At 40.2% G+C, this 72,089-nt stretch overlaps 3 protein-coding genes across 3 annotated transcripts; all 3 read left to right on the forward strand.

Annotated features, from left to right (window-relative positions):
- Positions 1 to 16,960: 16,960 nt before the first annotated feature.
- On the forward strand, positions 16,961 to 17,980 carry LOC145813150 (uncharacterized). Its single transcript, XM_082908421.1, has 2 exons — positions 16,961 to 17,371; positions 17,480 to 17,980. Exons 1-2 carry the CDS (start codon positions 16,961 to 16,963, stop codon positions 17,978 to 17,980), a joined length of 912 nt encoding a protein of 303 aa, XP_082764547.1.
- Positions 17,981 to 18,521: 541 nt separating this feature from the next.
- Positions 18,522 to 23,186, forward strand: LOC114297927 (cytochrome P450 71A3-like). The gene is made up of 2 exons (XM_082909299.1): positions 18,522 to 19,593; positions 22,399 to 23,186. Exons 1-2 carry the CDS (start codon positions 18,658 to 18,660, stop codon positions 22,624 to 22,626), a joined length of 1,164 nt encoding a protein of 387 aa, XP_082765425.1. The 5' UTR covers positions 18,522 to 18,657; the 3' UTR covers positions 22,627 to 23,186.
- LOC145789195 (psoralen synthase-like) lies at positions 22,651 to 23,010 on the forward strand. The gene has a single exon (XM_082908422.1). The coding sequence runs from the start codon at positions 22,651 to 22,653 to the stop codon at positions 23,008 to 23,010; it is 360 nt and encodes a 119-aa protein (XP_082764548.1).
- Positions 23,187 to 72,089: the final 48,903 nt, after the last annotated feature.

The raw sequence follows: 72,089 nt of genomic DNA on the forward strand, positions 1-72,089 counted from the left end.
TTAAAAATTAGCGAATGAATTTTTATTATGGATATTGTAAATCTTGCTATAATATAAAATGGGATTTGGGGAAAAAGATTTGTTAATGATATAGATGACATGAGCCTTGGATGAAATGATGCAATGGAGATTTAAGAGTTCACACTACTACAAATATAGATAAAGATCACACTTTTTTAGTGTGATGTATGTTTTTTAATCACACCTTTTAAGTTTTATTAAAGTGTGGTCTTTAGGAGTGTGATTAAAAATGGTCATTTTTAATCACACTTTTTAAGTGTCATTAAAAAATGCTTTCATCACACCTTTTAAGTGTGATTAATAATATTTAGATCACACCTTTTAAGTGTGGTTAAAAACATTTAGATCACACCTTTTAAGTGTGATTAAAAATATTTAGATCACACCTTTTAAGTGTGGTTAAAAATATTTAGATCACACCTTTTAAATGTAATTAAAAACTTTAGTTCACACCTTTTAAGTGTGATTAAAAACTTTAGATCACACATTTTAAGTGTGATTAAAAATATTTTGATCACACCTTTTAAGTGTGATCTTTGGAAGTGTGATTAAAAATGATCATTTTTAATCACACTTTTTAAGTGTGATTAATAACATTTAGATCACACTTTTTAAGTGTGATTAAAAATATTTACATCACATCATTTAAGTGTGATTAATAACATTTAGATCACATCTTTTAAGTGTGATTAATAACTAATAAAATCTGTGATAAAAAAAAGTGCTACATATTTAAAAAATAATCAATATTATTTTTGTATGCACATTTGAATAATGTAATACACACTATATACTATATTTTGAATCATAACCACATATTGAATAGAATAACGTCATATATTTCATAAATGGAAATTAAATATTCAAAACTATATACAAAGGAATTAAATAAAAAAAATTATCTGTGCTTACATATATTAAAAAATGAAAAAACTTAAAAAACTAAGTTCTTTAATTCTTGAACCATATTTTGCATCTCTCCAAAAAATTTCTGACCTGAAAAATGAAAACACAAATTAATTCAGAAACCGCTGATGCATATGAATAAACTAAAAAGTTAATTCAGCAAACCAAAATAAGAACATTAATCATTTCTACTTGATCTTAATCATTTTGGAAGCATAAAAATGTAACTTAGAAACATAGATGGCAGCTGCAAACACACAAACCATTTAAGCATGTATATTTCATAAGCAATGTTCTAAAAATAATAATTCATTCTAACTTAGTCTGCATTGTTTCAAGGTAACAAATCCTCTGCATGATGACTTGAGTGATCTCGTGAATTAGTTTGTCATGGATTACATTGTAAAGAGAGAAACCACCTTTACATTAACACCAAGGATGCAAAATATGGATGACCTTTATAAAAATAACCAAGTATTCAACAGAACTCTACTCTGAAAATTTACATTGTACACTTATACAGGTTCTGGTCATATATAACTTTAAACAAAGTTTCAAAGGAAAAGAAACCACAAATGTGCCAATAACATTAATTAGAGCTTTTGAGTTAAATAAAATCTTGGTAACAGAAAAAAAGGATAAAGTGTATAAAATTCTCTGGAAAGAGCGAGAATGAAACATTAACCAGAAGGCAAAATCTCAACAGGTAAAATTCCTGCATATGCCCATTAAACTACATCTTACTCAGGCATGTGGATAGCAAAACATAAACCCTTTATGCAGCACATACATATCAAAAAATTATTAATGGATATAGATGCAAAAGCATAAAATTAGTGTTTGAGAGAGAGAGAGAGAGATATAAGCATGTTTAATCCACCAGTTAATTATGAAGAAGAGATTCTGCAAATCAAATCCACAACATACTTTCATGGTCTTAGCTTCTTTTCAGCTTCCTTTGACCGCATTTTAACATGGTTTTTAGTCGATTCATCCAAGACACGCTGCACATTCAGCTTGCGCCAGGCACACCCTGATTCAACACGCTGCACATTCACCACTTTGACGTTCTTCATATATATCACAGAGGTCTCCCAACCTGAAGTCCTTACCACCCACATCAATAACCCGATGCAATGACAGACTGCTTAAAGCTATGATTGATAAATTACCAAAATGTCAAAACCACAAGAGATTAATAACAAACACAACATTGATGGCCATCTTGTTGCAATTGCAAATGTCATGGAATCTAATTAGTAGTAATGTAGGAGATATGATATTATAAATCTTCACACAGATTATGAAAAAAGGAAATTGGTCAGGGAAGTATCTAAACAAAATGCTGTGTGGTGACACTGTTTTTGCAGCTCAAACTTAGAGCAGATTCCCATCTTCAAAAAAAAAAAAAAAAAAAACAGAGGCAGTTGCCAACAAAATGTGCTTGTGCATAGTTGTGTCTATGTGAGGGAGAGAGAGCTCTTGCAATAGAACAGCAACCAGAAAGTGGCCCTTGCAATAGAACTCTTCTACTTTAGAACTATATTCAAGTTGGGATGAAAGAAAAAATAAATAAATAAAAAAAAAATAACAGCCAAAGACTTGGACCAGAAAATGTAATTATGTATACTTGATATATCTGAAGTGATTCAACCAACTAGAATATTGGAAACTTATTTCCCACTTGTTGATCACATCAATGATTAAAATTAATACTGCTTTTGCCTAGGAGAAAAAACAATTATAACTAATTAATAGTGCATTTTGCCAATCATATGAGTATCAACAGCCAAGTTACATCAAGAACAAATTAATCATGTGGAAAGGATACAGAAATTATGTCCAGACAACATCCATAATAAGATAAAGAAGGTTTAATGCACTCCTAAGAGGTAAAATGCTAATCTCACTCTATAATCAATTGCCGAGGTTTTTTAAAAACAGCTATCAAATATTTTGTCCTAACCTTTATCATCAAGAAAATTACGCTTTATAGGCCAAACATTTATGAGATCAAAGATCATAAAATCAGCAAGTAAAAATATGATAATATCCCAAAGATTAGGCATAAATTAACAGCATAGAAAATATACAAATGGACAATAAATGATATGTGAAGGAACCTGTTATGTGCTCCTTTAAGTTAATGAACCTGCATAACAAATTACACAGAAATGAACTAGAAAGTAACCATAAGTTGACCAACATTTAGCACCCTAAAATAATAGCTTCACACATAAAATGAGAAATGGTTCATTGTATGCATAGAACTCAAATGGTTATTCCACCAGTTTTCTGGACATATTTCATGCATAGAACTCATCTCAATGTCCTGATCAGATTAAGCCAGAATGCAGAACTCTACATTGTTGTATGCACAAATCATGAATTTTTCACAAATGATAGAAAATGAAGTGTATTCAACAGGGAATCAAGTGAAATTTAAGGAAACATTTTAAAGGAAAAATGATGGAATGAAACTTCTGAAAAACTGGTCCGGCTGTTATGTAAATGCATTAAGTTTGTGTTTCCATTACCTAATAAGACCTTCTATGAAACAACTGTTGAAGAAAGATATGCTAAAAGGGTGTACCAATTGGAGACCTACAAGACAACACAATATTATCTTGACAGGGAAAATGCTAAAAGGGTATCAATTGGAGACCTACCTGAAAAGGATTGAGTACAGCAATTGAGTAATTGATGCTGATAGTCTCACCCCCTTCGTCTACATCTGACCTGCATCAATAGCAAAAGAAAATGAAGTTACAAGGGAATTGCCTCATTGTCATCAACAAAATCTGAGTTGCTTATAAGCTTCTGGGCAGGGACTTTACTCTTAGGTGTTAAAATTTTTTTCTTTACCTGGAATGAGAGAAAATCAAGGCAATATCCATGAATTTAATCATTAAGTGTTCATCACATTACAGAGCTGCTATCAGAACTAGTTTAATAATTCCAGTTACAACAGGAAATGCTGAATCAATACAAAATTACAATTATAATGGTGGCAAAAAAGTGAAAAGAGCATCTGACAATTCAGACATGCACAATCGAGAATATAGGCATGTAACAGTAAAGAACAAAAATGTGTTGTCTTCTACATGTGAAGCACAAGTAAACCAATTTAATTCAGCCCCCCTCAAGTAGAAGTGTGCTTCCAGATTAAATCAAAGAGAGATGTGCGACCAGATTATAAATGTAATTAATTATATACAGATTAATCCAAAAGTTGATGAATTACAGATTAATCCAAAAGTTTCAGAGAAACTTCAGTGTTATACTACAATGCTCAACTGAATCCAAATTACCAAATTACATTGCCTCTACAAGCAGTAAAATTTGAAAGAAATAGAGCGAGCGAGCAAGAGAGAGAGAGAGAGAGAGAGAGAGGAGAGAGAGAGTACCGATTAAAGTTCAGAAACAAAGTAGGCTATTCGCTGCCATTGGCCGTGTACCTGGATACCTGATGTAATATTAAAGTTTATCAGTGTTCACCTACACTGCAGAATTGGATCTTCATTAATTATCTCTCATTACCCCCAGGTCCTCCATGTAGCACTTTGAGAATCAATGCCTTCCCAGACAGATATTAGGGCTAGAGGAGCTCCTTGATTTCAGTGCAGATCATAATGTGATCATCACATTATAGGATTCTACAGGTTCAGTGGCAAAAATAAAATAAAATTATTAGTGACCAACATCATACTAACTTATAATCAAGATAAATACGGGCACGAGTCATATAAAAAAGGCTCCTTAGTTGTTGTCCTTCCCACAGCTTTGTTTAGGCTTCAAACTTATTGTACTTGTTTACCCAATCAATAGAAACATCATCAATTAGACAATTACCCAACATCTTAATGCATATAAATCTACAATTGAAGATTTCCAAGAATTTGTAAAATATGAAAAAGGAGAAAACAAAACCATAGACAAAGGTAACCAGTATTGTCCAAATTAAATAAACAGACAAAAAAAAATCATGCTCTTCAGTCTTCACAAGTTAACCAAAGAAGAAAAATACTCACATGGCAGTAACTGTAGAGGTAGGAGCAGCAGCAGGTGCAGGTGCAGACGCAGGCGCAGATACAGGTACAATATATATATATATATATATATCATATTTTTTCAGCCATACTAAAACAAAAGATGCTAAGATAAAACAAATCCATAAAAGATAAGATATAACTAAGCACAGGCATACATGAACCTAATCATGTATAAAAAAAATAATAAGTAATAGACATGCATGTCTAAACAAAACAGAGAACTTAGTGTTTCATGATTGGAGAATAACAAATGACACGCAAAAATATGCAATAGGTTTTGAATTTTTGTCAACATGACAATACTTGAATTTTTAAATCTGAAAAATAAACAATGTATCATTTTCTATGTTTTAATTTATCCATATCATAGCTTTTGTCAAGTAATCTGTAACATTCTTTTTTTGTTTTTTTGGTAAGTAAGCTTTTATTACCACCAAAAGAGAAAAGACATATAACAAAGCTTAGACTTAACCAAGAGGAAACATTCAATCACTTGCCCAAGTTTTTCAATCTCTAAACAAGAGGATACAATGCAAGGTGTTTCTAATGTAAACAAATTAGTTCTCATGACATTATATATTAAACTTGAAGCCATCAACCAGAATTAACCAGAAAGCTTTGGCTCTGTGCAATCAAGACTGACAACCATGAGTTTAAAAAACGGCCACTACATTATGTAATAGCTATTACATAAAGGGATTTTGGAGCTCCATAACAAAAAAAGTCAAAGCTGCACGCAACTGCAGATTACAAGCCATTACATCACTGTTATGGTACGATATTCAATTTTACCTCTGTTAAGACATTAAAAATGTTTAAAAGTAAAACTCTAAACTGAAAATCTCTTATTCTTCCTTAAACATTAACACTCAAATTATTCTTTTATTTTAAATTATTTTCCTTTTTTTAAATGCTCCATTTTCATATTCTTTAATTGAAAATCCTAATTTCATTAATCTATATTACTAACTTATTGATTTAAAATCAAAACTATGAATTTTAAATGGTAATCTACTAATTCAAAAAATTAAGAGCCACTAGTGTTGTCATATTACTTGTATTACCATTGTAACAACAAATATTGACTTACAATTACTATATTTTTATGAATTATCTAATCTATTCTACTAGCATTTCTAAATACTCTAGATAGTGCAATTCCCTACTAGACGAAATTCTCCACTTTTTAAGCCTTAAAACCAACCTAAAATTCAATAACATCTAGAAAACATGTTCTTAGGTGCACAACATTGATTAAAACCATTACAAACATTCAAATTTTGATAAATTGGATCATAACATACTTATCAATAAGTTTGTTGGTGTTAAAAATGCGCTTGAAAAAATCTCATGTGTTTAGTTTCTGATTCCCCTCACACATTGACTGATGCTCCCAATATCATTGCACAATGACCACAACCATTAAGCAAAGCCAATTCCATAACTTCAAACCTTGCTGACAACTGCTCCAAAGAAGGCAGCTAATGGTAGGGAAGAAGATCAAAATTAACAATAATTGAAATAGATAGAAAATTTTACTAGGTGCAGTTTGACTGAAGTTATCGTCCTGGGTAGAGCTGGATGGGGAACCAATATATTTATGATTGACCCCAAATAGTTTAAATAACGAATTATTTTAATCCAGCTTGGTGCACAATTGTATAAATATTTGTTATGTAAGCATGACTTGTAGCATAATACATAGTATTCCACTATATGCAGTGAATTTCTATTTACTGATTTGTACATCTCAAACAAATTCAAAGATCATTAGTTGGTGTGGCAACATAGTATCATCAATTGGAATACCACAAATTCCTATCAGAAATTAAACTGACAAAAATAACTACTTACCAGATAATCAGGTTCCTTGATGTGAGGGAATGCGTGTTATTCCAAGTATTATTGTCAACAATGACAGTACGGTAAGCCATAGAAGTTGTTTGATAACCATAGTCCCACCAAGATGCAACCTGAAGGTGTATAATGGGTAAGAATTGGTTCACTAAAAAATGGTAAGGTTAACACAAAAAATTGTGTTTGCACAGCAATATGTTCCATTAGAGGGAAATAACAGAGAGAATAGTATCATGGGCACTTCCCAATTTTGCTATTGATAAGGCAAAAAATATTATCACAATCCCAATTTTCACCCCCAAAGAGCAGTAAAATAAAACATAAATAAAAAAGAGAGTCAAAAATTTATTTATCATATTCTCAGATTAAGAAACCTTAGTCTATTAACTGATTTTGTTAAAAAAAAAAAAAAATCACCTAGTTCGAATTACCTTAGATCATATGAGATGTTATTCAAGGAGATCAACGCCGAAGAGGAGATCGACACTGAAGAGCTGAGACGCCAGAGAGTGATTCACGCCATTGTCTTCTTTATGCCGGAGGCTGATTCACGCCGAAAGTGAGAGATTGAGGATCAATCAATTAAGAGAACACAAGGTCTTGAAATCGATCGTGATTGCGTGACAGATTGAGATCGAAATCAAGAGACAAAAGATGAAAGAAGATTGACATAGAGAGAGAGATAGAGAGGGATCGAACTTCGTTTGCTGGTAATGGCTATCGATAGAGAAGCTAAGGACTCCGACTATGGTCGTCGATGTCTGGATTCCTTCATTCACAGTCGCGAGAGAGAGAAATATTTGGTAGAAATTAGGTTTTTGGTTCTAAGAGATTGGGGATTTGGGGGGGGGTGTTTCGCTGGAAAGGAAGAAAAGGGGGGAACGAGCGAGATTGGGATTTGGGGGTGGGGTGTTTCGCGGGAAAGGAAAAAAAGGGGGGAACGAGCGGGCGAGATTGGGAAAAATAATACTCATAATAATAATTTTTATTTAAATAATAAATAAAAAAAATTATTTTCATCATAAATGAATATTTAATGAATGAAAAATTATTATTATTATTTTTTATTTGGTAGAAATAAGGATAATATTTTAATGAAAAATATTTTCTATTAAGAGTGATGATTGAGGGAGAGAGACGTAGAGGTCTCGAATGGATTGAGAGGTTGGGTGTGAAGTTGCTTCACTGCACTGGTTGATCGATTTGAGTGATCTGGCCGATCTTCTCGGACAAGGTCATTCGAGAGAGTAAGTCTTTGATTCTGGATTCAATTGGGGAGTTAGGGTTTTTGTAAATGGGATTGTTGTTCATGTTCTTGGCTTTTCTACTACTACTGCTTATTTTGTTCAGCTTGAAGAACCAGGCGCGATGGATTGAGAGGTTGGGTGTGAAGTTGCTTCACTGCACTGGTTGAAGAGATTGGGAATTTTGGGTTTGGGGTGGGGGAAAACCCAGGCGGGAATGGGGGGGGGGGAAGGGATTAGGGATTTTTGAGATTGGGGATTTTGGGTTTGGGGTGGGGGAACCGAGCGGGAATGGAAAAGGCAAGAGGGAGAATGAAAATTTTTTAGGATTTTTTTTTATTTTCATTATAAATAAATATTTAAATAATAAAATGACTTTTTTTTTTTTGTAATAGAGGATGTCATTGCTAAAAAAATAATTTTTTATTAAAATATTTTTTTTTATAGTTAATGAATTTTTATTTTTATTTTTTCATTTAGTAAGGTTGAAAATTTATTTGTTTCATATTTATTTTAATAAATAAAAAATTATTATTTTTTTTTATTTGGTAGAAGTAGGGATAATATTTTCCATTAAAATAAAGTTAATTTTTTGTGATCAATGTGGCATTTGCAGTGGTAGTAGTGGTAATAATGGAATGGCATTTGCAGTAGTGGTGAATGTGGTAGAGAAGATGGGTGGTGAGAAAGAGATGAGTGAGAGACAGATAGAGAAGAGAGATAGAGAGAGAGAGAGAATAGTGATAAGTGAGAGAGAGACAAAGAGACAAAGAGATATAGAGAGAGACAGAGAGACAGAGAGAGAAACAGATAGAGAGAGATATATAGAAAAATAGAGAGAAACAAGAGATGAGCGAGAGATAGACAAAGAAAGAGAGAAAGAGAGCGAAAAGAGATGATCGAGAGAAAGACATAGAAAAAGATAGAGACGAAGAGAGAAGAAAGATGAGCGAGAGAGACGGAGAGAGTGATAGAGAGAAGATAAATGAGCAAGAGAGAAGAGAGATAGAGAGATAGAGAGATGAGAGAGATAGAGAGAAGAGAGATGAGCGAAAGACAAAGAGAGAAAGAGAAAGAGACAAAGACAAAGACTGACAGACAGAGAAGAGTGATGAGTGAGAGAGAGAGAAGAGATGTAATATTTTGTGGTAGAGAAGAGGAACCGACAGTAATGGTGAAAGTGGTGGATAAGAGATGATGGTGGTGGTGGTGGTGGTGGTGGTGATGGCGAAGGAGATTAGTGGTGAAGTTGCGGTAGTAGTAGAGTAGATGGAGTAGCAGGAGTGAAAGAGAGGTAATTGTAGTAGTAGTAGTAGTGGCAAAGTGGTAGGGGTGGTAGTGGAGTGGTGGCGATGGTAGTAGTAATGGTAGTCGTAGAGGTGAAATGGCGACCGTGGTAGTAGTGGTGGTAGTGAAATGGCGTTTGCAGTAGTAGTGAAGGTGGTAGAGGAGATGAATGGTGAGAGAGAGAGAGAGATGAGTGAGAGACACAGAGAGAGAGAGAAAAAAAAAGAGATGAGAGAAGAGATAGATGAATGAGAGACACAGAGAGAGAGAGAGACAAATAGACAGACAGAGAGAGAAGAGTGATGAATGAGAGAGAGAAAGAAAAGAGAGAGAAAAAGATGAAAAAATTGGTGAAAAGATATAGACAAAGAGAGAGACAGAGAAAGAGAAAAAAAAGAGCGAAAAGAGATAAACGAGAGAGAGACAGAAAGAGATGAGCGAGAAAGCGAGAGAGAAAAAAAGAAGAGACAAAGAAGAAAGACAGAGAGAGAAGATAGATGAAAGAGATAGAAAGAATAGAAATAGACGAGAGACACAGAGAAAAAGAGAGAGAGAGAGAGATAGACAGACGGATAGAGAAGAGTGATGAATGAGAAAGAGAAAGAGAAAGAGAAGAGAGACAGAGACATAGAGAGAAAGAGAGAGACGGACAGACAGAGAAGAGTGATGAGTGAGAGAGAGACAGAGACATATAGAGAAAAGGAGAGACAGACAGACAGAGAAGAGTGATGAGTAAGAGAGGGAAAGAGAAGATAGACAGAGACAGAGAGATAGGAAGCTGAAAAAATGGGTGAAAAGAGAAATGTTCAAAAGAGTAAGACGACGTCGTTTATAGTGGATCGATAAATCGAGAAGGAGCTCGATAAATAGAGAAGATGGGAGTAAAAAATCTTTTTTTTTTTAGTTACTATGATTGAAAATTTATTTATTTCATTTTTATTTTAATGAAAAAAATATTATTATTTTCTATTTGGTAGAAGTAGGGGTAATATTTTAATAAAAAATATTTTCCACTAAAATTAAAGATAATTTTATGTGGTCAATGAAAAATATTTTTCTGCGGCCTATTTTTTTTTGTTATTAAAAATCATGAACTAATTTTTTGTGGTAGAGGAGAGGGAGTAGTAGTAGTGGTGAAGGTGGTGGATAAGAGATGGTGGTGGTGGTGGTGGTGGTGGTGGCGGCAGCGAAGGAGATTAATGGTGAAGTTGTAGTAGTGGTAGAGTAGATGAAGTGGTAAGGGTGAAGGAGAGGTAATGGTAGTAGTAGTGGCAGTAATGGTGAAGGTGGTGGATAAGAGATGATAGTGGTGATGGTGGTGGTGGTGGTAGTAGCGAAAAAGATTAGTGGTGAAGTTGTGATAGTGGTAGAGTAGATGAAGTGGCAAGGGTGAATGAGAGGTAATGGTAGTAGTAGTGGCAATAATGGTAGTGGTGGCAATGGTAGTAGTAATGGTAGTCGTAGAGGTGAAGTGGTGACAGTGGTAATAATAGTGGTAGTGGAATGGCGTTTGCAATAGTGGTGAAGATGGTGAAGGAGATGGGTGGTGAGAGAAAGAGAGATGAGTGAGAGACAGATAGAGGAGAGAGAAAGAGAGAGACAAAGGCAGAGTGATGAGCGAGAGAGAGACAAAGTGGTCGCTAAAAGTGCATTTTCTTGTAGTGGATAGATAAATCAATAGGGAGCTTAGTAAATAGAGAAGACGGAAGAGAGATAGTGAGCAACACGAACACAGAGGGAGAGAGAGAGAGGGACAAACAGATAAAGAGATAGAAAGTGGGAGACAGAAAAAGAAACAGAGAGAGAAAAGAGATGAACGAAAAAGACAGAGAGAGATAGAGATAAGAGAGATGAGCGAGAGAGACATAGAGAGAAGAGAGGTGAACGAGAGAGACAGAGAGAGAGATAGATAAGAGAGATGAGCAAGAAAGACAGAGAGAGATGAAAGATGAGAGAGATAGAGAAAAGAGAGATGAGCGAAGAGATAGGAAGAGAAAAGAGATGAGAGAAGAGATAGATGAGTGAAAGACACGGAGAGATAGATAGACAGAAAGAAAACAGTGATGAATGAGAGAAAGAAAGAGAAGAGAGAGAGGAAGATGAAAAAATGGGTAAAAAGATATAGACAAAGAAAGAGAGAAAAAAAGAGCGAAAATAGATAAACGAGAGAGAGACAGAGAAAGATGAGCGAGAGAGATAAAGAGAAGAGAGACAGAGAGAGATAGACAGAAGAGAGATGAACGAGAGACACAGAGAGAAAGAGAGAAAGAGAGAGAGAGAGAGACAAACAGACAGATAGAGAAGAGTGATGAGTGAGAGAGAGAAAAATAAGAGAGACAGAGACACAGAGAGAAAGAGAGAGACAGACAGACAGAGAAGAGTGATGAGTGAGAGAGAAAGAGAAGAGAGACAGAGACAGAGAGATAAGAAGATGAAAAAATGGGTGAAAAAGTTCCGTGTCTAACGTCTCATTTTCTAGTAGTGAGTCGTCTCTATCATTCATGGGTAGAATAGAAGCGCGGATTTGGGAATTGTATATTTTATATAAAAATTAAATTGAAATATTTTATACAATCACACCTATTTAGGGAGTGTGATTAAATATATATATATATATATATATAATTACACTTATTTAAAAAGTGTGATTAAAAAGTAGTAATGTATATATAATCATACTTTAATTAAAATGTGTGATTAAAAAAAATATATATAATCACACTTATTTAAAAAGTGTGATTAAAAAGTAGTAGTGTATATATAATCACACTTTAATTAGAAGGTGTGATTAAAAAATATATAAATAATCACACTTTAATTAGAATGTGTGGTTAAAAAATATATATATAATCACACCTATTTAAAAGTGTGATTAAAAAGTAGTAGTGTATATATAATCACACTTTAATTAGAAAGTGTGATTAAAAAATATATAAATAATCACACTTTAATTAGAATGTGTGATTAAAAAAATATATATATATATAATCACACTTGTTTAAAAAGTGTGATTAAAAAGTAGTAGTGTATATATAATCACACTTTAATTAGAAGGTGTGATTAAAAAATATATAAATAATCACACTTTAATTAGAATGTGTGATTAAAAAATATATATATAATCACACTTGTTTAAAAAGTGTGATTAAAAAGTAGTAGTGTATATATAATCACACTTTAATTATAAGGTGTGATTAAAAAATATATAAATAATCACACTTTAATTAGAATGTGTGATTAAAAAATATATATATAATCACACTTGTTTAAAAAGTGTGATTAAAAAGTAGTAGTGTATATATAATCACACTTTAATTAGAAGGTGTGATTAAAAATATATATATATAATCACACTTAATTGAAAAGTGACATAAAAAATAAATATTATCACACTCAATCAAATTAAGTGTGATTAAAATATCAATCTAATTTTTTTTTATCACACTTCCAATAAAAGTGAGATCTTTTTTTTTGTCAAAGTGTGATCTTTAACTATTTTTGTAGTAGTGTCACCTTCTATTATGTTAAATTGCATTTAGTGATGTTGAATTGAATTGTGTTGAATTATATTGAAATGAATTGTGTTGAATTATATCGAATTGCATTGACTATATTGAATTGTGTTGAGTTGAGTTGTGTTGGGTGGTGTTGTGTTGGTACTCACGCGGGGAGTTTAAAAAAAAAGGTTTTTGGGGGGCCACGTCCCGCCGTATAGTAGTCAGCAAATGTAGAGGTGGTTGTGAATTAAAGGTGCCCAATTGCCCTGTCTAGGTTTATCGCTGGACAAATGTGGGAATAATAATTTTTGGGTGTCCACATAGGCCCGCTGTATAGTAGCCGGTAAAAGTGAAAAAATGATTTTTTGGTGTCTACATAGTCCTACCGTATAATAGCTGGCAAAAATGGAAAAACAGATGGTTTTCGAAAATGTTTTGGGTGTCCACGTCCCGCCGTATAGTAGCCGGGAAATATGGGGGATGGTTTCAAAAAGTTAAAAAATGATTTTTGAAGAAATATGATTTTTGGAAGAAAATGACTTTTGAGAAAATGGTTTTTGGGAGTTCACTTCCCGCCGTATAGCAGCCGGTGAAAGGTGGAAAGTGTTATGAATTGGGTGCCCACTATCCTGCCATAGTAAAGTCGGCAAAAGGTGAATTGTATTGAGATATGTGTTGAGAAGTATGTTGAGTTGATGATGTTATTTGTGACTTGTGATGAATCTGTGAAATTGCAAATTAATGTATAACTTGGTATAAAGAGGAAGTGTACATAGACATTATTTGTAAAGAATGGAACCCAAAAATGGGTAAGAGGATTATGAATTGGTGATGGTGAACATAATGAATTAGTTGTGACAATAAAGGTAAATTATGAGTGTTGTTCTGTAAATAAATGAGAGACTGAATTGAAAGGGGTTTATTAATCTTGTGTTATCTTGAAATGAAATTTGAGAGTGTAAATAACGGTATGAATTGAGTATAGGAGAATTGTTAGTGAATCAAAAGAGGGAACTTGAACTTGAAGTTATGGAGTTCAAAATAAATATAATGAGTAGAAAGGAAAAATGAAAGAAAAAGAGGAATATTAAAAATGAAATTTAAATGAGAAATATTTTGGGAATTGGTTAATAGTTTTTAAATGATGTTGTTTCTTAAATATTTTTATTTCATAAGGATCTCTGGTTTTCTAAGGTTAAGGGAGAACTTTTAATGGCCGAAAGTCTTTCTTTAAAAGCGTTTAAATGATTTTTGAGAGAAAGGTACCTACCTATGATATTTTGAAATTATAAAATATCACTCTACTATATGGTATCACCCTGCATGCATGATAATTTCTATCTGTGTGTTAGTTATTGATTCAGAACTATGAGATTCCTATTGGGCATTAGTGCTCACCCCTTTGTTGTTTTATCTTTTACAGGAAGAAAGTTTGGATTCTTTGATTGAAGAGTTATGGAGTCCTTGAGTCCCTTGTATAACTTCATAGTAGATGTAAAGGAATTGGATCTTGTATTTGTATTTATTTAAGTGTAGCTTCACAGTTGGATATTGACACGTATTGTTGTCATTATAATATTCATTGAGAGAGAGAACATGTATTGTTTTGTTTCTATTACTCAAGGGTAATAGACATATTTGTATTAAAAAAAAAATGGACCTAAATTAAAGGCTTTGGTAATGTTTTCATGTAATTAAAACTTGGGGCGTGACATCACCAACATTCCATATATAGTAGCAGCAGCCACCATAGCGTAATTACTTCTTTTATCAGTAGCCCATCTTCACCAATACCAACCTAAACTAGAGAGCTACCAAGTAAAAATAGACAAAATTTTATGAAACTCGCAGCAGGAGCCTAGTAGCAATACAAATTAGTTCAGCATAGCAAGACAGACACCACAACAGTTCAGCGCTTCACACTACAGTAGTTCAGGCCAACATAACAGCCTTCATCCACCTAAACAACATCTGATGACTCTAAGATTTGAAATGGAATCTTGGGGAAACAAAGCAGAAACAAGCTCAACTAGAGGAGTCCACCCAGATCAGACTCTAATCTTAGCAACTTGATTCTAATACACAGATCAGTCATTCCATCCTTATCTTTTGCCACCTTACACACTTCTTCATGAAATGCACCTTCTCACTTGCCTAAGATTTATCACAAAATCCTGAACTGTAAAACTATGGCCTAAGTAATATGGTCTCAACCATAGTGCAACTCTGAATTTTATCACTTCACATAACTCAGCCACATCAGGGAGTGAAGCATTGAACACCACATCATTTCTAAGCTTCCATAGGGACCGCAACACAACCAGAGGTATGCCCCTCCAACAGTTCTAGGTAAGGCCCTTTGAGCATCCCACCAATTCAGCATTTTAGACCACACAAATGATGCAAATAGGCAAGACACCATGACATGGTTCATAGTTTCAATCTCAGCTTTGCAAAATACGCATAAAGTTGATGCATTACTTTGAAGCACACCAATTCTTTGGAGAAAAACTGATGTCTTTAATCTACTCTGCTATGCAAGCCACCCCAGAAATTGGACTTTGGGAGGCAAGTATTCAACCCACACTAGTTTACAAATACTCAATTGAGGACTTGCAGTAGCAGAAACCCCATTATATATAGACGACACTGAGAATACCTCTGCTGCTTCTGCTAACCACACTGGTCTATCAACCTGATTAACCACCAAAGCAGGTGCAGCACCCAGGAGATTTTTAAGCCTTGCGATCTCACAATCTTCCCAACCATAGAGCCTTCTTCTAAAGTTAAACACCTAGTCCCCTACAGTTTCGTTTCTCTTATACATTGTTCTTAGTGAAACCTCCTTATCTAAGGTTAAAGAGAACAAGCTAGGATATTCCTTTCTGAAACAGGTGGCATGACACCATTTATCCAACCAAAACCTTACTCTGCTCCCGTCCCCAACCTTTAACTGCCAATTATTTAGGTAAAACTGTAGAAGTGGGCTATCAGACATAGCAATATTGATTATACCTTTCCATACACTAGAGACAATAGGCCTTGTACAGGAAGTGGGCACCCAAATTGACAATTTAGTCCTTGTTGTTTCAATTTACTCGATTTTTCCGCTTAATTTAATAGATTGTGTCATTTTAGTCCAATAAATAACGGTTGTTAAGTTTGGTGGACGAAAAGTCAAATAATGGGTCAATTTTACTCCTTGTTAAATTTGAGCAAATTAAAATAACAGAAACCAAATTTACACATTGTGTAAACTACAGAGACTAAATTGACACATTGTGCAGACTTTCCGTCTACCAAATTTAACAACTGTTATTTATTGGACTAAAATGACACAATCTGTTAAATTAAGGGGAAAAATCGAGCAAATTGAAATAATAAGGACCAAATTGACACATCGAATAAATTACAGGGACCATTTTCATAATTTACCCTACTTATTAATACAACCATGAAAATATGTTTGACTTTATGAACAAATTTAAGTGATGTTATGTTTCATGAAAGAACTAGCAAGAAAAATTTCATGAAGATTCTCCACCATTTGATTAGTTTATGATGTTTTATTGTATATATAATTCAAAAGTAGAGAATTTTTATGAAACCATTTATAATATTTCTTTTATAAAACCTAACATTATTCATCAAATTTTTATATTGAACCATGTTCACAAAAAATTTCTACTTAATCATAATATCATTTACATTTTGTGTTGATAGAAATTAATAATGCATTTTAAAATTTGGATTTTTTTTTTTTTTTTCGTTCAGCACTTATATGCATTTTTGCCCTCTACCAATGAAAATCTTAGACCTGTCCCAAACACATATTTTTGTCTTTTCACTTTTCAAGTAAAATGTAATGCTAAAATAGTATGTGTCATAGGTAAGTTATGATATTTATAGGTTTGATTAATCATAAATGTCATAACTCAATTTTATAGGAGTCATAACAAAAAAAAAAAAAAAAAAATTATAACCAAAAATTATAATCACAAATGTCATTAATGATTGTATGCTACTAAAATGGTGGTGGGGATTTGGCTCAGAGAAAGATGCTTTGTGGAGAAAAATTATCTGCAGCAAGTATAATATGGATGAAAACAACTGGTATCCCTCTTCTTTCCCTAGCAGCAGGTTCTCTTGTGTATGGAAAGGTATCATAGCTATACCAGAGAGGAGGAATGGTCTGATGGTGTTCTATCTTAGTAATGTTCATATCAAGGTAGGGGATGGTAATAGAACCATTTTCTGGAAGGATAAATGGTGCAACAATTCTGGCTTGAAAGATGAATTTCCAATTCTTTACAAATTGGTGTTAGAGAAGGAGGAAACCCTGAGATCAATGTATGACAGGAGGGTACATTCAGGGGCTTGGAACTTCCAATTCAGAAGAAGGTTATATGAGTGGGGAGAGAGGGAAGTTTGTAGGCTCAAGTTGCTCCTGGTTTCTGCACCTAATCCATGTACTGTTCTAGAGGACAAAATAGTTTGGTTGGCTGAAGTATCTGGCCTATTCTCTGTCTGCTTTGTTTATAAAAATGAAATTGACTCCCTTAGTCCCTCTCTTATTTCTTGTAAGTTTGTTTGGAACTAATTTGCCCCTCCAAAGGTTCAATTTTTCTATTTGGTAGCATGGAAAAACAGAGTCAAGTCAGCTGAATTTCTACAGAAAATTGGAGTGATTCAAGCTAATGCTCCTGCTCTCTGTGTTTTTTGTAAAGCTGAGCCTGAATCATCCAGTCATGTCTTGCTGCATTGCTATTTTGCATGGAAGGTTTGGGCTGCTATGATGGATTGGCGAGAGTTGCAGGGGGCTTTTCCAGGTTCAGTCGAAGATATACTTCACTGGTGGGATTGTGTGAATTTGAACAAGAAAGAAAAATGGATATGGAAGGTCATTCCCTTTGTTGTCCTATGGTCTTTGTGGAAGCTTAGAAATGAGTGCATTTTCGAATCTGCTACGCCTCAGTTAGTGGACTTGTGTGAGTTGATTAAAATCAGAGTTGCACTGTGGCTAAAACAAAGATTCAAGGATTTTCATTTCTCTGTACAAGACTTTTTGATCAATCTGAGGCACATAAGATTGAGTTTGGGGAGTAGATCTGTTTAACTATTCTGGGCTGCTGCTGGGATGGAGTTGGGGTTGTACATCTGTATCATGCTGGGCTGGTTGCATCTGTCATGAGATGGTTCTGTTCTTTGTTGGTATGGTTCTGTTCGAGGCTGCTTGTATGGTGTTAGGGGAGTTTAACTGTTCTATGCTTTCTTCTGGGTTGGTGCCTTACCAACTATTCTCTATCTTTTTATTGATTTTGTCAATGTTTTTGCTTGATCATTATCAATAAATTTCCTCTTTGACTGTTTCAAAAATATCATATAAGGTATAACTAAATAACTCTTAAATCATAATCAAAATAATGTAATGATCAACATGACAATATGTCATATTAACATTATAATAAATCATAACAAAAGAAAAAAAGATCGTAACTAAAAATTATCGTAACCAAAGAGGGTGTATATCATAAAATTTTCCAAATGTATGTTATAAAAGTTACATACACAAAGAAAAATGCAAGACAATGATTTTTTATATTTTTATATTTTTTGTATAGAAGTCATTTTGTTTATCTCTTCCAAAACTTCAACGCATGACCAATTATTCTATCCTATGTGTTGTGTGGATTAGCATGACTCATACCCCAAAAAATGCTATAAAAGAACTTTAGCTAGGCACAAAACGTGCTCCCCAAAAAACATATACTATAATTGTTAAAGCAAGAAACGATGTTGTTATTACATTTCTTATCTTTCTACTTTTTTCCACTGTTCCTCTTCGTCTTCCTCTTCCTATGCTTTTCCCTTATTACCACTACTCCGACAGACCACAAAAACCTACCACCACCTTCTCCTCCAAAGCTCCCAATTGTTGGGAACCTCCACCAACTGGGTTTGTTCCCTCACTGCTCTCTACGATCACTGGCTCAAAAATATGGACCCCTTATGCAACATCACTTTGGCAGTGTCCCAGTCCTTGTTGTCTCCTCGGCCGTTGCAGCATGTGAGATCATGAAAACCCATGATCTCACCTTTTCAAGCAGACCTAAAACAAGCATTGCTACAAGACTTACCTACAACTCTAAGGATGTCGGGTTTAGTCCCTACGGCGAGTATTGGAGGCAGGTGAGAAGCATTTGTGTCCTCCACCTTCTTAGTAATAGGAGGGTACAGTCCTTTCGAAACGTGAGAGAAGAAGAAACTGCCCTTATGATTGAGCAAATCAAACACTACTCTTCTTCTTCTTCGTCTTCGTTGGTAAACTTAACCGACATGTTTGTAACACTTACAAATAATATAGTGTGTAGGGTTGTGTTGGGAAGGAAGTATGGTGGAACCAAAGGAGGGAGGAGGTTCAAGGAACTCCTCGTGATGGTTGGAGAGTTGTTGGGTGCTTTCAATGTGGGGGATTATATCCCATGGCTTGCTTGGATGAATCGAATAAATGGTTTGGATGCTAAAGTAGAGAGTGTATTTAAGGAGGTGGATGAATTTCTTGAGGGAGTAGTGGAAGAACATGTTGATAGAAGGCAAAGAGAGGGCAGTGACAGTGTGCATATTGGAAGTGAAAGCAAGCATGACTTTGTGGATCTTCTACTTCAAATCCAACAAGAGAACACAGCTGGCCCCCCTATTCATAGAGATACCATCAAAGCTCTCATCTTGGTAAAATGACTTTTCGTTTTCTTATTTAATGCTAATTAATTCTTGTTCTCATTGTTTTAGTTATTTTTTTTGCAGCTTGATTTAGGGATTTAACAACTATAATTAAACAAGTTATTGGATACCAAGAAGGGCATGAGATCACCTATCTCACTCTCTATATCATTATCAGTCTCATACTGTTTTAGTGATTGATTTTCTTAACATGATAATATGTAAGAGATATGTATCAATACTATAAACATAGGAAAAAATACCTAAAAAATTATTCATAAAAAGGGATTAATGGTCTATATTCATTGTAAGTGTAGCCCACATCCTATTAATTTTAGAATAATTCTATATATACGAACAATCTTACTAAACTTTTTTTACTAAACACACAATAGGTCAAATATGATTGGTTGTGAAAAAATAAGCATCCAATGATATTTGGACATATAAGATTTTATAAAAATTTCGATACATGTAGCATTATATATTTTTTAAAGATAAAATTCAAAGTAAATTTTCATGATATATACCTAATATTTTTGATCCATATAAGATAAAACATATAGAGTTGTTCACTCGATTTTATTACTTTTGTTGTATTTGTGTCTTGGATTGTCTTTCCTTTATCTGATGATTTTAAAATTTTGGCAACCTTTCAAATCCATTACAAAAGTCATTGTCATACTCATGTATATAAAAAAGGACGGGAGTAGTTTGGTTTCAATTATTATTTTTCTCCCTTGAAAAGAAAATTAAAATAGAGAAAATTTTAATTATTTCAGTAAGTCAATGAACTAGTTGATTTTGAATAAATCCAAACCTAACCTATGGATTCTTGTAAACGAAACTAGAGAATGCATTTATAAGGTACAGGAAATCAAACATGGCACCTCCTTGTTAGAGCCGCGCTTTTCCAATTCAGCACCATGTTACTTCAGTTAATAAATTGTAAATATATATTATTTATTACGTTCATTAATTTTATTCCAAACATAAGTATAATTATTATTATTATTTTTTTTATACAAACAATTATTATAGGGCAAAATTTACTTTATCCCTTGTGGTTTTGCTTCAAAACACTTTACCTTTTATGGTTCAAATATATGTAGAGAGCCTCTTATGATTTTGAATTAGAGTGTTACTGTCAGTTTTTTTCTATTAAAAGTAACGAAAGGTGTGTCACACTCTCTCAAATTAAGAGTGAGCAATGCAAAAATCCATAGTTAAAGACAAAAATTGGATCAAATGTGAAAATTATTCTCATTTTCATCTTCTCCTAAAAATTAAATCATATTTATAGCTAAACCCTAACCCTAAATGTCCTCTTCCAGCAATACTTTATTTTAAAATGTTATTAAAAAGAGAATTTAGGTTAAAAATTAAAAGTTAGATTATGATAATTTTATGATAATGAATTAAGGTGTTTAAGTTAATTTATGATTTAATTTGTTATATATGTGTGTGTGCGCGCGCACGCGCTCGTTTAATTTAAAATGTTATTAAATAAGATAAGTTTATGGTAATAAATTAGGATGTTTAGTTTAATTTAGGGGCAATTACAATTTAGTCTAACTTTTTAAAAATAATTTTAGATTAGTGGGAAACTTATGAACATTAATAATTAAAGATTTAAATTTTTTCATAAATTTGTAATTATTTTTGTAAAAAGAATACTGGATTGTAATTTTTTTTAATTTATGATTTAATTATATATATATATATTTGTGTGTATATTTATGTTTATTTTAAAATTTTATTAAATAAAAAAATTATGTTAAAGATTAAAATTAAAAATTAAATTAAAGTAATTTGATGATTTACTTTATGGTGATATATTAGGGTATTTAAGTTAATTTATGGTTTGATTTGTTATATATATATATATATATATACGTTTAATTTAAAATCTTATTAAATAAGATAATTTTATGGTAATAAATTAGGGTGTTTAGTTTAATTTATGATTTAATTTGTTGTGTATTTATATATATGTATGTTTATGTTTATTTTAAAGTGCTATTAAATGAAAATTAAAAATTAGATTAAAGTAATTTGATGATTTCATTTTATGGTAATAAATTAAGATATTTACGTGAAGTTATGGTTTAATACATATGTTTAATTTAAAATGATATTAAATAAGAAATTAGGTTAAACAAATAAAATTGAAAATTACATTAAGTTAATTTTATGGTAATAAATTAGGGTGTTCAAGTTAAGTTATGATTTAATTTGTTAAATATGTGGTTAAGATAGAAAATTATATAGATTAGAGAAGAGAAAAAGTGAATATGGTATAAGAGTATTTAGGTAATTTTTTCACTATTATTAACAGTGTTAGTTTCACACTTTAATCCAAAATCATAAGGGGGTTCTCTGTCTATATTTGAACTCCAAGAGGTAAAGTAAATTTTGTCCATTATTATAAATATTTATATATAAACATATATATTTGGTCAACATATTTCTGTAAATATACATATCTTGAAATATAAAAATAATTTAAATGATTGCATCTTGGCTAGTATTTTTTTTTTAAAATTTAGGAATAATATTTAATATATTTATGGTATAAATGTGCCGTCACAATTTGATTCCGATGGACCCAACAGTTGAACTAGTAAGCCTTAACCTAATCTTTTTTTTTTTCAATTTGGCCAATGGTCCTAGTTTCAGAAAATTGCATGCAAACTCTTATTTTTGTAAATATTTTTAAATAAATAATTAGAACTGTCAAGGAGTTACAATTCCTAACAATTAGATAGTATGTAAAGATGAAATTTCTTATGATCTTTTACACTCATAATTTAGGACATGTTTGGTGCTAGAACTGATACCATATTTACAACTATGGAGTGGACAATGGCAGAGCTCTTAAAACACCCACAAATCATGAAGAAACTACAGAATGAGGTGAGAAAAATAGGCAAAGGCAAATTGAATATAACCGAGGATGATTTAGAAAACATGTACTATTTGAGAGCAGTGATCAAAGAATCTCTAAGGATGCATCCTCCGGTTCCATTGTTGGTTCCCTGAGAATCAATCCAAGATGCCAAGGTAATGGATTATGACATTGTAGCTGGCACGCAAGTAATTGTTAATGCTTGGGCAATTGCAAGAGACCCATTATCATGGGAAGATCCTGAGGAGTTTCGGCCAGAGAGGTTCTTGAATAGTTCAATAGATTTCAAAGGGCACAACTTTGAGTTTATTCCTTTTGGTGCTGGTCAGAGGGGTTGCCCTGGTATTCTATTCGCCATGAATGTTGATGAGCTTGCACTTGCAAGTGTTGTTCACAAGTTTAACTTATCGTTACCAGATGGAGTGAGTGGGAAAGATTTGGACATGACTGAAGCTGCTGGCTCAACTATCCATAAAAAAAACCCTTTAATTGTTGTTCCAACTCCTTACTCTTGCTAGTGTCAAAAAGTCTGCCATATGTTTTAGAGCTATATGTTATATCAGTGATAGTTAAATCAAAGAAAATAAGTGCTTAGCCATATAAATCTAAATGAATTTTGTGCTTGAGAGTTATATTAGATGGACTGCTATTTCTAGTTCTGAACAAATCAATTTATATGAAAAGCTTTTTTCTCTCCTTTTGTGTAATGATGTTCACTTATATGTCCTCTTTATGTCCTTATCGAAATGTAATTTGGTTCAGTTTAGTGGATAGTCGATCAGTCTTCATTGTTGGATTTTTCTATTATGAAGTTATTCAGGCAATCATCTTCGCTTTGTTTGGAAATCAAGGAAGAATTATCAACTTTCAGTATTTTTGCCAGTTTGCCTTATCATTAGAAAAATCTTAAAAATCTTATTCTTTAAGAAAGGTAAGTATAGCGACCTAAGTCAAGACCCGACCCTTTTATGCTCTTTGGTATTGAGTTTGCATCTGTTTGGGTTGTTTTGCATCTTTCAGTTATTTAATTGTCACTGGGAATCTTGGTTTTAACTCATCACCATTGGCATATTTTCCTTCTCTTTGAAAGGTCAAGCTTGCTACTATTTTTGTTGCGCCTGTGAGATTAGAAGGTTGCACCTGCGACGGGCCATGACTAGGTTGCGATGAAACATGGCCTTCAGGTCTATTGGCCTAAAAAAAAGTGCATGGCCTGTGATGGTGGCTCAGAAACTGCAGGATCATGCCCACGAATGGGGTTACCACAACTGCGATTGTGACTCTCAGGCCCATGATGTGGGTTTTGCGCCCACGATGCGTCTGTCTATAAATATCACATAAAAGTTGAAAATATTTACTTTTTGATCTCATCCTTTCCTCCTCTCTCTCAAATCACCCTTTTAGCCTTTTAAGCTTTTAAACTCTTGGTTTCATATCTTTTTACCTATTTTCTACCCCTTGTCCTTAAGACCAAAAGCTAGGATGCGTTGGGGGTTACGTTTTAATTTAAAAAGTATGAATTTCTGTCTCCGTTGATTTTTGGGTGTTGCTCTCTTCTTCCTCTTGATTTGAGGTATGTATTCTTTAATGATTTGCATGTCATTTAGCCTTGTTATGTTTTATTTGAATAATCTAACACTTTAAGAGATTAGGATTTGATTAATGCATATTTTAAATGCATAAGAAAAGGGGTTTTCTTATTGATTTTCTTAAAACCCTAGTTAGTTGTTTATGATGATGAGTTGTATCGAACTTTTGAGGAAAATTGTTTTCTTTAAGGTATGAAATTCCCAATTCTATCAAAACCCAAGAAATGTTCCATGTTGAGAAATTATTGGTGTTGTTGAGAAATTATGAACTTCATGATGGACTCATAAAGATGGGCTAACAATGGAAATTGATGAGACTTTGAGAATTTTGAACTATTGAGAAATATTTCGTTATGTTGATGTTATTGGAAATTATCGATGTTGCTTTCGTTATATTGTCATTTGGAATGTATTGAACAGAGATTACTATTATGGCTATCGGTGGAAGATAACATTAACTTGTTGTAGAGATTAGATGACAACCAGGTGAATTGAAACCATATTTACTCATGTATTCTATTTTATCATTTGTTTCGTACTTATACATTTTATAATGTTGAAAAGCATTGCTTTGAGAAAAAAAGGGTGAATACCATGGTGAATTTGGTTAGGATGTGTGGTTGTGGTTAATTAAGTTGACCTGAGTGTCCATGGTAAAAATCTACACAGTCAGGATGCTTTCCTTTTAGTTAGTTGCCGGTAAAGTGGCCTGGTAACGCTCGTGAGACTACTTGCAGACACGTACCTAGAGATGACTAGTGTGTGTATTTACCACCCTATTTTCTATTTTAAAGGAAAGAATAATGAATTGTGATTTTGAACTCTGGTATAGCATTTGAAACGATCCAGAATTTTTCCCTCCGTTCGAGGCGGGGAGTTGACGCTCGAGCGGACTTGTGAGGCATCCAGTACTTTTGCAGTCTGTCCAAAATTCTGAGAGTTGTGAATTCCCGCTCGAGCGGCCGGCTTTGTTTGTCTGCGCGCTCGAGCGCAAGATTGCGCGCTCGAGCGGTCTGCCTGGTTGAGTTTGAATTTTCGAGACTAGTGGGATAGCTCTTGACATTTTTATTGTTGTGTTTGGAGCCTCCTTATTTTATTTTGGGACATTGATCGAAGTGGTAACATGATGGTAAAGTAAGATTGGACCAAAAACTTTAATTCGGATAATCATCTTACAAATAGCCATCACTCTTTTGCCCTTTTATTTTTTCACACTTTGAATTTGGATGTGAGGCTAAAACCATTGGAAATCTTGTTTCCAAGGCTTCAATTTGGACACAAGAACGACCTAAAACGGAGTCTGGATGAGAGAGTTATACCTGTTTGAAGTTTAGTATCTATGCTGGAAACAGGTACGCTCGAGCGTAGAAAACGACGCTCGAGCAGACTGCGTGAATTCAGCAACTTAAAAAGCACTTTTCTAGATCATTCCTTACACTTTCCTTTTCCTTCTTCCTTCCTCTCACCCTAGGTCCGAAAACCCTAGATTTTTTACCCAAATATCTTCCATTCCTTCAAGATTTGGGCAAGATCTCTTACCAAAAAGTGAAGAAGGCTTGAAGATCTTACTTTTCTACCGATTGGAATTCAGATTTGCGAATGATTTTTCTCAAAACTTTGCTCTTTTGCTTGATTCTTGAGGTAGGGGTCCTAGTTCTTCTTCAATACTTGCATTAATAATAGATTAGTGGTATTTTGAGTATATAAATACAAAATCTACATTTTTAAGCATATAGTGTTACATCATGAGATTGGGGCTTAGGGTTTGAAGTGTTGGGGTTCAATTGTTGGGTTAAGATTGTGGATTATGAACCTTAGGTGTATAATCAATGGGAAAATTGGAATAAAAAAGTAGTGGTGTGAGAAGTTGGAATTTTTCTTGAAAGCCTTGATTTTTCTTGAAAACCCTAAGTTGACTTATGAGGAAAATTAATGATTTTGCCTAAATTGAAAGTAGAATCATGAAATTGAGGGGTTGAATTACATATATACAAGTTTAATTGAATTTTAGAAGTGTTTCAAAATTATGTTAAAAATTAGCGAATGAACCTTTATTATGGATATTGTGAATCATGCTATAAAATGAAATGAAATTTGGGAAAAAGATTTGTTAATGATATGGATGACATGAGCCTTGGGATGAAATGATGAAATGGAGATTTAAGAGTTCATCATGAATTATGTTGAATTACATTACGTGGTGTTGAATTGAACCATGTTGAATTGTGTTAATTATGTTGAATTGTGTGACTATGTTGAATTGTGCTGAACCATGTTGAGTTAAGTTGTGTTGGGTTGAGTTGTGTTAGGTATTGTTGTGTTGGAACTCGCACGGGGAATTGAAAAAGGTTTTTGGGGGCCACGTCCCGCCGTATAGTAGCTGACAAATGTAGGGGTGGTTTTAAATTAAAGGTGCCCAATTGCCCTGTCTAGGCTTATAGCTGGACGAATGTGGAAAAAATAATTTTTGGGTGTCTACACAGTACCGCCGTATAGTAACTGGCAAAAGTGGAAAAATGATTTTGGGGTGTCACGTCCCACTTTTTATTACTCGGATTTCCATTACCAAAGCCATTATTATAAATTTAATTTCAGAGATGGCATATAGAAGCTCATTATATTTACAAGGAATATATGAATAAGAATTCTCTCACTCGAATATAAAATGAATGCAACATGAATATATAATTAAATAAATTGCTCGAAGGCTTACATCATTAAATCCAAGAGGAAGGGTTTAACCCTTTTTACATCAATGGCATTCCGCCTACAAATAAAAGGCCCCGTGGCCAACAAATAAGGAAGATCTGTGACCTTAAGCACTTCTCTATACTCACCTGAAAAAGATTAGCAACGTGGGATGAACATAAAGTCCAGTAGGGATCTCAGCATGATCCTCAACAATAACGACTTACAGATAGCTATGATCATAAATGCTAGTCTCATACCATATAAATAATGTAACATTTTGTAACCAAAGTATACTTACATAAGTATTTTTCTAAAAATCATCCAGTTTATTCAACAACATAAAGGTTCGCGTTTACTTCTCATTTTCTATTTTAACAATTATCATACAACAATCACATTTACCATTTTTAACAAAACACACACATTATCCGTTTTATTTTATTTTAAAACAAGTTCACGAAAACCCGATTTCTTCACATTATTTATAGCCCAATACATAACTAAGGTCTGTCTCCTCGCGTTCATCACATTCTCTATCTTAAACTCAAAATTTAAGGAGATACCTTTAATAAAATAATTTATGATGGGAAACTCACTCAACCACTCTCTTGCTTGTCCAAATGTACATGAACACTGTAGACACCCCATTTTTGATCGCCCTTAAGACTTGGGCGCTACTGATGGCTTCTTTGGTGATGAAAGTCGTGCAATGCAAATGTTTGATTTCTTCGGCAAGAGGAGAGTCAAATCCCAACTTCATACCCCTTTTGGACTAAAATGATCTTGATCAAAATATTTTAGACCTTGAAACTCTCTCTTTCAAAATAGTTTTTGAAAAATGATTCTACGATGTTCTGATGCTCGCATTTTGTTGAATGTTGCGATTTTCGGTAAACTGAGTAGGAATAAAGTGGAAATGAATGAAAGAGAGATGAAATCTTTGAAAATCTTTCAAAACACCTTGTTTATGGATTTGGAGTTGAAGAAAATGAAATCGGAGAGAAGAAAACTAGTTGAGGAGAAGTTCAGCATAAATCCAGGTAGGATTGAAACTAAGCGGTTCACCAAAATAGGCCTAACTTTTTTCATAGTTGGCATTTTGATGCAACGCTACCACCATTGGAAAGCTTACTTCCGGGCTTCAATTTGGACACAAGAATGACCTGAAAAGTAGTCTAGATGAAGGAGATATGCCTATTTGAAGTTGGACTTGGAAAGCAGAATTTTTCGTGTCGACCAGAAAAATGGGTTGTCGACCAGAAAAGTGGTTAGTCGACCCAAAAAGGTGGTCGGTCGACCAGAAAAATATGGCTGACGGACCACTAAGGTCCCAAACTTAGTTTTTTTGAAGATATTTTTCCTCCAACTATCTTCCACAACCTCTAGCTGTCCTATAATCAAATATTTCGACCCAAGGCTTGTATCTTGCTATACTGAGGCATTTCTCTCATTTTGGCAAAAAAAGAACATTTTTGAGCAATTGTGGGAGCTTCTCACACTAAAATCTCTCTCTCTCTCTCTCTACAAATTTCAGAGCTAAATTTAAGCTTTTCTCTCTTGTTTGCTCTCTCTCTCTCTCTTGCCCTTCTGTGCATGCAAGAGATATACTTGGAGATATACCTCTCCTTTGCCTAGGCATCCTTGATCAAACTTGTTCACCATTGGGTTGAGATTCCTTGGAGCCTCCTTTGAGTCCTAGAAGTTGGTTTAAGCTCAGAATTTTGGCTATTTTGCAGCTGTGCTTCAATGGTAAGCATCTCCCTCTTTTAAACTCATATTTTGCACACTATCTTGGCCAACTTTGCATGCCTGTTTTGCCACCCTTTCAAACTATTCTTGGCTTGGTTTTGAACTGAAAAAAACTCTATTTTTCAGTCCTCAAAGTGGTGGTTTAAGCCTTGTTTGGCTAGGGGGTGTTTCCTCCCTTTCGCTCATTGGCTTGTAAAGCTTTTTGAGCTATCTTTCAAGCTTTTGAAACAATCTTTGTTTGGCTTTTTAACCACTAAAATTCAGTGAATTTTTAGTGGTAGAAATGTGGTTTTGAGTCCAAAAGAGGAGGGGGTGGTCCCCTCTCCTCTTGTCTTGTTAGCATGTGCTGTTGGCCTATCAAATGGGCATGTATTTATCTCTTCTGGAAGCTTAGTTTGAGCATGTTTTTGTGACTTTTTAAACATGTTTTAGCTCTATTTGTGGCTGGCTTGGCCACTCCTTGCATGCTACTTACACTTGTAGTGTAAACCTTGCTCACTAGCTTTGTATGCTTGCTATTTTAGCCCATAATTCTAGCATGTTTTGGCTCCACTCCAGCACATTTTTGGCTATTATTTAACATGCTTTAACTCTATTTTTAGTTGGTTCAATCACTTGTTGCATGCTTCTTACACTTGTAGTGTAAATCCTCTTCGCTACCCTTGCATGCCTAATGAGTTAGCTTGCTATTCTAGCATGTGTTGGCTTAGTCTCAGCCCATTTTTGGTGTTATTTTGACATGCCATAACTCTGTTTTTGGTTGATGGAATCACCTATTGCTCGGTTCTTGCACTTGTAGTGCAATCTTGCCCATTAGCCTAGTGTACTTGGTGTTTTGGCCCTTCATGCTAGCTTGTTTTGGCTATAATCCATACATGTTTTAGCATTATTTTGACATGCTTTAGGACTTTTTTGGGTGTTCTTGGCCTTTTGGGGTTTTCTTTCTATAGCAATAGTGTAAATGGCTTCACTAGTCTTGAGTTTTGAGGCCACTACCATGCTATACTTGTGATGTTTACATGCCTTGGCATCATTTGGCATGGTATTTCAGAGCTTATATCTTTGCCACACTCTCATGTTTATCACTCTTTAATTGTCTTTAAGAGTTGAGCATTATGCCTTGTGTGTGAGCCAATACACGAGCTTATTTTTCTTGCCATCTATGCTACAAGTCTAGCATGTTTTTACCACTTTTTTGACCTGCCTTAGGACTGTTTTGGATGGTTAGGGTCATTTGAGCATTGCTTAGTATGGTTGTAGTATAAAGGGCCTTGACTAGCTTTGAGTTGTGGGGCCTTTAACATGTTGCGCATGTGATGTTTGCATATTTTGGCATCATTTGGCATGTTATTTCAGAGCATATATATCTGCCACACTTCCATATTTTTCACTCTTTAAGTGCCCTTGAGAGTTAAACTTTGTGCCTTGCTTGCGAGCCATCATTTGCGCATGCGTTTTCTTGCTTTTCATGCTATCATTTCAGTCCATTTTAGCCATTGTTTTGGCATGCATGAGGTCTGTTTGGGATTGGTTTAGTCCTTTGTGCATTGTATTGCATACCTCTAGTGTTGTGTCCTTCACTAGCCTCGGTATTCTTGGCTTCTAGCATGCATTGCATGAGTCGTTAGCATGTTTTAGCATCATTTAGCATGTCATTTCAGTGTTGAAATTATGCCATTGCACTCCATTGTTTACTCCTTCATTTGTTTCGAAAGAGGTCTTGAGCCCCTTGTTGGCTTGAGCATGGAATTGAGGCTCTCATGCCTAATGGTTTTAGCTTTCTCTTGAGGGCTTCTACTAACCAAAAGCATGAGGCTTCTTTCATGCTTAAGGTACTTGTGGTTTAGACCATCTTTCCTATTAGAGGACAATCACATTTGGACAAATCGATTAAAGGATTAATTGGTAAGCTTAAAATGTGTAAACAAAATGAGACTAAGTAAAACATGTCAAGAAAACATGCTTGAGTTGCATTGCATGTGTTTGGATTGAACGTTAATCCAAACACGAGGAATGTGGCACGTTTCATACTCAAACTGATGAAACTTGTAGCATTTCTCGGTCGCCGACCCTCTAGATCATGCATGATAGAGGTGGGGGCTCTTATGTGTTATTTGTGCATTCATTGACATTGAATTGTGCAAACTTGGCTTCTCGGCCATCGTGCATTGCGATGCTCGGTTGGTGGTTCGAGAGTCGAGTACCGCACTCCTTTGAGCTTGAGAAATGATAGGGAGGGTGGTTGTGCACACATATCTTGCAAATACACTGCTATGACCCATTTTGTTTTTTGTTGCAGCAAAACTGGAGTTTGGCAGAATTTTTGGTCGGCAGACCAGTAAAAGTAGCTGGCCGACCACTTTTTCTGGTCTACAGCAAGTTTTTCTGGTCTACAAGTGGTCTACAGCCTCCTTTTCTGGTCGGCAACCCACCAGGAGGTCCCCTTGTTGGAGCAGAAACAATTTGGAAGTTTGTGCAACTCTCAGAGAACAAATCAAATGTAAACAGAGGCAGTGGGTGGCATGGCAATGGATTTCTGAGCGAAGTCGAGCATGCATGCATCCCTCGTCCCGAGGCCATTTCAGCGCTTTTGTTAACTTAGAATAAGTTATTATCTTAGTTAGCTAATTCGTCGTTTTTGTAATTAATTAGCTAATGTGTTTAATTAATTCATTTTGTGCTTAGATTAGCGCTTTAATTAGCTTAGATTAGCTAATTGTTCAAGTTCATTTGTTTTGTAATAATTAGTTAACTAGGAATAGTTAATTAGTTTTGGCTTGTAATAAGTAGCTTAGCTTAGCGTAGCTAGTTAAGTAGCTTAGCTTAGCGTAGCTAGTTACCTTTTTATTTGGACCCTCCGTCGAGAGGGCGCAAATTTTGTAATAAGTGTGCACGTGTGTGATGCATGTCTTCCAACCCCATTTCTTTCTCCCTTTTACTTATCAACTTTCAATGGTTAGTTTAGGGCATGTTTCAATTAGCATACTTATGCTTTGCATGCGTGCATCCATTCATCTGTCTTGCATGCACCGGGCTCGGCGCATCATACAAACTGCATTGTATTTCAATACCAATTTGAATACATGTTATCAAGTTGCATTCACATGACATCTTAGAATAGCCGAGCCTATCTCAGTTGCATTTTGCATGTGTTGCATTACGAATTCTTGACATAAGTTAGGATCATGCATTGATTACTAACTAGCTTATGTTTTGACTTGGAGTACTAGGTAAGCTTTTACGCTTTAGCATACTGCATGAGATGTGTATGTTGCCATGTATAGCATGCTTGCCATGAGGCTATTTGCTTAACTGCTATAACTGCATGAATGCTTGTGGATGAAGGCTTCATTGCTTGAATTGGAACAATTCATCAAAATGTGAGTTTTAAGCCCACTTGAGAGTAGCAAAATCATGTTTTAAGCCCACTTGAGGGTGGCAAATCCACGTCTTAGCCTACTTGAGGGTACAACTTCAAACCATTTTCGAAAAACAAACATTGAATTGTTTTGCTCCAAATTGAGCGATCTAGTCTATACTTGTGTGCTGTGTACATCACATAGTAAGTAAGGTTAATAAATCGGAATAAGAACACATGTGTTTTCAAAAACAACATATCATGTTAGTAGAGGCCGATCTTTGATCGGGCAAGTGGGGGTGCTCATTTCAGGACCTTCCCTTCTCGTACCCAAGTTCCCGAGCCGAGGCAACTTTGGTGATGACAGACAACTGGCCTTAGGCACGAGTCAGGGTTTCCTAAATTTTCTAAAATAAAATATTTAGGTGGCGACTCTGAAATCTGGCAAAGGTTTGGCGCTTTTTGATTAAAATCAATTTTCTAAAACGATTTGCGGAATTGGACTCTTTGGTGATTTATCAGTCTTACATTGCACTTTGTGAGATTAGATTTAGAATTGTGACAGGAGTCCGAACTGTAGTAGCTATGAATACAATTCGCGCCCCCGCACACAGAGCAGAGTTCGGGCGGTCTACAGTTTTTGGGGACTCTGCTGGGGATTTAGAGAACTTGACTCGAACATCATGATATGTTGTTTTGTTTATACTTATGTGTTTCTTTGCATTGCATTTGCATAGGTGCGCCTAAGTCACAGTGTTTGCCATCTACTATTCCTGAACGGTTTGCCAGAGGCTTGCTTGGAAAAGCGTGTCATAAGGCTGACCGGTTATGGGCTCTGCCACGATGGGAACACAACCCTCGGTTTTTACCGAGGCACCCTTTTTGACCATTCGACCTAGTTTCATATCGGAAACCATAGTGACCATTCCAAACTAGGACAGGTTGCTTACCCGATTGTAGGTTGTTTGAAACTGTTGCCAGCGTAGTGAAACCCTAGCTCCTGACAAATTAGGACAGGGAAACCCTACCCTACCATAGGGGTGTTTTGGCTCTTACTTACGTGGTATGTGTTGTCAGAGTGCGTCTCTACAGGGATGTCTGTATCAGTTGCAAGTTTGAGTATCGGCCTGAGGGTATCAGTTTACAAACAGATTTTGGGCAGAATTCAGTAGATAGCACAGTCATTCAGCTATGCTCATATCTGCTCTTGTGAAACCAGGATGAGATACTGTCTGTTTTCTTCTTTTGCAAGGTAGTCCTAGAACTATAGCTTCAGAAGGCTCCAATATCCCCCAGGTGCATTGGACCTGTGTTGATAGACTTTGTCAGGTCAGAGATTCCATTCAAGGGCAACCAGTGTTTCCCTCGCCGAGGCAAGGCAAAGAAAGGCTAGTCAGAGCTCACCGGTTCATTTGATCCAACACTCACCAGTCACATCACCTTTGTTCAAACTTAGTAGACCGTGATGGCACAGAGTTCGAAAGAGGTTGTGGCCATGGTAGCAGCATTAAACTAGGGAATCGCCATGCAGGGTGAGACCGATGCTGAAATGCAACGCCCATCTGGGGCACCTACCCCACATCCAGTCTTGGAACCCTAATCATCTCAAACCTGTGAACCCACTACTTCTGAGCTGATGAGAATGATTGAAGATCTTCAGAGAATAGTGGCGGATTTAGCTTTTGGAGTTTTGGCTCCATCATCAGCCACATCGCCTACCGGGAATTTCATGTCAAAAGGCTCCCCAATCTTGGGACAGGCTGCATTTGAAGAAGGTCAATCCCTTGGCAAAGTGGAGGCAAATGGCAAGAGAAAGGCCGGAGCAGGCATTGGTCCCTATGAACATCTTCAATGGGCTATTGAGGCTTTGAAAGCTGAAGGACTAAACAAACAGCAAGTGCTCACAGTTGTTGTAAAAACTGTGGATGACACTTTTGCTACTGTAGACACCCCATTTTTGACCGACCTTAAGACTCAGACGTCACCAGTTGAGCGCTCGGTGATGTTGCATATTGTGCTCGTTCTGAGGTTTTAGAGTCTCGGCTGCAAGCCTTGCCTCTGGACTTCGGGACTCTTTTGTGCTTTGCCTCGGTTTACGAACCAGGTCCTATTTTCTCTGTTTTCTCTTTCCAAAGGGAGAGAGAGGTCTCGTAGATCATCTCTTAGTGGCCGTAGGCTACGTTTTGTGGTCGCAGGCCATTTTTCCCGTTTGGAGCCCAATTTCCGATTTTCGGAGCCGTCGGTCGTGTGCCTCGGTTCGGGAGTACTTAACTACCTCCGTTTGCTCCGATTTTTGGCACACACCTTATTTCCTCCCTTTAGAGGGACACTGTGGCCCGGGAGACCACCTTCGTGGTCATACGCCACTTTCGGTGCCTAACAGCCTATTTTCGGGGCCCCGAACCGCGCGTTTTGGCCCCCGAACCTTCGTTTTGCACCCGTTTTGGTCCGTTTTTGGTAGAGACCCTATTTTCACTATTAGGGAGGGGGTAGTGTGGTGGCCGGCCACCTTTTCCCCTGAAAAACCAGTTTTCTCATTTTCTCTCTCCAAAAGTCGGTTTTTCTGACCGAAAGCTAGTTTTTCCGACCGAAAGCTGGTTTTTCCCACTTTTGAGCCACATTTTCTGGCTTTTCATACCACCATTGTGTTGTGCTCATCTGGGAGGCCACCAATATGGGTAGGCCGGCCAAAAATTCATCTTGACCCTTTTGAACCTTGCTTAAAAGCTAGAATTTCTCTCTCCTAGGTCACTTTTTCTGGTTTTTCACTACACAGTTGTGTTGCACTCATCTGGGAGGCCACCTTTTTGGGGTGCCCGGCCAGAAATTGTTGTTGACCTTTTTGACCCCTGGTCAGCCGACCAGGGGGGGTGGCCGGCCGGCCACTTGAACTGGCCGGCCTGCTTCTTGCTTTTGCTCTCTCTGAGTGTAATCCAGCTGTGCCAGCTGGAAGCTATTTGGTGCATCCTTCATACACGTGTATGGAGGATACTTGGGGACCTTTTTGGATATTTTGGAACCTCTCCTCTATAAAGGAGAGGCTTGGCTTCATATCAGAGGGTTGAACAAAATTTCTTAAGGCATATAACCTCCCTCCTCTATTGTCACTATTCCAAGCTCCAAAACCATAATTTTCTTGGTCCATTCGCACTACAACCCTTAGCACCACACCTCCACCATCCATTATAGCACCTTGGAAGTCATTTACAGAGGTTGAAAGCTCACCAACTTGGTCCAAAAGCTGCTGGAGGTCGGCTCTGCAAGGGTAAGTGTCTATTTCCCTTAAACTTGCATTTTTTTGCTTCATTACTTAGCTTCACTTGAAAGTATTTATGGGCTTTGTCATAAACTAAAAAGTGTCATATTTTGAGCTCGTCTTCAACTTTGTTTAAGGGAACTTTTCTTTTTGAGGTCATCTACTTCCGCTTACCCTCTATCTCTCTTTTAGGGCTATTTTTGCCTCATACTTTATCCTTACTTGTGAACATTTTCGAGATTTGTTATAAACTGGAAAAAGCCTTTTTTTGACCTCCTCTTTAAGTTTTCTTGAGGTCATTTTTCTGTTTGGAGTCATCTTCTTCCTTGCATGCTTCATTCCTTCATATTTAGGGCTATGCATTAGAGCATTTGCATTGGACTTATTTTGGCCTCTTAGCCACTCAAATCCAGGGGATTTTCAGTGGCTTTGACAAGGTTTTGAGCATTGAAATCATAGAGGGGTGACCCTCTCACCCCTCATTTTCTTTACTAGCATTATTGGCTTTCCAAAGGGGCTCTATTTTGCATGCATTGAAGTCACTTTTTGGGCCCAATTTTGTGGGTTTTAAGGTCTGCCTTAGGCCTGTCCGGGGCCCTTTTGATCATATTTTATGTCTATAGTGCATGTGTAGAACAATTCCATTCAAGGCCTTTTGAGGGGGCCTTTCATCGTATGCTTCCTTGACTGATTTCAGAGCCAATTTGGTGAGTTTTAGGGCTGTCATATTCGATTTCCAGAGTTGGTTTTGCCATGCTAAGTGTCTATCTTGTATGTGCTTAACAACCCCTTGCAAGGCCCTCCAAAGAAGCCCCTCATTTTTGCATGCATTGGCTGCATTTCAGTGATTATTTGGGCATATTTTGGCATGTGTTATTCACTGTCTTTGGTTTGTTCGATGAGTACTCATTTGCTGCATATACATGCCATGTAAACCATGCTTGCTAGCCAATGTTGCATGCTATTTTAGTCCATCATGTTAGCATCTTTTGGCCATGCTCTAAACTAGAAATGTGCATATTTTGGGACTGCCTTGGCTCTGTCTTTTGGCTTCATGATCAAATAATGCTTTCTTTGTATACTTGTGGTTCAATACATGTGCCTAGTTTTGAGTTTCGAGGCTTATTCCATGCATCGAGTGCCATATTTCCATGTTTCGGGACCATTTAGCATCATGCTTCAGTGCTGAAAATTACGTGTTTTTATGCCATCTTTCATCCCTTTCCATGCTTTGGTAGAGTGGTATTTTATGCTTTAGGTTCGGTCCTCGATATACGTGCACGTGTGCACGCATTTCAGTTGTCTCTTTTCCATCATGGCCACTGATGTGAGGGTGGCTGAGGTCCATTCATGTTGGTGTAAGTCCATCGTGCATTGTGTATGTCATTTCGGTCCATAGCATTGCGTATGCTAGATTGCATGTTAGAGCATTGTGTATGCCATTTCATAGCATTGCGTATGCTAGGTTATATGTTAGTCGCATCGTGTATGCCATCTCATTCGCATTGTGTTTGGGATAGAAGTTAGCCCGAGCACGGGAAACGAGGGACGTTTCGTACTCCGAGTGACTGAAATTGTCTCAATTCCCCGTCGCCGACACTCCGGATTACCCATGATGGAGTTTAGGTCTTGTTGTGTTTTCATGTGCATTCATTTCATATTGAGTCATGCAATTTGACTCCTCAGCCATCATGCATCGATATGCGTAATTGGTGGCACGAGGATCGAGGACTACACTCCCTGAAGAGTAGTCATGCATACATATGTGAAATACTTTGCCATGCCCCTTTGTTGCTCTCTATTGCAGTAAATCAGAAATCAGCGGCCTTCTGGAGTGTTGCGCAATCTTCCGAAAACAATTGCAAACAGAGGCAAACCAAGGCATCGTAATGGATTTCTGCGCAAGGCAACTCGAGCATGCACCATTTATCATTTTGGAACAGAGCTGAGGCGGTCCATGGATTTGCGTGCTAATTTACCTGCTTTCCTAGATTAATTTGTTAATTAATTAGGATTTTGTATTTATTCGGACTATACTATATATTCGGACTGTATTATTCTTTCGGACCCTCCGAGCGAGGGCACAACTGTAATAAGTGTGCGTGCATATGATGTATGTCTTCCAACCCCACGTCTTTCTCCCTTTTATTTACCAGCCTATGATGGTTAGATTAGGGCATGTTTTAATTAGCATACAGTATGATAGCATGTTTGCATTCATTCATCTGCCTTGCATGCACCGGGCTCGGCGTATCATGCTAACTGCATTTGTATTTCGATTCCAAATTGAATACGTGTTAGTTGTAGCATCATCATATGCCATGTTTAGAATAGCTGAGCCTATTGTAGTTGCATTTTTGCATGTGTTGCATTAGGCATTTCTGTATAGTTAGGATCATGCATGGATTTCTAACATAGCTTTTGTTTTGGCTTGGAGCACTCGGTAAGTGTTTATGCTTTAGCATCCTTGCATGCGTGCGAGTGACTGCCATGATAGCATGCTTACCATGAGGCTATTTGCTTATGTGATATACCTGCCTGAATGTCTGTGGGTGAAGGTTGGATTATCTGAATTGGAACAATTCACTGATTGCGAGTTTTAAGCCCACTAGATAGTGGCAAACCATCTTTTCTAAGCCCACCCGAGGGTGGCAAATCCACGTCTTAGCCTACTTGCGGGTAGCACCATCAAACCGCTTTCAAAAACAAACATGAAACGTTTTGTTCCAATTCAGGCGATCCAGTCTATACTTGTATGCTGTGCGCATCACATAGTAAATCTAGGCTAATAACCGGAATAAGAACGCATAGTGTTTTCAAAACTAGATATCATGGTTAGTAGAGGCCGATCTTTGATTGGGCGAGCGGGGGTGCTCACGAAGTGACCTTCCCCAATCGTACCCAAGTTCCCGAACCGAGGCAACTTTGGTGATGACGGACACGTGGCCTTAGGCAACGAGTCTGGGTTTCCTAAATTTTCCAAAATAAAATATTTAGGGAGCGACTCTGTATCTGGCAAAGTAGTCCATGTTTGGCACTTCTTTCAAAAAATCTATTTTCAAAAAAATGATTTGCCGAATTTGGATTTTTTGATGATTCATCGGTCTTGCATTGTACTCTGCGAGATTAGATACAGGACCGTGACAATTTGAGTCCGAACTGTAGTAAGCCCAAATGAACAAAACGGGGGATTTCCCCCCCGGGACGTTCGGGGACGTCTATAGTTTCTGGTGACTCTGTTGGGGACTTAGAGAACTTGACTCGAACTCATGATATCTAGTTTTGACTACACTTGTGTGTTTCTTTGCATTGCATTTGCATTGGTGCGCCTAGGACACTGTGTTTGCTATCTGCTATTCTTGAACGGTTTGCCGGAGGCTGCGTGCCATAAGGCTGACCGGTTATGGGCTCTGCCAGTATGGGAACACAAACTCCGATTTTACCGGGGCACCCTTTTGACCATTCGACCTAGTGCATATTCGGAATCCATAGTGACCATTCCAAACTAGGACAGGTTGCTTACCCGATGATAGGTTGTTTGAAACCGCTGCGTGCGTAGTGAAACCCTAGCTCCTGACAAAACAGGACAGGAAACCCTCCCCCAACATAGGGGTGTTTGGCTCTTACTTGCTTGCTATGTGCTGTCAGAGTGTGTCTCTACAAGTTGTGTGTATCAGTTTGCAAGTCTGAGTATCAGGCCTGCAGGTATCAGTATTTTGGGGCAATCAGTTTTACCTGAGGGTATCGGTTTACAGGAAGAATTTTGGGCAGAATTCAGTAGAGAGCACGGTCATTCAGCTTTGCTCATATCTGTTTCGGTGAAATCGGGCTGAGATGCTGTCTGTTTTCTCTTTTGCTAGGTAGTCTGGAAACCATAGCTTCAGAAGGCTCCGATATCCTCCGGGTACATTGGACTAGTGCTGATAGACTTTATTAGGTCAGAAATTCAATTTAAGGGCAACCCGTGTTCTTTCGCTGAGGCAAGGCAAAGAAAGGCCAGTCGGGGCTCATCGGTTCATCTGATCCATCAGTCGCCAGTCACATCACCTTTGTTCGAACTTAGCAGACCGTGATGGCACGGGGTTCGGAAGAATTTGTGGCCGTGATAGCATCGTTAAATCAGGGAACTGCCATGCAGGCCAAGACCAGTATTGAAACGTAGCGCCCATCTGGGGCATCTGCCTCACATCCAGCTTTGGGACCCCAGCCAAACTTTGACCCACTTCCGCCAGCTGAAGATTTGTAGGGTCCAGATCCTCGAGAAGGGTTGGCTCAAGCCCGAGTTTTTAGACCCCTGGTGCAACCTAATGAGAGGCTTTATCCCCTTGATGTTAATGAGCTCGATCTGACCGTAGTGAAAATTGCAAACCTTGAGAAGCAATTCAAAAAGGTACATGGCCTTAACTCCATTCTCGACATTGAGGATGGGTACACCGAGGTTGCCGTATGGCTCCCAGACAGATTTAAAATGCCACATATTGACCGTTTCGACGGGTCTGGAGATCCTATTGTACATATCCGGCTTTTCTTGGATATCCTGAAGCCGATGGGTCTGACTAAGCTACAGAAACTCTCTCTGTATGGAAGAACCCTGTCGGGTGTAGCAGCCACTTGGTATGCCAAATTGGAGGATACAGTGAAGCAAAACTGGGAAGAACTGGCTGAGGCCTTTGTCGATCAGTATTCCTACAATACCCAAGTTGAAATGACCATCCAAGAGCTTGAAGCAACTAACCAGAACCCAACCGAGCCTTTTGTGGAATTCGTTGCGAGATGGAGGGCAAAGGCAGCACAAATGACAGATCGTCACCCTTCTGAGAGGGATCAAACGCAGATGATGGTGCAAAACCTCGAGCATGATATGTTGCAAAAGTTGATAGTCGCTCCGTTATTCACTTTCAAAAGTTTGCATGAACTGGGGGTTCAGATCAAGAATGCGTTCAACAGTGGGATCATTCCCAGAACAAGTGAAGCGACAAGGAGGGTGATTTCAGGGAGTGCCAATGCTAGTAGTAGCGTTATTTCCAAACCCGCAGAAATCAATACAGTCGCCACAGCCAACCCTTTTGCCAATCCAAGCCTACAAACCACCGGCCCAGCCCGAGCTTAGGGCAGAATTTTCACCCCTCTCTATATGAGCCTGACTAGCGCACTAAAAGTCTTGATGGAAAGAGAGTATCTCAAACCCCTCAATCCTCAACCTTTGCCTGACCCACTCCCAGCCAGACATAACCCCTCCAAGTACTGTGTGTACCATCAGTAGCGCGGTCATGGCACCGACCGTTGCTACCGCCTTCGTCACGAGGTCCAAAATCTCATTGACAACTGGACAATAGCTCCACTTTTAGACCCCAATGACCAAGTACCTCATCCACATCTCAATCTAATCCATACACTGGCTGTCCCTTACGACCCCAGCATATACATCACCCCAGTCCATCTACCCAAGCCTGAGGTGTTTATCCCAGAAAACATGGACTTATGCATGATGGGTGCATCTAAACCCCAATCATCTCAAACCTATGAGCCCACCACTTCTGAGTTGATGAGAATGATCAAAGATCTTCAGAGAACTGTGGCAAACATAGCCTTTGGAATTTTGGCTCCATCATCGACCACATCACAGGCTAGAAGTTTCAATCCAAAAGGCTCCTTAATCTTGGAGCAAGCTGCAACTAAAAAGGGCCAACCTGAAGCCATCTCAGATCTGGGTGTTGGCGTGTCGACAACAACTGGGCTCCGCTCGGATATAGCGACCCGATCCTTTGATAAAGTGGAGGCCAGTGGTAAGAACAAAGTAGGGGTAGACATTGATCCCTATGAACACCTCATGTGGGCTGTTGAGGCTTTGAAAGCCGAAGGATTGAACAAACAGCAAGTGATTGCAGTTGTTGCAAAGGCTGTGGATGACACTTTCGCTACTCAAGTTGGGGGCAGTCTGAATCAAAGGGAAAATCGGGAGAAGGGCCGTCATACCAGAGACGATCCTGTTAGCTCTAATCCTCCACTCGGAAGAGATCAGCAATCCAGGCCAGCACATGCCAATCTCTTTTCTGGTGCGCCCAGCAAAAATCCACAAACCTTGAAGTACCAACCCTGAGGTCGGAGGGTCTTCCATGCCCTCTATATGCCTTTGTCCAAAGCTCTCCAAATCCTTGTTGGACAAGGCCATCTCAAACCCCTTGAGCCTCGGCCTCTCCCGAACCCTCTTCCGGCTACACATGATGCTATCCAGTACTGCGCGTACCATCAGCAAACTGGCCATACTACCAACAACTGCTTTCGTCTTCGCCACGAAGTACAGGATCTGTTTGACAACGGGGTCATCCTCCCGCCGAGCTCAGCAAAGTCTATCGGCACTGGATCGGTGAACTTGGGGGATAATGTGATGTGATCGGAGGATGAACCAGCTGCGGGTGGCACTCAATTAACTCCAGACGTGGGAATGGCACACACTGTTCTGAGCAATATGCAAACACCAGTTTTTTTGTGCTTTCTGACTTGGGTATTGAGTTAGTCTTGTTGTTTTGTATAGAGTCAGTCTTTTTGTTTTGGGTCTGTCTTGTTGTATCGAGTCAGTCCTGTTTTGTTGGAGTCGGGTGATTTCGGGGGTGTTACCTCGGACATCACTTGCTTGTTTTGTGTTTGTCTTTTCGTTTTCTTTTGAGTCTGTTTCTGCCTTGGAGCCAGTTGTGCCAACAGATTCTGATTGAAATAGCAGTGATTTTCGCACTCTTGTGTTTGCTTTTGCCGTGTGCTAGTTGTGCCGAGATTCGAATGAAACGACAGTGCATTCCACCTGCTCTCTTGTGCCTTGAAATTATTGCATTGACCTAAGTTTTTCAAAACTTTTTTTGAACACTGCGGTGAAAACAAATAGGATGGAATTCCTCGGGTTTTGTAAAAATTTGATCAATTGAGAGAAAGAGAGGCATGCTAAGCCCTTAATGAATGAAATCATGATTGTTAGTATGAGTACTAGGAAGGATCCTGGCTTGATCTAGATTGGTTCTACACTGTCTTCAGCGTGAGCGACTGGTCGCTTTCTTAAAAGATTTGAAAACAATGTTTTGCGCGGTCCTGCGAACACCTGTGTGGAATCTCTCTTGACATTGTGCAGCCTAGGATCACTCTTAGCCTCGAGACTCCACCCCTCTTGATTTCAAAACTTGAACTTGGATTCAGAATTTTCAACGGTCAACTACAATGTAAGCCCTGTGTGGTCGGATCAAAAGCAACCCGTGAAGTAGCAGCGACAAAGTCAGATCAAGAAGCTTGCGAAGCTAGATCAGGAGCACCCCTCGAACTAGGGGCAAAAGAATTTCAAATGTGCTCGAAGAGTCAAAGATGAAGATTAGCGAGAATGTCAAATCCCAGAAGGGAGAAAAGAAGAAAGTATTGGTGAAGGACAATCAAGTTCCTATCCACAACACTAGGGGCAAATTTAGCCCCCCATTGGATGGACTCCTACATCATCAGCGAACAACAGCCATTCTCCTAGATTCAAATGGCTTCGAGATCTCAAACCATTCCATATGGACAAAAGCTACACTTTTACCCTTGAGAGGCTCGCTGGGCCGAAAACCTGGAAGGGCGACCCAGGCAAAAATTAGAGCAAGAAAAGAAGGAAAAGAACAAAAACAAATGAAGAAAATGCAAAAAATGATGAAAAAATTGAATTGAAAAAAGAAAAGAAAAGAAAAGAAATAAAAAATTGGAAAGAAAAGAAAAACAGAGCTCGCAAGGTTGAAAACCCGGAAGGGCGGCCTTGGCAAAAGTTAGAGCACAAAAGGAGAGGTTAATACTCGAGTGTACCTTAAGCCCGAACTACGTAAGGCTTGATTCCCATCTTTGGGATACGTAGGCAACTTCATTTTGAAGTCCAGCCGCAAAACACTTCAAATTCGACTATGTCCATGTGATGGTTCTGATCATCTTCTGTATCCGAGAGTCTGGTTGTGTTCGTCGCTCTGAGGACTGACTACAATGCGCTGCGGTGCCGTTCAAACAAGGGACAAATTTCTATTGCCATACAATGTGCTGCGGTGCTATTCAAACAAGGGGCAACTTTCCGTTGCCATGCAGTGTCCTTCAAATGAGGAGCAGTTTGCCATTGTTATGGATTTGAGGTTGTGTATCTCAAGAGTAGGTTCCGTGCTTGTTGAGCAATGACCATTTGCAAAAACAGTTTTTGAAAATTTTTACTGAGGTTGACTAATTTTCTCGAAAATTATGCCATCTTTTTCTAAAACTGGACCTTTTTCTTGGATCCAAAAAAGGAAAATTTTCAGTGTTCATAACCTGACTTGCGTGATTTCAAATCAAAAATCGAACAAGCATGTTAATCTAACCCTCATTTTGGTTAAAATTGTTTTAGCAGAAGCCAAAAACAAAAAATGGTCAAAATGATGAACTAGGGGCACAGTTGAGTCAGGTGTTATGTCTTTTCCCCCATTGTCAACATACTTTCCAGAAAAGGCACTCTACTTGCCAGGAAGGGCACTCTACTTGCTAGAAAAGGGCACAATTGAAGCTAACACAAAGGGTAGAAAGCTCTTACATCCTTCAAGCAACGAGGTATCAAGCCAAGTGCGAAGCATGAACTGGAATGGGGCAAGATATTCCACTCCCTCATCTGGACAGATCTGATCACGCCCAAATTCCCCAGCAAAGCATCGTCAACTGATGTCAGCTGTAGATTTGCTACACACCCAGTTGTAGCGCAATTCATCTGTGGAAGGAATTCACTAGCTGTGCGCAGAAGAAAGAGAATCTAGCAGAATGCTAAAGGCAAGAGCCCGCAACTTCTTGTTTATCCATCAACCACCCAGGGGAGGGATGAAAAAAAAAAAGAGAGATTAAAGAATAGAGAGATGTGCGCTGAAAGAAAAAGTGAGGAAAAGGATTTTGTGAGAAAAGCCGAGCCTGAGGGCCGAGTGATGTGAGAATCACAAATAAGAAAGGGTGGGAAACAATACCTGGAGAAACTGTCTCCTCGTGCATCGAGAGGTCTCTTGCCTTTGTAACACAGCTGAGTGTTGTGTTTGTGCATTTGTGTTTGTCTCGATTCTTGTTTTGAGTCGTTTGAGTGTCAACAGATGTGTTTAGGTCATTTTACCTTGTTTTTCCATTGTTGAGTTGTGTTTAGGTCGTGTACCTTTTGTTGAGTCATAGTATGCTGTGTTCAGTTGTAGGCTCAATACCCGGTTGAGAACCCTTTTCTCATTTTCAAAAAATCGTTTTGTGCTTAGAGTGCTGTGCCATTCTGCACATTTATGCAAAACAAGATTCTTTCTTTCATAAACCGCAAGGTTCAACCCAGGTCATGTGAGAACAGTAGAACAAGGACCTATCTGAAGCTATATAGGTTCTGAACTGCAAAGCAAAAGAAAAGAGGGAAAATTTGGAGCATCTTAGTCTGTTTCAACTTCGGCAAATTCTGAGACTGCACTCCAGGTGCACCTTTTCAGGCCTCGCCATTTCTCTGGAGTATGTGTATCTCGACCCCAAATGTAAGCCTGCTTCAAGTCAGAATGGCACTCCAAGCAGCACATGCAGATGTTATCTCTTGCCAATATAAACAAGGTGTACCCTTTGCGAGTTGAGTGTGTTACAAAGTCCTCCGAAAGGTAAATCAGAGGCAGCATAGTACATATTTGATGCTCCTCTATTGCATAGAATGTAAACTTTCATATACACTATTGTTGCATGCATGCCACGCATCGTTATAATTCATGCATAGAATATGCTTGCTTTCGATTTCGCATAGAATATGCTTTGCTTGTCTCATACATAGAATATGCTTTCAATATTGCATAGAATGTGCTTCCATACTTGCATAGAAAATGCGTATCTATTGCGTAGAAAATGCTCCCATACTTGCATAGAAGATGCATTTTATCGCACTTTCTTGTGCATTTTATCTCACTCGCACTGTCTTGTGCACTTACACTTTGTATCTCACTAGCACAGTCTTGTGCATCTTGTGGTTGTATCTCACTCGCACTGTTTTGTGCATTGCATATCAATTGCGCTGTTTAGCGTATCGCACTGTTTTGTGCATTTAAAATCAATCGCGCTGTTTAGCGTATCGCACTGTTTTGTGCATTTCAAATCAATCGCGCTGTTTAGCGTATCACACTGTTTAGTGCATTTCAAATCAATCGCGCTGTTTAGCGTATCGCACTGTTTAGTGCATTTCAAATCATTTGCGCTGTTTTGTGCAGGTTCGGGTTCACGCTATTTTGCGCATCGCACTGTCTTGTGCACTTTCGCATTTGTAATCACTCGCGCTTTCTTGCGCATCGCACTGTTTTGTGCAGTTTACACTCGCGCTATTTAGCGTATCGCACTGTTTTGTGCAATTTACTTTCGCGCTTCCTTGCGCATCGCACTGTTTTGTGCATTACATTGTATCATTCGCGCTATTTTGCGCACCTCAATCGCACTGTTTTGTGCATTTCAAATCACTCGCGCTGTTTAGCATATCGCATTGTTTAGTGCATTTCAAATCATTCGCGCTATTTTGCACATTGCACTGTTTTGTGCAGTTTACACTCACGCTATTTGGCGTATCGCATTGTTTTGTGCAATTTACTTTCGTGCTTCCTTGCGCATCGCACTGTTTTGTGCATTACATTGTATCATTCGCGCTATTTTGCGCACCTCAATCGCACTGTTTTGTGCATTTCAAATCACTCGCGCTGTTTAGCGTGTCGCATTGTTTAGTGCATTTCAAATCATTCGCGCTATTTTGCGCATTGCACTGTTTTGTGCAGTTTACATTCGCGCTATTTTGCGCATCGCACTGTTTTGTGCAGTTTATCATTCGCGCTATTTTGCGCACCTCAATCGCGCTTTTTTGTGCAGTTTATCATTCGCGCTATTTTGCGCATCGCACTGTTTTGTGCAGTTTATCATTCGCGCTGTTTTGTGCATCGCACTGTTTTGTGTAGTTTACATGCGCGCTATTTTACGCACCTCAATCGCACTGTCTTATGCTTTGCATATCTGTAGACACCCCATTTTTGACCGATCTTAAGACTTAGACGTCACCAGTTGAGCGCTCGGTGATGTTGCATGTTGTGCTCGTTCTGAGGTTTCAGAGTCTCGGCTGCGAGCCTTGCCTTCGGACTTCGGGGCTCTTTTTGTGCCTTGTCTCGGTTTGCGAACCAGGTCCTGTTTTCTCCGTTTTCTCTTCCCGAAGGGAGGAAGGGGTCTCGTAGACCATCTCTCAGTGGCCGTAGGCTACGTTTCGCAGTCGTAGGCCAGTTTTTCCCATTTGGAGCCCGGTTTCCGATTTTCTGAGCCGTCGGCTGTGTGCCTCGGTTCGGGACCGCTTAACTACCTTCGTTTGCTCCGGTTTTTGGTATACAATTTATTTCCTCCTTTTTGAGGGACACTGTGGCTTGAGAGACCACCTTCATGGTCATACGCTACTTCCGGTGCCTAACAGCCTGTTTTCGGGGCCCCGAACCGCGCATTTTGGCCCCCGAACCTTCGTTTTGCATCCGTTTTGGTCCATTTTTGGTAGAGACCCTATTTTCACTATTAGGAGGGTGGTAGGATGGTGGCCGACCACCTCTTCCCCTGAAAAACCAGTTTTCTCATTTTCTCTCTCCAAAAGCCGATTTTTCTGACCGAAAGCTGGTTTTTCCCACTTTTGAGCCACATTTTCTGGCTTTTCATACCACCATTGTGATCTACTCATCTGGGAGGCCACCAATATGGGTAGGCCGGCCAGAAATTCACCTTGACCCTTTTGAACCTTGCTTAAAAGCTAGCTTTTCTCTCTCCTGGGTCACTTTTTCTAGTTTTTCACTACATAGCTGTGTTGCACTCATCTGGGAGGCCACCTTTCTGGGTAGGTCGACCAGCAATTTTGCTTGAACCTTTTGACCCCTGGTCGGCCGACCAGGAGGAGTGGCCGGCTGGCCACTTGAACTGGCCGGCCTACTTATTGCTTTTGCTCTCTCTGAGTGTAATCTAGCTGTGCCAGCTGGGGGGCATTTCGTGCATCCTCCATACACGTGTATGGAGGATCTTTGAAGCTTCCAAGAGAAGCTTTGGCCTCTCTTCTCTATAAGAGAGGCCCTCCTCTTCATATTTAAGGGTTAGACATTTTTGCTTAAGGCATAGAACCTCTCTCCTCCATTGTCACTATTTCAAGCTCCAAAACCCTAATTTTCTTGGTCTATTTACACTACAACCCTTAGCACCACACCTCCATCATCCATTCCATCACCTTGGAAGTCATTTGCAGAGGTTGAAAGCTCACCAAATTAGTCCAAAAGCTGCTGGAGGTCGGCTCTTCAAGGGTAAATGTCCATTTCCCTTAAACTTGTATTTTTTTGCTTCATTACTTAGCTTCACTTGAAAGTATTTTTGGGCTTTCTCATAAACTAGAAAGTGTCATATTTTGATCTCTTCTTCAACTTTGTTGAAGGTCACTTTGCTGTTTGAGGTCATCTACTTCCCCTTACCCTCTATCTCTCTTTTAGGGCTACTTTTGCATCATACTTTAGCCTTACTTGTAAACATTTTCGAGATTTGTTATAAACTAGAAAAAGCCTTTTTTTGACCTCCTCTTTAAGTTTTGTTGAGGTCACTTTTTTGTTTGGAGTCATCTCCTTCATTGCATGCTTCATTCCTTCATATTTAGGGCTATGCATTAGAGCATTTGCATTGGACTTGTTTTGGCCTCCTAGCCACTGAAATCCAGGGGATTTTCAGTGGCTTTGATGAGGTTTTGAGCTTTGAAATCATAGAGGGGTGACCCTCTCACCCCTCATTTTCTTTACTAGCATCACTGGCTTTCCAAAGGGGCTCTATTTTGCATACATTGAAGTCACTTTTTGGGCCCAATTTTGTGGGTTTTAAGGTCTGCCTTAGGTCTTTCTGGGGCCCTTTTGATCATATTTTATGTCTATAATGCATGTGTAGAACAATTCCATTCAAGGCCTTTTGAGGGTGCCTTTCATCGTATGCTTCCTTGACTGATTTCAAGGCCAATTTTGTGAGTTTTAGGGCTTTCATAATCTATTTCTAGAGTTGGTTTTGCCATGCTAAGTGTCTATCTTATATGTGTTTAACAACCCCTTGAATGGTCTTCCAAAGAAGCCACTCATTTTTGCATGCATTGGCTGCATTTCAGTGATTATTTGGGCATATTTTGGCATGTTTTATTCATTGTTTTTGGCTGGTTTGGTGAGTTCTCATTTGCTTCATGTACATGCCATGTAAACCATGCTTGCTAGCCAATATTGCATACTATTTTAGTCCATCACGTTAGCATCTTTTGGCCATGCTCTAAACTAGAAATGTGCATGTTTTGGGACTGCCTTGGCTCTGTCTTTGTACTTCATGGCCAAATAATGCTTGCTTTGCATAGTTATAATTCAATACATGTGCTTAGCTTTGAGTTTCGGGGCTTATTTCATGCATCGGGTGCCATATTTCCATGTTTCGGGACCATTTAGCATCATGTTTCAATGCTGAAAATTACATGTTTGTATGCCATCTTTCATCCCTTGCCATGCTTTGATAGAGTGGCATTTTATGCCTTAGGTTCGGTCCTCGGTATGCGTGCATGTGTACACGCATTTCGGTTGTCTCATTTTCATCTAATGGCCACTGATGTGAGTGTGGCCGAGGTCCACTCATGATTGGTGTAAGTCCATTATGCATTGTGTATGCCTTTCAATTCATAGCATTGCGTATGCTAGGTTGCGTGTTACAGCTTTGTGTATGCCATGTTACATCGAGCCTTGTGTATGCCATTTCATAGCATTGCGTATGCTAGGTTGTATGTTAGTCGCATTGTGTATGCCATCTCATTTGCATTGTGTTTAGGATAGGAGTTAGCTCAAGCACGGGAAACGAGGGACGTTACGTACCCCGAGTGACGGAATGTGTCTCAAGTCCCCGTCACTGACACTCCGGATTACCCATGATGGAGTTTAGGTTTTGTTGTGTTTTCATGTGCATTCATCTCATATTGAGTCTTGCAATTCGGCTCCTCGGCTATCATGCATCGATATGCGTGATTGGTGGTACGAGGATCGAGGACTACACTCCTTGAAGAGTAGTCATGCATACATATATGAAATACTTTGCCATGCCCCTTTGTTGCTCTCGGTTGCAGTAAAGCAGAAATCAGCAGCCTTCTGGAGCTTCGCACAGCATTCCGGGATTAAATGTAAACAGAGGCAAATCGGGGCATCGCAATGGATTTCCGCGCCAAGCAACTCAAGCATGCATCTTTCATCATTCAGAACAGAGCTGAGGTAGTCCATAGGCTTGCATGCTAATTTACTCGCTTTTCTAGATTAATTTGTTAATTAATTAGGGTTTTGTAATATTTAATTATTCATTTCAGACTGCATTCTTAATTCAGACTGTATTATTCTTTCAGACCCTCCGAGTGAGGGCACAACTATAATAAGTGTGCGTGTGTGTGATGTATGTCTTCCACGTCTTTCTCCCTTTTATTTACTAGCTTATGATGGCTAGATTAAGGCATGTTTCAATTAGTATATAGTATGATAGCATGTCTGCATTCATTCATCTGTCTTGCATGCACCGGGCTCGGCCCATCATACTAACTGCATTTGTATTTCAATTCCAAGTTGAATACTTATTAGTTGTAGCATTTCATATGCCATGTTTAGAATAGCCGAGCCTATCTTAGTTGCATTTTGCATGTGTTGCATTAGGCATTTCAGCATATTTAGGATCATGCATTGATTTCTAACATAGTTTCTGTTTTGGCTTGGAGTACTAGGTAAGCTTTTATGCTTTAGCATCCTTGCATGTGTGTGAGTGACTGCCATGATAGCATGCTTACCATAAGGCTATGTGCTTATATGATATACCTGCCTGAATGCCTGTGGGTGAAGGTTGGGTTATCCGAATTGGAACAATTCATTAAATGCGAGTTTTAAGCCCACTTGAGAGTAGCAAATCATCATGTTTTCTAAGCCTACCTAAGGGTGGCAAATCCACATTTTAGCCTGCTTGCGAGTAGCACCATCAAACTATTTTCAAATAAACAAACATGAAATGTTTTGTTCCAAATCAGGCGATCTAGTCTATACTTGTATGCTGTGCGCATCACATAGTAAATCTAGGCTAATAACTGGAATAAGAACGCATAGTGTTTTCAAAATTAGATATCATGGTTAGTAGAGGTCGATCTTTGATCGGGTGAGCGGGGGTGCTCACGAAGTGACCTTCCCCAATCGTACCCAAGTTCCCGAGCCGAGGCAACTTTGGTGATGACGGACACGTGGCCTTAGGCAACGAGTCAGGGTTTTCTAAATTTCCAAAAATAAAATATTTAGGTGGCGACTCTGTATCTGGAAAAACAGTCCATGTTTGGCACTTCTTTAAAAAAAAATCTGTTTTCAAAAATGATTTGCCGGATTTGGACTCTTTGATGATTCATCAGTCTTGCATTGCACTCTGTGAGATTAGATACAGGACCGTGACTTTGAGTCCTGAACTGTAGTGAGCCCATTGAACAAAACGGGGGGGGGGGGGGATTTCCTCCCGGGACGTTCGGGGACGTCTACAGTTTCTGGCGACTCTACTGGGGACTTTAGAGAACTTGACTCGAACTCATGATATCTGGTTTTGACTACACTTGTGTGTTTCTTTGCATTGCATGTGTATTGGTGCGCCTAGGACACCGTGTTTGCCATCTGCTATTCCTGAACGGTTTGTCGGAGGCTTGCTTTGTCAAAGCATGCCGTAAGGCTGACCGGTTGCGGGCTCTGCCAGTATGGGAACACAAACCCCAGTTTTTACCGGGGCACCCTTTTCGACCATTCGACCTAGTGCATATTCGGAATCCATAGTGACCATTCCAAACTAGAACAGGTTGTTTACCCATTTATAGGTTGTTTGAAACTGCTGCGTGCGTAGTGAAACCCTAGTTCCTGACAAAATAGGATAGGGAAACCTTACCCCAACATAGGGGTGTTTTGGCTCTTACTTGTTTGTTATGTGCTTTTAGAGTGCGTCTCTATACGAATGCATGTATCAGTTTACAAGTTTGGGCATCAGGCCTGTGGGCACCAATTCAGCATTTCCGGGTATCAGGCCTGCGGGCACCATTTCAGTATTTTCAGAATCAGTTATCTGCGGGTATCAGATTCAGCTTTGGGGACAGTGATTTGGGAACAGGGATTTGGGAATAATGATCGGTCTTTGAGAACAGTCTATCAATTACGTGTTAATTATACCCGACTGTGTGTTGTGTTTATTTACGCCGTTATGCTGTCTGTTCGTCTGCTCATTTATTTCCTTATTATTGCTTTATTTATCTTTTTGCTAGGTAGTTTAGCACAATTGCTCCAGACCAAGCAGATATTCCCCAAGCACCCTGGACAAGAGGTCGCCGACTCAATCGATCTGAGGATCTGGTCGACGGACAACCAGTGTTCCACTCTTTATCCCCAATTATCAGACGGAGATCGAAAAGGCGCTGTGTATCTGAGCAGAGATTACCAGAGCAACGGATTACCCCATCAGTGGACAGTCGAATTGAGATCCCAATTGTTGCTATAGAGATAGACCTGCCAGTAGTTCAGAAAGATCAGGGTAGTATGGCGGGACCAACAGGAGTTGAGGAAATGATGCGTCAGATGCAGGACACCATGAGAGCCATGCAGTAGGATGCTGTTCGCCGGGACGAATTTGCCAAACAACCGGCCGAGATCATGGCCCAACAGGCAGAGTTAATTGCCAGATTGCAACAACAAACTGGGGCATCTGCTTCACACCTAGTTCCTCCCCCACCAAGAATCCTGGCACCTGAAGAGGCACCAAATGTCCAGGCAGATACAGACATACCAACGGGGCCAGCTTCGTCCTCAATTCTGCCCCAGCTATCTAAGGCACCTACGCCTGTCAATCAACCGGACTCTCCCTTCGAGTTCGAGGTAGACCACACAGCACTGAAATTGAGCAAGCTTGAGAAGTTGTTCAAGAAATCCCAAGGGGTAAAGGCTATCCCGGATATCGAAGACGGCTATACCGACGTGGCTGTGACGCTGCCGAATAGGTTCAAAATGCCGCAAATTGATCGGTTCGACGGATCTGGGGACCCCATGGTGCATCTCCGGCTATTTTCAGATATACTACGGCCAATGGGCCTCACCAGACCACAAAAGCTTTCACTATTCGGCCGGACCTTGTCGGGTGTGGCCGCTATCTGGTATGCGAAGTTAGAGGATGATGTCAAGCGGAGTTGGGATGAAATGGCCGAGGCCTTTGTCGCACAATACTCTTACAATACCCAAATCGAGATTACGACCCGAGATCTCGACACAACAAGGCAGGAGCCTAAGGAGAGCTTCTCAGATTTCGTAACTCGGTGGAGGGCGAAGGCTTCGATGATGACCCTGAGGCCTACCGACAAAGACCAAATCAGGATGATTGTGCGCAATCTGCAGCCAAAACTGATGCAAAAACTGATTGTGCTCCCCTTGCCCACTTTTTCAGATCTACATGAAATGGGGGTACAAATCGAAGATGCAATGAAACAAGGTCTGATTGACCAAGATAGAGAGCAACCCAGAACAACCTTAAACCGCAACAACAATACAGGCCCAAGTGGCGCTGCAACTGCAAGAGCTTCGGAGGTAAGCGTGGTCACCACCATTGCTCCTCCCCTTCCAAGACCCATGGCAGCTACACCTTTCTCCGGCGTGTCCGGAAGTAACACACAAGCCAATCGATTCCAACCCAGAGGCCAAAGAACCTTCACCCCACTGTATATGCCCCTGTCCAAGGCTCTAGGGGTATTAATCAAGAAAGGGCACTTAAAGCCCCTGGAGCCGAGGCCATTGCCAAATCCACTCCCTCCTTCTCATAACCCAGCAAAATATTGCGCATATCACCAACAACATGGTCATGACACTGACCAATGTTATAGATTACGTCATGAGATTCAAGACCTCATTGACAAACAGGTGATTGTACCTCCAGAAAAACCCAATGTCACAACAAACCCTCTTCCACCGCACAACCAAGCTCCACCTCCCAAAAGAATCAACTTCATCTAGACTGGGGCCGTGTCTTACGATCCTAGCATATATATCACTCCTTCCCACCTGCCTAAGCTGGAGGTGCTCCTTCCTGATTGCACTGACTCTTTGTGCATGTTGGACATCTCCAGAACCCAACCCAAGCCAATGGTGGTGACTGGCAAGGATGGAACAGAGGAGATTTTAGAGGAGGTTTCAGAGGAGATTGGAATTGTTCAATCAGGGTTTGAGCAGTCTGGGAGTGTCGCTGGGGAAGTCTACGATCCGAGTGATTACATTCTGCCAGCAGGCCAGTTTGAGCCTAATATTGAATTACCAGAAAGGGCAGAGCTATGTGTGATCCGAGGAGATGGATTCAAGCAGGGGACAGATGGTTTGACGGTTGTGGAAGAGGACTTGGCCAACCTCCAGTTTTTCAATGACCAAGATCCAGGAGACGCGGCAGTCAACTGGTTTGATTATGAGGAATCGGCAGAGGCTACCGGGTGGCTTGACGACTTGCCAGACGTTGTTGATGAAGTTCAGTTAGAATAGGGCCCGACAGGGGCAAGTATATCAGTGGTGGCCGGAAGGGCCAGAAATCAGAATGAATCGCCGGAGAGTGCCAGTGCTAAGAATTCCGCTCGAGACTTGGGCATTATGAATGTGGGAATTGTTGAACAACCAGCTGTACTGACGCAGCTGGAAGAAGAAAGGTTTGAGGATGCCGAGAGAACTAGGAAAGCTAAAGGCCCTGAGGGGACTGAGAGTGCTGTGTGCACGAAGATAGGGAATGCTGCGAGCATGTGGACAGACAGTATTGCAGGTACAATTGAACCGGAGCCAGACAGGTGTCTGTTGGCTGCCGACGGAATGTGGTGGGAGGACGATGATTTATGTCTTGCCCACACGGATGAGGATTGAGGGAGTAATCAGCCAGATGATACCTGGTATATCGGTGAGGTCGATCATATGACGAGAAGCGGACGGTATTTCAAACCCTCGCACCTAGACCAGCTGGAGGCATCTGGGAAGGATAAGGAAATTGAGAGACAGAAAGAGAAGCAAGTCGAAGAAGAGGCTGTACTGAAGCAGTTAAAGAAGATACAAGCAGATATCTCCATCTGGGGACTGCTTATGGCATCGCGAGTGCATCGACAAGTTGTCTTATCAGCCATGGACAAGGCGAAGCTCTCCATAGACACCACACTCGAACAGCTGGTGGGTTTAGTTTTTTTGGGAGGAGCTACCCTGATGTTGACCTTTTTTGACAAAGAATTGCCACCTGAGGGTGCGAACCACAACAAGCCACTCTACATCTCCGTGGAGTGCAGAAATAAATAGATACCTGTGGTGCTTGTCGACACATGGTCCGCCATCAATGTACGTCCAGCGAGGACTGCCTATGCAATTGGCTTGAAGACCACGGACTTTGTGCCAATAGCCCAGGTGATTCAGGCATACAACAACATAAGCAGAGAAGTCATGAGGACAACGAAAATTCAAACTAAGGTTGGGCCGGGGCAGCATGAAATTGACTTTCACATCCTAGAGGTGCCCGCCACTTTTAATCTACTCTTGGGGTGGCCGTGGCTGCATCAAGTGAAGGAAGTTTTTTCTACCTTGCATCAAATGGTGAAATACCCCCATGGAAAGGGAGTAGCCATTGTTTTTGGGAATTCATCGATCCATCCACCGCCGGAAATATCTACACCAATTTTGGAAATTGAGCACGGTATGGAGGATGTGTTGTTATCCGATTTTACCCTAGCTGAGGCCCGGGTCGTGCAGAACATCTTAGCTGTTAATGAGGGGGTGTATGTTAGTGCTCAATCGGTATACCTCATGAACAAGCTTCAACATATCCCCGGGATGGGATTGGGAAAGAGCGGCCTGAAGGGCGTCGCAGCATCGGCCGAGGTGCCACATAACCCACATACCTTTGGTTTGGGTTATCTGCCCACCGAAGAGGATTGGATAAGGAAGGGTAAAGAGATGGCTGGGAGAGCCAGGGCGAAGAAGGTGGGGAAGCCTTTTGACTTAATGCACCGACCCATTCAGGGTACCCTAAACGGACGCTTCGTCCGGGAAGGGGAGGACTTTTCGTTATGTGGCTTCCGAGAGCCATGGCTAAACGCGGAGAGGAAGCGCGTGCCAGGATTTGAGATTTTCTTTGACCTACAGTTACCCGGGGATGACGTTGCCGGAGAGCAGACAGACCCACTAGCTGAGGTTGAGCAGAGCAAGAAAGTGGAGTCTAAGGACGCCGAAAGTGAAATGGGGGTAGCGCTGGCGCGTCTACTTTCAGATCCTCCGATCGAATAGAAGTGCTTGGGAGATAACTTCTTGGTATGCGTGATCGGGAATGAAACGGCTGCGGGCCTACCAGCAAACATTTTGGATGCATCTATCGCACCCTCTCTCATTTGGCAGTATGAAGAGGGATTTTTGTCTAGCAGCACCGGGTCAGGTAGTGAGCCAGAATCTGATTCCACCGAATCTTGTGAGTCGGAATCAGGTTCCAGCTCGACTGAGTCTGAGTCTGGTAATCCTGGGGATGATAACCCGAATGCCACAGTCTTGTCCAGGTCGTCTTTTTCTTTCTCTTTTGAGTCTGTTGTAACCGAAGAATCGGACGATTTGGATGTGCTTAATGAGAATCAAGTAGCTGTGGTTTCTGAGTACTTTTATGTGCCCTTGATTTATTGCATTAATTCAGACTTTCAAAATTTTGATGAAAACGACGAGGAAGAAATTCCTCCGATTTTACAACGCTTAATTGAACAAGAGCAGGAAAGATTTGTTAAACCCTTAATGGATGAAATCACTACTGTGAATGTCGGTACTGAGGAGGACCCGCGGTTGGTCCAGATCGGGTCCACGTTGTCTTCAGAGGAACGCGAGCGCTTAGTCGGTTTACTAAAAGATTTCAAAGATGTTTTCACGTGGTCCTATGAGGACATGCCTGGAATCGATCCTGAGATTGTACAGCACTAGATCCCTCTTGGCCCCGAGGCCCGACCAATTAAACAAAAACTCAGAAGAATCCGCCTAGACTGGGCTCTCAAGATTAAGGAAGAAGTCACCAAGCAAATTGACGTGGGTTTCTTGCAGGTATCCGAATACTCGACCTGGTTGGCTAACATCGTTCCAGTGCCGAAGAAGGATGGTAGGATCCGAGTATGTGTGGATTTTAGGGATTCGAACAGAGCTAGCCGGAAGGACGACTTTCCCTTGACGCACATTGCTGAATTAGTGGACTTCACAGCAGGGCATACTTTGCTTTCGTTTATGGATGGCTTCTCAGGCTACAACCAGATAGTAATGGCACCTGAAGACCGAGAAAAGACTGCCTTCACCAACCCGTGGGGGACATACTGTTACAGAGTGATGCCGTTTGGGCTGAAGAATGCTGGAGCTACATATCAACGGGCCGCGACCACGATATGGCATGACATGATCCACAAAGAGGTTGAGGTGTATGTGGACGACATGATTGTTAAGTCCAAGGAAAGAGGGGGCCACTACATCGCCTTGCAAAAGTTCTTTCAAAGGATCAGAGAATTCTGGTTGCGGCTGAATCCTCAGAAGTGTACGTTCAGTGTTACAGCAGGGAAAATGCTGGGGTTTCTCATTACATAGAGAGGTATCGAAGTCGACCCTTCCAAAATCAAGGCCATCCTAGAAATGCCATCACCAAGGACTGAAAAGGAGGTGCGAGGCTTTCTGGGTAAAGTGCAATTCATAAGATGGTTTATCTCAAAATTAACCTTGACTTGTGAACCACTTTTTGGTCTCCTGAAGAAAGGAAAGAAATTCCAGTGGGATGGCCGATGCCAAGCTGCTTTTGAAAAGATCAAGGAATATTTATAGAACCCACCTGTGTTGTCACCACCAGAACCGGGAAGACCGTTGATATTGTACCTTTCGGTAACTGAGACCACAATGGGTTGCATGCTCGCGCAAGAATCAGAGGACAAAGTGGAAAGGGCCATCTATTATCTGAGCAAGAAGATGCTGGAGTATGAGACTCGCTACATACCATTGGAGAAGGCTTGCTTAGCCTTGGTATGGGTTACCAGGAAGCTTCGACACTACCTGTTAGCTCACTCTGTAATGTTGGTTTCGAGATTAGATCCCATCAAATATCTCTTCGAGAAACCGGCACTTACGGCTAGGCTAGCTCGTTGGTTGTTGTTGCTGCTTTCCGAATTCGATCTAAAATATGTGACGCGCAAGTCGGTCAAGGGAAGAGCAGTAGCAGAGTTCTTACCCGATCATCCAGTGGAAGGGGGTGACGCAGTTGAGTACTTATTCCTAGATGAGGCCATTTTTCATATTGACGATGAGTTTTAGACAATGTACTTTGACGGAGCGTCAAACTAATACGGGTATGGGATAGGAGTGTTGTTGATAGCACCCGACAATCCCCGTATCCCTCTAGCCTTCAAGCTCCGAATCAAAGTCTTGAACAACGAAGCAGAGTATGAGGCATGCATTGCCGGTCTAGAAGCAGCCCTAGAACTAGGGGCAAAATGGTTGGACGTCATCGGGGACTCGAACCTTATTGTATCTCAAGCGAAAGGAGATTGGAAAGTCAAAGAAGAAAAGATGATGATATATCATCAGGCCCTGGATTTGTTAATTCCTCGGTTTGAGAAACTAAACTTTACTTATCTACTAAGAGAGAACAACAGGTTCGCAGATTCACTAGCAACTCTATCTTCCATGATAGACATCCCATTTGGAGTCCGGATGCGTCCAGTCATTATTGATCAGAAGTTTACGCCAGAATATGAATCAATCGCTGCTATAGATGAGGTTCAAGATGAGAACCCCTGGTATTACGATATTTGGAATTTCTTGGAGAAAGAAGAGTATCCACCAGGGGCAAATGCCAAGGACAAAAGGGCAATAAGAAGAATGGCCGTTCAGTTCATCATCTGCGGAGGTAAATTGTATAAGAGAGGTCATCTGGGAATGCATAAGCTGTGCGTTGAAGCTAAAGAACCAAAACGCCTGATGGAGGCCATCCATGGAGGGGAATGCGGTACGCATATGAACGGGGTAATGCTGGCACGGAAGATCCTCAGACAGGGTTACTACTGGTCCACCATGGAGAACGATTGTATCGGGTTTGTTCGGCGATGCCACAAATGTCAGATCCATGCAAATCGCATGAACATCCCGCCGTCGAAGCTGTACAATATGACTTCGCCATGACCATTTTCAGTTTGGGGAATCGACGTGATCGGGGTTGTCACTCCGAAGGGGTCTAATGGGCATGAGTTCATCCTGGTTGAGATAGATTATTTCACAAAGTGGGGTGAAGTCCAATCCTATGCGGTGTTGAAGGCGTCACATGTTGCAAAATTCATCAGAAACATCATCTGTCGTTATGGGGTCCCAAACGAGGTCATTTCAGATAATGGTTCGCACTTCAAAAAGGAAGTGATTGACTTGTTGAAGAAATACAATGTGGCTTTTCATAAGTCGTCTACATATCGGCCGCAAACCAATGGAGCGGTCGAGGCCACCAACAAGAATATCAAACACATATTGCAAAAGACGGTGAAAACCTATCGGGATTGGCCAGACAAGCTGCCGTTTGCTCTGTGGGGGTACCAGACTTCAATTAGAACTTCTACAGGGCGACTCCGTATTCATTAGTTTATGGGATGGAGGCCGTTCTACCTATTGAAATTGAGGTTCCGTCTCTGCGAGTGCTGGCTGAGTGTCAGATAGCCGAAGCAGATTGGCAATAGAGCAGATTTAAAGAACTCATGCTTTTTGACGAGCGCAGACTGAAAGCACTGTACCATGTTCAAGGTTATCAGCGCAGAATTGCCAGGGCTTTTAATAAGAAAGTTAAGTCCAGGAATCTAAAAGAAGGAGATTTGGTGCTCAAGGACAACCGAGCTCCCATCCACGACCCAAGGGGCAAGTTCAGACCCAATTGGACTGGTCCCAACATCATCAAGTCAATCTGGTCAGGTGAAGCTGTGGTTCTAATGGACCTAGATGGCTTGGAGTTCTCACAACCGATCAACATGGACAAGTTGAAGAAATATTACCCCTGAGAGGCTCGCTAGGCCGAAAACCCGAAAGGGCGACTTAGGCAAAAGTTAGAGCAGTGAAAAATTGGAAAATATAAAAACTGAGCTCGCAAGGTTGGAAACCCGCAAAGGGCGGCCTTGGAAAAAGTTAGAGCGTAAAAGAAAAGTGAAAATACTCGAGTGAACCTAAGCCTGAACTACGTAAGGCTTGATTCCCATCTTTGGGATACGTAGGCAACTTCATCCTGAAGTTCAGCCATAAACTTTTCCCCGATCAACTTTGTCCATTTGATCATCTCGGTCATCTTTGTCTATTCAGCATTCAAGAGTTCGATTATGATCTCCGGTGTAGTGCTCTTCAGACTAGGGGCAACTTTCCGTTTCTGTGCAGTGCCGCGGTACTCTTCAGACTAGGGGCAACTTTCCAGTTGTAGGGATCCGGGGTTGTGCATCTTAGTGACAGATCTCAAGCATGTCCAGTTCTGATCCATATCGAAAATGGTTTTGAAAAGTTTTAATAAAAGTTGACTTTGTTCAAAATTAATCTTTTTACAACTTAGACCATTTTCGGACCAAAGCGGAAAATTTTCAATACCCACAACCTTCAATTTCATTGATTTCAATACAGAGTTCTCCTGCTCTTGCATACAAATTGAAGTTGCTTTTTATTACATTCATAAAGAAAACTTGGAAGTACTAATAAAGCAATAAATCCGGGGCATAGCTAGGTCAGGTGTTCTTGCGCCCCCTCCTAGAGCTGGTCGAAGCCTCTGATGCCAAAGTAGGCCCTTCCTGTGCCTCTTCATTGAGCCAATCCAAGCACTCATCAGACAAGGTGCACCTGAAAGTGGGAGCAGGGGCCAGGAGCTCTCTAGTTCTCCATGCTGTGGCATACCGGCCAAGTTGTGCGCCTCGAACTGAGAATGTAGCAGGATACTCTATCCCCTCTGGCGGGCAAGTCTGATCATGGCTGAACTGGCGCCGAAACCGGAACGAAAAGTAGAACACACAATGAGTCAAACCAATCAACTGGATCCCGGTCTGCCGAGACATGCTATAGCTCATTGCCGGGAGATTGAGCCAAGGACAGCGCCAAGCAATGTGATCCGTAGACAAATTGCACATCCAGTCAAACCGCCATCCCTCATTAAGGGCATCGACTAGTCATTGTCGGAAGAAGTAGCCGTGAGCTGAGTAGGCTGGGCAAGAGTCCACAACCTGCAATGTATCCATCAACCATACTTGGGGAGGGATGAAAAATGAGAGGATAAAGAATAGAGAGGTGTACGATGAGAGAAAAGTAAGAAAAGGGTTTTGTGAGAAAAACCGAGCCTGAGGGCCGAGTGATGTGAGCAATATATATGTGAGAAAGGGTGGGAAACATTACCTGCAGCAGTAGTAGACTCCTCGCGAATCTGGTCGTCTCTTGGCGATAGAAAGCATCCAGGCCCATCAGCGTCTCGGCCAATGTCATGGCAATGCAACTCTTTCCTTCTTTCAAACCTTGAGCAACTTCAATCAGACGGATGCTAGATCCGCTAAAGCCCGGGGCAAGCAAAAAGTGAGATAGCATGCACAAGCAAAGGGCGTGTTGCTGAAAACCTTGCCAATGATGGCCGCTGCGGTTACCGGCATCAAAAAAGCGATGAATCAAGCCAAGGATATCCAGCTCCCCGTTGCAGATCAGAGACCGAGCATCATGCATGGTGAGCCCACACATCTGTCCTAAAGCTTGGGCGTGACCGAAGCGAAATTGGGACAAAATCTCTTCATGGCGTTCAGATTCCATGAAAACTTGAAAATCTTCGAAGGTCGGACACATCTCTTGCCCGCCGAAGCTAAAGATGCATGTTACCGGATTCCAAAACCTCGCCGCGGCATGGAGGAATGGAATGCGCAGCGAAGTACGGCTCAGCGTGAATAGTGCATTCAAGCCGAAGCCCCGGAAGTTCAAATTTTCCTAGCCATCTAGAGAAGCAATCCAAGATGTGAGATTTTGGGTGAGAAATGCCTCCATTTTGATGTAAAACTAAGATGAAATGAGAGAACCACGAGGCTGGAGCTTTTAAAGAGGATAAGGCACTGTTCGGAGGACACGTGTCAAAAATTTGGTGGTTGCCAAGCTAGGTGGCCGGCCGGCCACCTTTTCTGGTAGGCCGACCACCCCTCTCCCCTCCAATGCAAAAAGCTGGTCGGCCAGCTCCCTTAAGTGGTCGGCCATCAAGAGAAGGTGTCTTTGGTCTTATTCTAGCTTCTAGAAGAAAGTCCCAAGCATTTCCATGCATTGGGGGTGTTGAAGGTGCGAGTTTTCCTCTGTTTCGGATGCGTTCCGCCACCCAGATCATCCAAAATGCATTTGTCTATCGAGTTGTTGTTAAATCTTGCTTATTGAGTTGTTTTTGCTTATCGAATTGTTGCTTTGCTTATCGAGTTGTTAAGTTTTGTCGAGTTGGCGAGTTTTGTATTGAGTTGTTACTCTTTGTTTATCAACATTGTTGTGTCTCGCTTATCGAGTTGTAAGTTTAATCAACATTGTTGTGTCTTGCTTATCGAGTTGTAAACTTGCTAAGGTTCTTTCCTTCCTTAGTAAGTTAAGTTGCTTTGTTTGTTGCGTTGGTTCACTACCTGACTTGGCAATTTTCAATGCATGATTTCCATTCAATCTTATTTTTGTGCAAAATAATGCGATACGATGCAAGAACATAAAATACAACACTTTTTTGAACAAAAGCTGTTTCATTCCATCATGTTTCCTTTGTTACAATATTTTACAACAAGGGTACAAGTTTTACAGAAAATAAAAAAAAATGCCTAAAAATGTACAATGTGCTACAACTACTAGTAAAAAAAGGCAAATAAAGCAGGGAACATCTGTGCTCTCAAGCGTAAGAAAAAGAGGCCCTCTTTGTCCTCTTCTGAGGAATAGCCTCAGCACCATCATCGCCATCTGAGTCAGAGCTATCATCCTCGAGATCCTCCTCGGCATCACCTCCGCCCTCAGAGCCAGACTTAGAGTCATCATCTCTGCCAGCAGATGTCTCTGACTAACGATGCTCGGACTCCTCCTCCTCACTGGACTCCTCCTCAATGATATGTGCTCTGCGCCCGCCTCGTCCGCGAGACGACTCCCCTCTCACGGCTCTCCGAGAAGCCCTAGATGGCCCAGCTCCTCCGGAAGGCCCAGATGGCTCGGCCTGCGGTCCGGTATATATCGGAGGCATCTGAAAAGAAAGAGTGCAATTTGAATACATCAGCCAAAATATGTATATCAGATATACAGATAAAAAGCTACATGGAGTAGATGTGTGCAAATATAGTACATGGATGTGGTGTGTGTCAGATGTGCTCTCCGCATACAGTCGGTCAATCAATGCAATGAAATGTTCAAATTCAGCATGTCATCAGAAATATGATAAATGCAAGAAAACTAAACAGTACCGAGACGCCCATGATGGACAACTGCGCCTCTCTCCGCAAGACCATGCCTTCGAGCAAGGCCACTAACCTAAGTAACCCCTCAGCATATTCCGCGGTAGGCTGCAGATGCAAGTGCAAATCATCAGTGAATGAATGAATGTCCAAGTATCTGAGTGATAAAGCAGAGCTGTAAAACATACCGGTGGTGAGTCAGGGTCTCTGGTGTATGGATGATCTGGCATAGGAGGCTCTAGCGGAATTGGGTAGGAAGCCCCGTATCTCCATCCCGTCAACTCAGTCGAGATACCTGGCCATCCGGCATGATGATAAGTCGGGGGAATCGGAGGGACCAGTCCAGCCCCACCTCTGGATGTGCCAGCCCTACTGGCCGAAGGAAGGTCTCTGGCTCGGGTGCGACTCGAAGACGGCATGCCAGTAGACCTCCTCGAGGGAGTACGAACACCTATCAATGGAGGCATTAAGTAGGTGTGACGGTAGTTCGCGTACTCCCCGTCCTCCAAATGCAGCAGTGCATCAATGCCCAGCCTGACATCAATGATACCCTGGGGAGTAAGCCTATCAGCGAGCCACATATCATCTGGGGGTGCTGAAGGGACACTTGGCTCAGGGAAGCCCATAGTCTGACGAAGGAAACGGTCTCCCAAGAACCAGGCCCTACCAACTAGCCCCTCGAACAAGATCCTATACCGGGAGGAGGCCCATCCTCCGGCAAACTGGAATCAGAGATCCTTACCCAAAGGCATCCAGGGCTGCTATAAGATCTGCGGATAGCCAATGCATAAGCCAATTAGAAATCACAAATGTCCAAGCATGAATCAAAGATGAACATGGGAAGAACTGAGAGTTCTGACATACCTCGATCGCCTGCACCGTGTCAAAATACTGCCGCAGGTAGGGGAGAGTCTCCCGGGGCCGCGACCGGTACTGGCCCTCGAAGACGAGCGAATAAGGGGTCATGAGAGGGGCCTCCACCTCGAGCTCCGGGGCTAGCGTCGGAAAGTACGCAAAGACCCATAACTGTGGAAAACAAGGCAAAAGCCATCAGAATACAGAATGCTGAGTGCAGAATCAGAATACAGAATGTTGAGTGTAGGATGTAAGTATAGAATGTAAAGTGTGCCGTGTGTGCAATGTACAGATAATGAAAGGAAGAAATGTGAATTAAGAGGGCAGAAGGTACCTCCCAGGCTCTCCAATAGCCACCGACTATGTTCCTCCGTCCGCGGGAGGTCGCACTCATATAGCAATAAAGGGTAGCCAAGTTGGCGCCACCCCAGTCATACTGACTAACCTGTGTGAGGTCTACCAAGGCACTCAGCAAATATAGCCCAACGGTGTTCCCCCTGTCGGTGAACAGGGTGGTCCCGAAGAGAAACATCAAAAACCCACGGGCGTACTATGCAATCTCCTCAGGAGTCTCGGGCTCAGTCCCCCTGAACTGTGTAGAAAACCAGGTATATCGGACTCGGCCCGAAGATCGGTCTACCGGTGGGCGAGTTCCCAACAGATGAATCCAGGCAGCCTCCCACTCGCCCATGTCCTCATCGTAAGGGATCGCCTAGCCTCCCACGTCAAGGCCCGTTAACACGGTGAAGTCAAATGGGGTCATGGTAATGTCCCTGGTAGCTGAGAAATGAAAGGAGTTGGTGGTGTCCCACCATCTCTCCACTAAGGCCCCCATCAATGTCCGGCTAGCTAGATAGCGAGATATCCCGGTACAAAAGGTCCCGAATCCTGCCAGATCAACCTAATCGCGAACAGCCTTTGGGAGCTTCGCGTACCAATCTCTCGCAACAATAGAACCGTATCCCCGTGTAACGCAAGAGGATGTCTGCATTCATAACGAACACATGTATTCAGTTTCAGAATGGAATGAATAAACTGTGTGCAAATGAAGGAAATGAGCTGTGTACAAATCAAATCAACTTTTAATCAAATGTGGGCTGCATGTTCACCATCAAATTTGGACTGTGTGTTCAGATTTCAGAAATTTAAAGTTTAGGCTGCATGTTCAACTTTCAATCAAATGTGGGCTGCGTGTTCACCATCAAATTTGGCTGTGTGTTCAGATTTCAGAAATTTAAAGTGTGGGCTGCGTGTTCACCATCAAATTTGGGCTGCGTGTTCAACTTTCAATTAAGTGTGGGCTGCGTGTTCACCATCAAATTTGGGCTGCGTGTTCAGATTTCAGAAATTTAAAGTTTGGGTTGCGTGTTCAACTTTTAATTAAATGTGGGCTACGTGTTCACCATCAAATTTGGGCTGTGTGTTCAGATTTCAGAAATTTAAAGTTTGGGCTACGTGTTCAACTTTCAATCAAATGTGGGCTGCTTGTTCACAATCAAATTTGGGCTGCGTGTTCAGATTTCAGAAATTTAAAGTTTGGGCTGCGTGTTCAACTTTCAATCAAATGTGGGCTGCGTGTTCACAATCAAATTTGGGCTGTGTGTTCAGATTTCAGAAATTTAAAGTTTGGGCTGCGTATTCAACTTTCAATTAAATGTGGGCTGCGTGTTCACCATCAAATCTGGGCTATGTGTTCAAATTTCAGAAATTTAAAGTTTGGGCTGTGTGTTCAACTTTCAATCAAATGTGGGCTGCGTGTTCACCATCAAATTTGGGCTGTGTGTTCAGATTTCAGAAATTTAAAGTTTGAACTACGTGTTCAACTTTCAATCAAATGTGGGCTGCGTGTTCACCATCAAATTTGGACTGTGTGTTCAGATTTCAGAAATTTAAAGTTTGGGCTGCGTGTTCAACTTTCAATCAAATGTGGGCTGCGTGTTTACCATAAAATTTGGGCTGTGTGTTCAGATTTCAGAAATTTAAAGTGTGGGCTGCGTGTTCACCATCAAATTTGGGCTGCGTGTTTAGATTTCAGAAATTTAAAGTTTGGGCTGCGTGTTCAACTTTCAATTAAATGTGGGCTGCGTGTTCACCATTAAATTTGGGCTGCGTGCTCAGATTTTAGAAATTTAAAGTTTGGGCTACGTGTTCAACTTTCAATTAAGTGTGGGCTGCGTGTTCAGATTTTAGAAATTTAAAGTTTGGGCTGCGTGTTCAACTTTCAATCAAATGTGGGCTGCGTGTTTAGATTTTAGAAATTTAAAGTTTGGGCTACGCGTTCAACTTTCAATCAAATGTGGGCTACGTGTTCACAATCAAATTTGGGCTGTGTATTCAGATTTCAGAAATTTAAAGTTTGGGCTGCGTGTTCAACTTTCAATTAAATGTGGGCTGCGTGTTTACCATCAAATTTGGGCTGTGTGTTCAGATTTCAGAGATTCAAGTGATTGAGATATGTGTTCAAGACAGAGTATTGTGTTATAGACTAAGCGTGCAGAACAAGTTGTGTGTTAAAATGAGCAGAAGTATGGCATGCGAATGTGTTCAGAACGAGCAATAAGCATACATAGCATGAAATGCAGGGAAAATGCAGAATTAAGGCAGGAAATGTAAAAAGGTGAAGTACGTACCTGTCGTGCCTGATGGGAGAGATGGGACTCTGGCTCCCACAGTAGCAGGTCCACAGGAGCTCGAGGGTCGAAGTCGGTAAAGTGGTAAAAAATCGCCTGAGGAAGGACATGAGTCGGAGGATCGTACCTCTCGGGAATGAAGGGGCGAACCCTCGGATGCAAAGACATGATGTCAAGCTCGCCTCCGGCGCCTGGAGAACCTCCGCCGTGGGGAAATTGACCCGCCATCTTAGACAAGGGGCAACTTTCCGTTGCCGTGCAGTGCCATTTAGACAAGGGGCAATTTTCCATTGTTTTGGATATGAGATTGTGCATCTCGAGAGTAGATTCTATGTTGGTCGAGCAGTTGCCTTTTGCAAAAATAGTTTTGAGAATTCTTAATGATGTTGACTAATTTTCTCGAAAATTGCTCCATTTTTTTAAAAAATGGACCATATCTTGGACCTAAAAAAGAAAAATTTTCAGTGCTCATAACCTGACTTGCATGATTTCAAATCAAAAAATTGAACAAGCATGTTAATCTAACTCTCATGTTGGTAAAAATTGTTTTAGTAGAAAGCAAAAAAAAAAAAACAAAAAATGGTCAAAATGACGAACTAGGGGCACAGTTGAGTCCGATTTTCTGTCTTTTCCCCTTTATTAATGCATTCGCCAGAAAAGGCACCATACTTGCCGGAAAGGGCACCTTGTTCGCCAGAAAGGGCACAATTGAAGCTAACAAACAAAGAGCCGAAAGCTCTCTCATCCTCCGAGCAGCGAGGTATCAAGCCAAGTGTGAAACATGAATTGGAATGGATCAAGATATTCTACACCCTCATCTGGATAGATCTGATCACATCCAAATTGGCTGAGTACATTGTCAACCGATGTCAAAAGAAGGAGAATCTAGTTGAATACTAGGGGCAAGGGCCCACAACTTCCTGTTTATCCATCAACCACCCAGGGGAGGGATAAAAAAATCAGAGAGATTGAAGAATAGAGAGATGTGAGCTGAGAGAAAAGTGATGGAAAGGGCTTTTCAGAGAAAAAGAGATTGAGTGCCAGAGTGATGTGAGAATGACAAATGAGAAAAGGGTGGGAAACAATACCCGAAGAAACTGGCTCCTCGCGAACTGAGAGGTCTCTTGCCATTGGAATACGTCAGAGTGTCGTGTGTGTTGTTTTGGTTGTCTCGATTCTTGTTTTGAGTCGTTTCGTGCGTCAATAGATGTGTTTAGGTTGTTTTACCTTTGTTTTCCTTTGTTGAGTCCTTTTGACGGTGGTCAGTTGTAGGCTCAATACCCGGTTAAGAATTTATTTCTCAATTTCAAAATGATTTGTTTTGTGCTCAGAGTGCTGTGTCATTCTCCACATATGTGCAAAACAGGATTTGTTCTTTCATAAAACTGCAGGGTTCAACCCAGGTCATATGAGAACAGTCGAACAAGGGCCTATCTGAAGCTACATAGGTTCCAGACTGCAAAACAAAAGAAAAGAGGGAAAATTTGGAGCATCATAGTGTGTTTCAACTTAAGCAAATTCCAAGATTGCATTCCATATGCACTTCCTCAGGCCTTGTCAATGCTCCGAAGTATGAGTGTGCCTTTACCTTAAGCTTAAGATCAAGCTTGCTTCAAAGCCATAATGGCGATCAGAAGTGCTCTCCCTGAGTATCATTCCCTGCTAAGGGCATCTTGGCTGTGTTTGCAATGAGTTCCTAGGAGACCAACTGTGACGGTGGAAACTAGAGTTCGAATGGCTATTGCCTAGAACGCAAAGGTTCGGGATTTTTGAGACTAAAGTTTGGTTTAAATACCCAAAGGTGTATCCCTGACTTGAAATCTGTATGGAAGCCCCATAGGTTGAGGTAGCGGGTATGCGCCTCAATTCTGGATACTGAACCAACCTAGTCTGCCACCCCGTTGGAGAACAGGGAAAGTTGTGAATATGATTGGGAAGAAGAGCGGCATTTGTGGCTTCTACATGAAGAACCCACTTTTCAGCTCAAAATGTTTCTGCGGAGGTTTCAACTCATGTCTTTGATGCGTAGCTCATCGTCAGTTGGCATGCACGAGGTGTATCCTTTTTGAAATATATTGCAACTCCTCCGAGAGGTAAATTGGAGGTTACAAACTGAATCGGTCTTGCCAAGCCGCGCATTTCTTCATTGAGCATATTGCATCGAATATGCATTGATTATTGTGCACAGGATATGTATGCACTTTTCAGTTGCATTGTTACGCACGTTCCAGTTGCATTGTTATACACCTCTCCACTTGCATTGTCACGCACGTTCCACTTGCATTGTTATGCACCTCTCCACTTGCGTTGTCACGCACGTTCCACTTGCATTGTTATGCAACTCTCCACTTGCGTTGTCACACACATTCCAATTGCATTGTTATGCACCTCTCCACTTGTGTTGTCACGCACGTTCCACTTGCATTGTTATGTGCCTCTTCACTTGCGCTGTCACGCACGTTCTAGTTGCATTGTTATGCACCTTTCCACTTACGTTGTCACGCACGTTCCACTTGCATTGTTATGCGCCTCTTCACTTGCGTTGTCACGCACGTTCCAGTTGCATTGTTATGCACCTTTCCACTTGCGTTGTCAAGCACGTTCCACTTGCATTGTTATGCGCCTCTTCACTTGCGTTGTCACGCACGTTCCAGTTGCATTGTTATGCACCTTTTCACTTGCGTTGCCATGAACGTTCCACTTGCATTGTTATGCGCCTCTTGACTTGCGTTGTCACGCACGTTCCACTTACATTGTTATGCACCATTCCACTTGCATTGTTATGCACATTCCCCTTGCATTGTTATGAACCATTTTCCTTGCAATGTTATGCACGTTTCACTTGCATTGTTTTGCACGTTCCAGTTGCATTGTTATGCACCATTTTCCTTGCATTGTTATGCATGTTCTAGTTGCATTGTTATGCACGTTCCAGTTGCATTGTTATGTACGCGCCAGTTGCATTGTTATGCATTGTCCTACTTGCATTGTTATGCACGTTTCACTTGCATTATTTTGCACGTTCCAGTTGCATTGTTTTGCACATTCCAGTTGCATTGTTATGCTCTATTCTACTTGTATTTTTATGCACCGTTCCACCTGCATTGTTATGCATCGTTTCACTTGCATTGTTATGCACATCTCCTATGCATTGTTATGCACCTTTCCATTGGCATCATATGCACATGCGTTTATCTTGTATTGAAATTGTATCTTGATGTAACGTTGAACATGTGTTTCTACTATATTGTACTTGTTGAGTTTCTTTCTTATGCATGCACGATATTATATATGCTGTTCATTTAGAGGAATACCAGGTAAAACCATTCCACTCCCTCATCTCGTTGGTTAGAGACATCCAGGTACGCCCGGTGCTTATACTAGCACCTTGTTAGAAGCATTGGGATTGTCATGACGCGAACCCTCCCCTGTGGGTTAAGGACATAACCGGCCAGTAATCAACAGATTACCTACGGCCTTAAACCAATCCAAATGTATTTTAACAGAGTTAATGGGGGCCAAACGGAAGCAATTTAAAGCTTTGTCCATAGAGTTGTGCTTACATGGCACGTCATAACAAACCATACATGTGCATATTAATAACTCACAACAAAATATGTACTACATAAGGTTCTGTACATACAGGATCATATAAGTCTAAGTCAACCCATCGCGACTATATACAACAGATGCAAAGTCTTCGCCAGTGTGACAGAATATAAATACATAACAAAAGGGCGAAGATGGGACTCGTGCGTGAGACACAAGGGTTGACTCTCCCAAGACCATTGTTGTTCCACATAGACTTCACTGGGATTGGGTTTGGACTTCTCTTGCCTCACCTACAAACACATGAATGAGTGTGAATGAAAGCCCAGTGAATAATATCAATTAAAGAAGCTATATAGACGATATGTAGAACCACATGCTTCAAACGACCTTAGGTCCAATTCATATTTCTATTTAACATATATACACAATTTAGGTCAAGTGACTACGGTTCCAAACAAACTGGCCTTTGGCCCATTCAAACTTTCATTTGGGTCAAAACGGCCTTTGGCCCATTTAGATAACAAACTAGCCTTTGGCCCATTCATTCGTTCATGCTAAAACGGCCTGTGGCCCATTCATTCATGTCAAAATGGCCTCTGGCCCATTCATTCATGTCAAAACGGCCTCCGGCCCATTCATTCATGTCAAAACGGCCTCCGGCCCATTTATTCATGTCAAAACGGCCTCTGGACCATTCATTCATGTCAAAACCTCTAACCCATTCATTCTATTATTCAGATCAGACTGGCCTTTGGCCCACTCATTTGGTATAGCAAACATTGTCCACCAATCAAATCAATGAACTTATAAAGCTTACATAGAAGTAAGCAATTGGACAACAACATAATTCAGATATCTCTGTTAAGATATTACTCACAGTGATCGGTTGGTTGGTTTGCCCTGGAGCTCGACCCTACATATTCCATGAACACAAAAGGGTCACAACAATTCGATCCGTTCTAAATTCACATTTTCCTATTTAGGCTTCATTCTTATCTCTTTAACTCAATTACAATGCTCAATGCATGCCTAAGAGTACTTGGAAGTGAAAGAGAACAGAAAATAAAACATAGAATGTCTTTTCAAAATTTCAGAAAACAGGGTCCCCGCTCGAGCGTGGACTTCCTCGCTCGAGCGTGGACTTCCTCGCTCGAGCGGACCCATGAGACCTGCAAAAGTACTGGATATGTCAAATTTACGCTCGATCGCGAACTCTGGCGCTTGAGCAGAAGGCCTCTCTACATGGCTCCCCGCTCGAGCGTGAACTTCCCCGCTTAAGCGGACACCATGTTTGCAGAAAATACTGGGAACACAAATTTCACGCTCTAGCGGCGGTTTCCCCGCTCGAGCGGACATGAAAATTCTGGAAAATCCAGAACATGTTCTTGAGCTTCAATTTGATGTTCAAAGGTTCCAAATGCATGATTGTGGCTCAAACTTCACATATACATATTCTAACATGGTGTAAACACCAAATTACAACACAATGAAGCTCAATTTCACAATTTAATCACATGCATGTCTCAAATTAACTCAAACTCATCACCAACACACTAGATTCAAACATGCAAGACTCAAACTCCCATGATTTGCACTTGCATGTGAAATATACACAATATCCTTAACTTAATTGGTGAAAAGATGATCAAATACATGGTCATTAATCAAAACTCAACATGGATTACATACTTTATGCTCAAACATGGAAATTTATGGCAATTTCTTACATGCATGTGTTCTAAGACTTCAAATTCAACAAAACTAACCCAATTTCATCATAATCAATCTGACTCATGTTCTTGACCATTAATGAAACTTGAATTCACAATTTACAACATTAAACCCATGAATTCCCGTACCTAGGAGCTCAATCTTCCAAACTATAGCAAATTCTTGAGTTTAATCTTCAAATTTCCCAATCCTTGAGCCAAGATTACACAATTCTCTCTCATTCTCTCTCTAAAGCCAGCCCTCTCTCTTCTTTGAGTTCGAAATCTCAACACTTCATTCTCAATGCCAAACTCTACTTTTGGACTTGTCTCAAATTCATCAATCACTTTCTTGAGGAATTCATCCTCTTTCTGCTTCTGCTTGATTTCGTCAATGATTGCCGGCTCGGCTGTAATAGCGGCTATCAGTCCGCCCTATTCACACATTACCACTTCAATTTCAGATTTTTCAAAATCTTGCAAGATCTCTTTCTGTTCAGTAAGTAACCAAGCCATACTCCCCGTTAATTTTCTACTCAAGGCGTCAGCAACTGTATTAGCTTTCTCGGGGTGATATTGAATCTCCAGATCATAATCCTTTATCAATTCCAGCCATCTCCTCTGCCGCATATTCAACTCTTTCTATGTGAAAAAGTATTTCAAACTTTTGTGATCCGTGTAGACTTTACACTTT

The sequence above is a fragment of the Camellia sinensis genome, chromosome 15 (genome assembly GCF_055761805.1).
Source record: "Camellia sinensis isolate YWXY chromosome 15, ASM5576180v1, whole genome shotgun sequence".
NCBI classification, from domain to species: domain Eukaryota; kingdom Viridiplantae; phylum Streptophyta; class Magnoliopsida; order Ericales; family Theaceae; genus Camellia; species Camellia sinensis.

What these genes read in the sequence shown, in the direction of transcription:
- LOC145813150 (XM_082908421.1), top strand. Translation starts at nt 16,961, where the DNA reads ATGGATGAAAACAACTGGTATCCCTCTTCTTTCCCTAGCAGCAGGTTC. An exon ending in AAATAGTTTGGTTGGCTGAA is followed by an intron (nt 17,372 to 17,479) that starts GTATCTGGCCTA and finishes GCCCCTCCAAAG; the next exon opens with GTTCAATTTTTCTATTTGGT.
- LOC114297927 (XM_082909299.1), top strand. Translation starts at nt 18,658, where the DNA reads ATGTTGTTATTACATTTCTTATCTTTCTACTTTTTTCCACTGTTCCTC. An exon ending in CCATCAAAGCTCTCATCTTG is followed by an intron (nt 19,594 to 22,398) that starts GTAAAATGACTT and finishes CTCATAATTTAG; the next exon opens with GACATGTTTGGTGCTAGAAC.
- LOC145789195 (XM_082908422.1), top strand. Translation starts at nt 22,651, where the DNA reads ATGGATTATGACATTGTAGCTGGCACGCAAGTAATTGTTAATGCTTGG.